This window comes from Eurosta solidaginis, chromosome X (assembly GCF_040869045.1).
Source record: "Eurosta solidaginis isolate ZX-2024a chromosome X, ASM4086904v1, whole genome shotgun sequence".
Taxonomy (NCBI): Eukaryota; Metazoa; Arthropoda; class Insecta; order Diptera; family Tephritidae; genus Eurosta; species Eurosta solidaginis.
In genome coordinates, this window is record NC_090324.1 from 171620629 (window position 1) to 171692717 (window position 72089).

Genomic DNA, 72089 nt, shown 5'->3' on the forward strand with positions numbered 1-72089 from the left:
AGTACTCAAAGCACAGTACCCAAAACTTGGAGGAGGAACGCATACTCCCCAGGGAAACGCGAGTCACTCTAGCTCAACCTCATTCTGGATACTCTAACAGGTTAACCCCGACATACAAAATGTATGCCCCGCTTGCAATATGTCCCCACATGACACCAACCATCCCTTTAACTGTAATGTGGAACCAACGCCTCTAGCACCCCTTTCATTATGGTCCACCCCTGTTGAAACAGCAAGTTTCCTTAGAGGATATTGATGACAATTTGTGATCGGTCGAAGCTGTTAGGTGGGGCGAAGCACTGCTACAACAATAACAACAACAACGTGCCGAAGTCGGTTATCTGTGGTAGTATTTTTGGTACATTGGAATCCGGGAAATGTGCATTCTTTGTTTTAGAATAAATAATTCTTGTTTTGTACGAATATAAACCGTAGCGCTTGTTTTCGTTTTTTTTTTTTTTTTTTGATGAAAATCTACCAACTACTACTATTTTCATTGGTGGTCTACCAACATGCTCTAACAGTCCACGTATTGGTCTAAGTATACCAGCAGCAAAGACAAAAAAAAGAGCGAACATCCATACACACCTGTGTATAAATTCGAATATTACTCAGAATGGAAACAACTAAATCGAATGATTTTTCCAGTTTCTTTTTTTTCTACTACGGCGCGTGGCTTGCGTATTAATATCAATTTCATTGTGAAGACGCTTACAGATTGCGGAGGCCAAGTTTTTGTAAAATACATTAATTTTAAACAAAGTTTGCGTTATTTAACACCTTATTCTGGGATTACACCAGAAATTATGGATACGGTAATGAAAAATATGATAGATGTACAAAATGAAGTACGTGGAGTTCTGCCACCAGATGTCTTTGTTGGCGGGTCAATCTATAAATCTCGACTTGGACGCAATGAATAAAATGCATAATTGGACCAAATGCCGCCCTCAAAGCTCAAGACCCATCCAGTGGTCACGAACACAAATCGGCCACCCTCAAACGGTTAATAAAACCTTACATAAACTTCGAGAATGTACATATATTTTTAGTAAAAGGAGATAACTAAACTATGCTTTGGCGGAGCGAAGGAGCCACTGGCGCGCCTTGTTGGACGGCCATAACCGTTTAGACGGTTAAGCGCCAATTAAGTAAGTAAGTAAGTAAACTATGCTTTTGTTTAGGCCACCAGCCTAATATTTCAGACCACCCTAACGCGCGCATTAGTTATTTTATTATTAATAACGGTAACGGCCAACACCAGTCGAGAGCTAACTTTGAAGGGGAAAAACTCAACGAAAGTTAGCTATCGGCAGGTGCTGCGGACTTTTCGCGGTCTTGACTCCATCTTCTGTTTTAGAGCGTTCGAGCGCCAGCAGCTATCTCACAGGCGAGTAATCTAAGTGAACCATTTTCACTATTTAATAATTTTAATAATTTGCATTTTGAACGGCGGCCACCGTGGTGTGATGGTAGCGTGCTCCGCCTACCACACCGTACGCCCTGGGTTCACACCCCGGGCAAAGCAACATCAAAGTTTTAGAAATAAAGTTTTTCAATTAGAAGAAAATTTTCTAAGCGGGGTCGCCCTCGGCAGTGTTTGGCAAGCGCTCCGGGTGTATTTCTGCCATGAAAAGCTCTCAGTGAAAACTCATCTGCCTTGCAGATGCCGTTCGGAGTCGGCATAAAACGTGTATGTCCCGTCCGGCCAATTTGTAGGGAAAATCAAGAGGAGCACGACGCATACTGGAAGAGAAGCTCGGCCTTAGACAGTCAATGAATTTGTTTTAGTTTTTTTTTCACACACTCATCACTGCACTGTGTTGTACCCCCTCGTCGTCACATACGTTGACAAAAACTTGCTGCAGGAACCATATTTTCACTTGGTTGATAGCCTTAGCTTATCTATCACGGAATTCACTTTATTAATGAGTTTGCGAGCTGAAATAATTCCAAAAGCCAAAAAAGTATCACTACATTGGGTGGCTAGTGGCTTAATCATACAACTAATCTATATCACTTTATATTATATAACTTGTATTTTTCTCACTTTTTTTCTTAATAAATATTTTAAATTGTACGTTTTCCACGTCAAGTTGGATATACAAAATTTATTTCTTTTTGTTGGGAAAGATACTCTGGTTGGCTACTCGAGGATACTCATCAGCGTTCACATCACACTTTTTGTATACACATTAAATCCTCGTCGGAATTCTATCTGTTGTTCAAATTGGTTGGTTACACACATTAAATTCACCTAAGGATTTCGATTTGTATTTCAAATCTCGATGTTGACACACTATATCCACATCGGGATTACTACCTGCGTATTAAAACTTTTTTTTAGACACGCTAAATTTTTGGAAAATATTTCTATCTGTGTCTAACACACATTAGACGCATTAAATATTTGCAAACGATTCTCTTCTCTGCATTGCACATTACTGTAGACACACTAAATCCTCGTCAGGATTTCTATCTGTGTTTTAATATCACCTGATACACATTAAATCCTCTTCAGGATTTCTATCTGTGCTGCATATCACTACATACACAATAAATCCTCCTCAGGATTTCAATCTGTATTTTATATCACTATATACACACTAAATTCTGTTCAGGATTTCTATCTGTGGTTTACATAATTATCGTATTTTTGCTTCTCGCACTAAGTTCACATACGGATTCCTATCTGTGTTAACACATTCAATCAGATCAGAATTTCAGTCCGTGTGTTTTTAAGGATTCTACTTAGACACAATTCAATCTCAGCAGGATTTATATCTGCACCACTCAAAAAAAAACATTTATATATTTGTAAGAGCTTTTTGGTCGTTCCATTTAAAGCAAAAACATTAGTTTTTCTTTTTCTCTCCGACGCGTTTCGAGGCGTTATTGTGTCTTCTTCAGGGAGACTATGTATTTATTTTGACAAGAAAACATAATTAGAAAATATTTTTCTAAATTATAGTACATACATACCATAACATAAATTGTAGACTGCAAATTAACTACACATTTTTACAAAAATATATACATTTAACATAAACAAAATTTTTACATTTAAAAACCATCAACACTCTATCCCAGCTGTTCGTCAATTGTTGATTGTCACACATTTGTATGCACAGCTGATATTATCTACATCCTCTTTGTAGTTCATTGCATTATTTATCTGCTGTTGGATTCGAAGCCCTTCCAACGTTATTCTTTTCTTTATTTTGCTTTCCACATCTATTATTCGTGTATTGTCGAAATCAGCTGAGTGATCGAATTTGTTGATGTGCTGCGCCAAGGCTGTTGTCATCTCTCTATTTTTTGCGTCTGCTTTATGTTCGCCTATTCTCACTCCCAAAGCTCGCTTCGTTGTTCCTATATATATTGTATCGCAGGGTTCGCCTTCTTTGCCATTACATTTAATTTCATAAATAACGTTGTGTTGTTGTTCCTTTTTTGTTCTGTCTTTAGTTTTTGTAAATATTGTATTAAGTTGTTGATGTGGGCAATGAGCAAAAGCTATAGTGTTGTTGGGTATGTATGTGCCTAACGTTTTCATGTCTGTTAGTCCTGGTACATATGCTATGCCGGTAAATATTTTCTTTTGGTTATCTGCTTTTGTGTTCTGATTTGAATGTTTGCTATTGTTCATTTTTGTTGTGATCCATTTTTGTATTAGGATGCTCGGAAATCCGTTTTTGTATAAACAGTTCTTGATTTTAACATTGTTTTCTTTTCTGAACTCCTGGTCGCTGAGACTATAAATTTTTTCAATCAGGTTCAACGCAGTGTTTCTTTTTTGAGTCCAGGGATGATTTGAGTAAAAATTAATCATCCTGGACGAGGCTACATACTTGGCATACCAGTTTGTTTTTATGCCATTGTTGAATCTGTGGATTTGAATATCCAAAAACGCCAACGCCAAGTTTTTAAAGAAGGTTTTAAATGTAGAAATCAAAGAAACAAATATACGGATAAAAATGTTCTTAACTAACATTGGCCACATAAATGAAGACCTACGTAAAAGGCTAGATGAAAAAGATTTCCGATTAGGTACAGGGAACCACAAACAACATTTGAGAGATGTAAAGAAGTACTAACTGCACTACCAGTCTAAAACAAATCTTTTTCACCCATACATATGATTGCCGACATCGAACAAGGAGTCCAAATGATCGAAGATGAAGATCATAAAAATACGGTACGATGCAGGATTGCGAATAGAATAAGCAACTAGAAAAACAAAATGAAATGTGCACCAAAAGAAAAATTTATTTTGAAGGTTTACGATGAAACGGCCAAATTTATAAATAAACACAAGGACTCTATAATAATAACTAGTGCAGATGAAGGTAACAAAACTATGATTATGTACAAGACGGAATATAAAAACAAGATAAAGGACCTTCTAAGTGACAAGCAAACGTATAGAACGATGGGAATTGGCCCGACGCAACAGTTGTTAAGGAAAAACAACGCCCTCAGAAATGAAATATATAAGTAAAAGAACATTGACGCGAAAACTAGACAATTATTGACATGCCATGCAGCTAGTGCACCTAAATTATACGGACTACCAAAAATTCACAAGGAAAACATTCCACTTAGACCCATTTCATCGTCAGTTAACGTCCCATGCTACAAACTCGCTAAATTCATTGGAAAAATATTAAAGAATATTGTCTCGGAAAATAATAATATCAAGAACTCGTTAAAACTGAAAGAAGATTTAAAAGAAACTAGAATCGAAGACGACGAAATACTGGTATCCTTTGACATCGTTTCGCTTTTTACGAACATCCCAATCCACTTAGCAATCCGAACAATTATGCAACAGTGGCCAACTCTAGAGAACCAAACAACTCTTACGAGGAAGCAATTTTTATCGGTCCTAGAATTTTTTTTGAGAGACAACAACTACTTTGTTAGCGACGAAATAATATACCAACAAATATTTGGAATGCCAATGGGGAATCCTCTATCCCCGACTGTAGCGGACATTGTCTTAGACAAAATGCCAGACGATAGTATAGCTGAATTAAGATGTTTAAGCGACTTAAACTATGACTTTTTTTCTTTGTTTTTTTAGCTATTGAGTTTTATTAGCCATTGAGTGTGCTTGTAATTCTCAACTTGTTAGTGAAATATTCTAAAAACATAGTTTAAATTTTTTATCCCAAAGCGGGGTTTTTCAAAGCAAAACAAGGTGGCTCATCCCGCAGCAAATAACTTGTCGCCCCCAATAAATAAATACAAGGTGTAACAGGGGTTTTTCAAAGCAAAACAAGGTGGCTCATCCCGCAGCCAATACCTTGGAGCCCCCAGTGCTCGCCCCCAATAAATAAATACAAGGTGTAACAGGGGTTTTTCAAAGCAAAACAAGGTGGCTCATCCCGCAGCCAATACCTTGGAGCTCCCAGTGCTCGCCCCCAATAAATAAATACAAGGTGTAACAGGGGGTTTTCAAAGCAAAACAAGGTGGCTCATCCCGCAGCCAATACCTTGGAGCCCCCAGTGCCCGCCCCCAATGAATAAATACAAGGTGTAACAGGTACATAGTGACCTCTCTCTAAGTAAAATAACATACAGTCCATTAAAGTAATAATTTATAAAATAAAAAAAAAGATAATAAATTTAAAAAATGCTTGCTTGCAGTGGGCTTAGAACCCGCAACCCCAAACGTGTGAGTCGGGTACGTCATCCACTGTGTCACGACTCATACGCCTAGAAGCGCATCAAATTACTCCCTTATAACTCGTATTAAACTGCTCGCCCTCAACTGCCCCACGCTTAGCTAAAGATCAAAAGGAATCTATATAAAATACATAAAGAAATATGTAGACGACACATTTGCTATAATTAAGAAAACGAACGTAGAAATGATATTGAAAACCCTCAATAACCAACATACAAAAATCAAATTTACTTGTGAAGAAGAAGAAAATAAAAAGTTGGCGTTTTTGGATATTCAACTTATGAGGTGGGTTTTGTCGAAAGCTGAGGACTATGTAACTGTTTATTTCACAAAGCCCTGCTTTCCAATGTATATATGTATGAATATTTTGACAGCTCTTTTCTTGCAGTATAGGAAGTGTCCAGAAAATCCCGAACATTCCCGCCCACCTCGTCGTGTTTAGACGAAGAGTAATATTTGCCAAGACAGACGAAGAGTGCCATATATCCTTTATAGCTCTTGTGTCCCCGCCCTTTAGTTGCTCGTATGTTGAATGGTCCAGCGTAGTCGACCCCAGTATGCATGAACGGGTATGTTATACTACATCGCTCCGCTGGGAGATCGCCCATCAGTTGATTTTCTGGACTGCAATTATATCGAAAATATTTAACACAGTTGCGTATAACTCTTTTTACTTCCGTACGACCATCGATAACTCAAAATTGGCGTCTGACGTAGCCTATTGTCGCTTGCGTTCTGCCGTGTAGGCTCCTCAGATGAGCATGATTGACGATTAGAGACTTTAGAATATTCCGCTTTGGCATGACCATTAGGCATCTTTCATTGAAAGGCATATTTCCTTGTTGCAAACGCCCACGTAGCCTCATAATATTCTCTGAATCCAGCGTTAAATTGAGCTTTCTCAACTTACTTTTTTGAGGAAGTTCTTGGTTCTTTTTTAGAGCTGACATTTCGTGGTTAAATTCTGTTTGCTATGTAATTTTGACGATAATTTTAAGTGCTTGGTATCGTTTTGTCCAGGTGCAATGTCGTGACGGTCGACTTCTTGCGACACTTATTGATAAATCTTAAACACCAACCCAGTACAGCAATGAGTTTGTCAAGGCTCGAATATTTAGTGGTAATCTCGCGCAGCCAGTCCTGATTTTGTGGTTGTACTCTACAAGCAGTGACTAATTCAATTTCAGGGATGTTTTCTGGAAGATGCCAACACTGTTCACTCAAAGAGAGCCACGTAGGCCCATTCCACCATAGTGCGTGGGACAGTAAAGTGTTGACCGAAATTCCTCTGGAGGCACAGCTTGCCTAGTCACGCCAGTCTGCATGAGAAGTGAAGTTCTGTATGTACGTGACCCGATTAGCAACGAATGGTTTCAATTTACCTGGCGACGATCGTATCCAGCAAATCACGGTTACTGAATCCGGCCACAACACACATCTAAAAGATTTAAATGATAATGGTTCCTTCGCCTTTACCAAGAGAGCTGTTTCTAGGCGAGCACACATAATTCAAGTCTTGGGATCGATTGTTGCTTCAAAGGTGCCACCTTTGTTTTCGCAATTAGCAAATTTACTGCGGTGTAACTTTCAGTTATTACCTTGATATAGATTGCAGCAGCATATGCTGCGCTTGATGCATCTGAGAAAGCATGCAGCTCTACAGTGCATGCTGCAACAACTCTTACCCAACGCGGTATATACAAATCTTGAAGTTGTTGTAATTCATTGCTATAAACTGCCGTTGAATATCCTTTGGCAGCTTCTCTTCTCAATCTACTTCCGGTTCCATAATTTCTGTAAGAAGATTTTGCCTCTTATCGTTACAGGAGCCACAAGTCCTAGTGGATCAAATATTCTGGCAACGTCACTTGCCAATTATCGTAATCTAAATTGATGCTTTATGTTGCGCGTATCAGTCCGAGTTCGCCAAAAGATTCCCAAAGCCTTTGTTTGGTCGCACATACCTAATTTTAATAAGTCCGAAGCGTTTCGGTCGCGTGGCTCAATAGACTCTGAAACCTCAGAAGCGTTTGAGTTAAACTTGCGCAGACTAAACCCGCCAGTTTGTAGTAACAATCGTAATTGTGTTATTTCATTTATAGCTTCTTCAAGTGTGTCCCCTACAGATAATGCGTCGTCTACGTTAATCTCTGTTCCGAGACACTTCGCCGCATTAGGGAACTTTTCTCCCTCATCACTGGCCAGATGTCGCAAAACTTTTAGCACCACGTAATCTGCACAATTAGTCCCATAGGTTACGGTAAGTAGTGTATAGCTGGTAGGTTCTTCATCTGCACTACCTTTCCAAAAAATTCGTTGAAGTTCAGTATTCTAGCGGTCCACCATCTTCTCGATGTCACCCGTAAAAGCGTATTTGTATCGACCCCAATTCAACAGGATATTGCCTAAGTCATTTTGCAGCTTGGGCCCAATGTGCAAACAGTCATTGAGTGATACTGCGGTGGATTATTTTCGGGCAGCATTGAACACCACCCAACGTTTTGTGGTGGAACTTGAAGCTCCGTGGTGTGGTAAATAGCACACAGGGCTATAGGCAGGATCACTCGATATCTCCATATGGCCCAGCTCGCTATATTCTTCCATAAATTTACTGTATAATTTCTTCATTTCAGGTTCACGATCAAGTCATCGTTGTGTATGTTTTAACAAGGCTAACGCATCTTGCTTACTTGGTCCAAGCCGGCTAAGATCGATATCTTGTCAAAGAGGTAGCTTTACGATATATCGCCCTTGGCAGTCACGCCTAGTAGTGTTCTCGAAGAGGCTTTCGCAGAAAACTTCGTCCTTCGTCATAGTTTGACGCTCGTTCAGTTCCTCAAGCTCCCAGAAACTGCGTAATGCATGCTCCAAGTCGATTTGTGTGTTATAGCACTGAGCTTTGTGAATATCAAACACCCCACTGTGACAGGACAACCCACCGAAAATAACCCAGCCTAATTGCGTGTGTTGTGCCACTACTCCATTTGTAGTGCTCTGTTTAACACCGTTGCCTAATATTGTGGCGTAGTCGGCAGCACTCAAAACTATGTCAATAGCACCCGGTTGGTACTACTTAGGATCAGCCAATTTCAACATACCGAATTCTTGAAACTGGGAATTTAAAATTGGTGTACTAGGCATAATGTTCCCTAACTTTGGTAGTATTAACGCAACGCACTCCATTTTGAAATCATATGTCAGTGAATGAATAAATATCGTAGTCCAAGCTTTTGCACAAGCCAGATTCGTATCAGTTGCGCCGCTGATCGGTACCTTAACTGTTGTACGTTGTAACTACAACTGTCGTGCAGCGAATTCGCTAATAAACGAAGCTTCGGCCCTGTTATCGATTAACGCTCGAAATATTTGTTTGTGACCATTCGGACCGCGTGTTTCCACATACGCTGTGGCCAGCAAAACTATTGGCAAGGTAGATGACTGACTAAATGTGTTTCCAATAATTGTATTGTTAGCTGTAACAGATGTTGCTATATTTGTAGTGCTCGAGTCAGCAGTCCCTCTTTGGTTCACTTCCCTCTGTGTTACACCGTGTTCGGTTTTATTATACAATTCACCGTGCAATAGTGTGATATGTTTCGCTTTTCAGATATTACAGCGTCCCTCATACGGACACCCTCGTAGCATATACCCCGACCGTAAACATTTGAAACATAATTTATGTCTGATGGCCAAATCTTTCTTTGCACTGGAAGCTCTAAATTGTTTGCAATGTGTGAAAATGTACTTATCTGAACATATTGCACTCTTGCCGTAGACGTGTGGCAGCCTTTAACTGTTGCCTTCAATTTGTTTTGTTTTTGAAGTTCACCGCAAGCCAATTGTGTAACCTCCAGGGACTGAATACGATTTTCGAGAAACGCCCTTAAATTCCATTACGTTGGCACCTCGTCATTTGAGCCAAGAGACAGTTCCCATGCCTTACGTGTAACAACATCCTATTTGTTAACAACTATGAACACGAGCCAATCGTCTCAGCGCGATACAGAGCGTCCAAGATGCTCCAATGCACGCAATGCTGCGGTAACGCCATCACACAGCGTTCTCAATTGGCTTGCCGTTTCTAACTCTACTTTGGGTAAACTCATAATTTTTGTTAAATATGAGTTGATAATTATATGTTTGTCCCATGCAACTTGAAAATTCGCAACTGCTGTTACAATATTATCAAAAACATGTAGTGCCTCACCAGTCATTGCATCCTTAAGGTACTGGAGTCACTGTGTGTTACTCAAACTTGAGTGATTAGTCATAACCGATATGAACAAATCCTTTAATGTGTACCAGTGTAAGAAGTTGCCATCGAACGTTGTAACCTTAATGCGTGGTAGCGAATTCAATTGTTGGATACAACCATTCGATGCATTTGTTGAATTTGGAGTTATTATAGAAGTGTTGTGCCCCGCTCGCAATGAATTGATTTCATCCAACAATACACCCAAACTTTCTTTGAACACCATTTCTACCGAGGAATGAATATCACTGTTCAAATATTCACTTACCGCAGTAACATCAGCACTCTTTCCCTTATCTGCTTCCACCGCAAACAATCGTAATTCTTTATAGCATGCATTGTATTCTGCCCAATACGATTCCAATAATGTTTTCCTTGCTGTAAAATAACCTATCGTTCGTCGCTGTTTTGCAACTTTTAGCGCAAGGTAATTCCTTGTATTTTTGTTAACTGAGGTTGCATTTTAATAAAAAATTATGTAACTCAAACCAAAATGAAAATACGCCTATATAAAAGATATTAATTGTCAAAATCGAGCTTTTTATACCAAATTAAGTGCAGTTCTGTGTATTGCATTCTTTGCATATGAACTCGTCGATTTCAGCTGAGCTATTTATACCAAAGCTGTTTGACAGTTGGCTCAGCTAGTTAATAGTACTCACTATTAGTGATGTATGTACGTACAGGGTGATATCCGTTCTCGTTTAATTGATGATCCAAAGGGAATGAGTGTCGTATGCAAGTGAGCAATCATACGTGACGTCATCTAATAATTCATGTATGTAGTTATGCTACTGCATGCAATTTATATGCGGTTCCTTGACAAAAGCATTTATAATTATTGATTTCGTGCGCCTCACTCCCCGCAAGGGTTGCCAAATGTTTGAGATTAAGTATGTATGTACCTGCTTCGTAAACTATACGACGAATTCAGTATTTATTAAGATATTTAGTTATAATTAAGTAAGACAATGAAAGTTTGATAACAATGGTAATAAGAATTATAAAGAGTGAAAAATGCGTGATGAAACTCGCGGTATCCAACCAAAGACCACTATGTAACTGTTTACTTCACAAAGGCCTGATTTCCAATGTATATATGTATGAATATTTTGACAGCTCTTTTCTTGCAGTATAGGAAGTGTCCGGAAAATCCCGAACATCGGCCAAAGCTTTTTCTTCCACAAGTGTGTTGAAAATAGTTTCTCATGTACCCATTGAGGTAAAGAGAGAAAAAAAATAGGTTTTTATATTTTATCTATGCCGTCGGCACGGCTCTGATACCTCTTTTTCACAGTTTTGTTATGTATTGAATAACATCTCAAAAATAAGTTCACAGCGCCAATAATGGCAATAGCCCGAAAATAAATTTTTATGGTTTCCTAGGCTTCAGTGTGGTTTATTATTTGGACTGTGTTTACGACGTTAGCATTTGGATTAGTGACTTTCGATTCTTGGCCTTGTTGTATTTTTTTTTTTGTTTTTTATTTATATATTACCTGTAGTGTTATACAATATCATCATACGCCTAATTTTCCCCTCTCTAGTTGTAAGATTAATAACATCATTAATAACTGGCTCCCTAGTCATTCCTATAGTTTTCCAGATTTCTCTTAACCATTTTAATTCTTTATTGTAATCTATTACTTCTAATTCGCTTTTAAGGTCTTCAATTGGGCCTTTGGTGGGCATTATTTAACAATACTTTTTAATTACTAGCAATTATATTATGATTTAGTTCTTCTTTTTATTATTATAATTCCTTAACTCCAGCATTTCCTTCTTTAATTTAATTTTTTCCTCCCTATTTGTACTTAAGTTTATTTTTTCGTATAGCTTAGCTATGGATCTCCCAAGGTTTACCTGTTTTCCTCCCCTTTTTCTCTTCAATTTGACTGGCTTTGGGATTTTTGGTTCCTCAATTTTTTGAACCCTATTTTTATACTCAGTTGAGCAGAGCTCACAGAGTATATTAACTTTGATTGCATAACGGTTGGTTGTACAGTTATAAAGGAATCGAGATAGATATAGACTTCCATATATCAAAATCATCAGTATCGAAAAAAAACGATTGAGCCATGTCCATCCGTCTGTCCGTCCGTCCGTCCGTCTGGTACAGACCAATATAGGTAATTGGCAACAATGGGAAACAATATTTTATTTGAACTGAAAATGAGCGAAACAGTAGTTCTCTCACCGTTTGGCGTGTACAAATATATACATATGTAGAGATGAAACATTTTAGCAACGCGAGAATTGAGCATTTGGAGCTATGTACTCAGGGGAGTTTGTGAACATAATGCGTCCTACAGATGGCAATTTCGATAGTTGCACAGATTTTCGAATTTACAAAAAACTTTTTCTATTAATTATAAACAAATAGAGTACTATTTGTTAACAAAAATAGGCCTATGCACTGCGGTTGATCAATACGAATCGATTCATATAACTTTTATATGATTTTACGTATGCTAAGTATGCGAAACAGCCTGTCAATTGATTGTATGGAGATTTTGTTAGCGTACTAATATATAGATTGTGGGTAATATACTGCCTATGCAATACTTCGACCCAAAATAGAAAACGTTTTTCGGTCGTTTTTTTCGTTTAATATACATCGTGAAATTTTCCGATTCAATCAAAATGCATTTAAATAATAATAAACTAATTTGAAATAAAAGATAATATAATAAAATAAAATAATAAATATCTAAAAAAATTAGCATAAAAGACAATATACAAATTTTAATGTAATATCTTTGTAGCAAATTTAATATACAACGTGATAAAAGCTAATATAATAAAATAAAATAACAAATATCAAAATAAATTAGCATAAAAGACAATATAAAACTTTTTATGTAATATCTTTATAGCAAATTTATATATTTTTTGTTCACTATAAGACGTGCTATATCTAAAATGAGCATAAAATCTGGAAATGCAAAAACATTTGGGTCAAATTTACAATTAATTGTTATAAATAAATAAATTTAGTGAGTCTGAACAAAAGTTGACTCATTATTTCTGATTTCAAAGCACCTAAAATGGCAACAAAGAATCAGTTAAATAAAGATCTATGCTTTTACGTGTAAGTAAAATTTGTCCAAAAAAAAATAGGTCGGTTAAGTTATTACTTCTCTTTAAAGTTTTTTTGTGCGCTAGCAATTATTTTAGAAAAATTTTTTAAGGATTTTTGTACATACCAATTTAGGTAATTGGCAGCAATGGGAAACAATATTTTATTTGAACTGAAAATGAGCGAAGCAGTATTTCTCTCACCGTTTGGCGTGTACAAATATATACACATGTAGAGATGAAATATTTGAGCAACGCGACAATTGAGCATTTGGAGCTATGTACTCAGGGGGGTTTGTGAACATAATGCATCCCACAGATGGCAATTTCGATAGTTGCACAGATTTTCGAACTTACAAAAAACTTTTTCTATTAATTATAAACAAATAGAGTAATATTTGTTAACAAAAATAGGCCTATGTACTGCGGCTGATCAATACGAATCGATTAATGTAACTTTTATATGATTTTACGTATGCTAAGTATGCGAAACAGCCTGTCAATGATTGTATGGAAATTTTGTTAGCGTAATAATATATAGATAGTGGGTAATATACTGCCTATGCAATATTTCGACCTAAAATCGAAAAAATTTGGGTCGTTTTTTTCGTTTAATATACATCGTGAAATTTTCCGATTCAATCAAAATGCATTTAAATAATAATAAACAAAGTTGAAATAAAAGATAATATAATAAAATAAAATAAGGAATATCAAAATAATAATAAATTAGCATAAAAGACAATATACAAATTTTAATGTAATATCTCTGTAGCAAATTTAATATACAACGTGATAAAAGATAATATAATAAAATTAAATAAGAAATATCAAAAAAAAAATTAGCATAAAAGACAATATACAAATTTTAATCTAATATCTTTGTAGCAAATTTATTTATTTTTTGTTCACTATAAGACGTGCTATACTAAAATGAGCATAAAATCTGGAAATGCAAAAAACATTTGGGTCAAATTTGCAATTTATTGTTATAAATATGTAAATTTAGTGAGTTTGAACAAAAGTTGACTCATTATTTCTGATTTCATTTTTTTTAAAGCAACTAAAATGGAAAACAAAGAATCTGTGAAATAAAGAGCTATGCTTTTACGCGTAAGTAAAATATGTCCAAAAAAATAGGCCGGTTAAGTTATTACTTCCCTTTAAAGTTTTTTTGTGCGCTAACAATTATTTTAGAACAATTTTTTAAGGATTTTGGTACAGACCAATATAGGTAATTGGCAAAAATGGGAAACAATATTTTTTTTGAACTGAAAATGAGCGAAGCAGTACTTCTCTCACCGTTTGGCGTGCACAAATATATACTTATGTAGAGATGAAACATTTGAGCAACGCGACAATTGAGCATTTGGAGCTATGTACTCAGGGGGGTTTGTGAACATAATGCATCCTACGGATGGCAATTTCGATAGTTGCACAGATTTTCGAATTTAAAAAAAACTTTTTCTATTAATTATAAACAAACTTCAAAGTAGGAGGACCATTCTTTCTCTTACTTTTGTCTATGATATTATTAATGCTGTGATTGATGCACCACGTTTACTCGAGAGTATTTGTCTCCATATACCCCCTAGATCACTTGGAAATTGGGATATGTTTTATATTGATTGCGGACCCTCTATGCCTCTAACGCTCCCATTTTTAGAGCACTGAGGGAGTTCAATACTATCTCAAATTCTTTAGCCGTTGACTTTTCTTTGCCAAAGACCACCTTCAAATCTTTGTTGAGTGTAATAATTTTTTGATTGTATTGCTAATGTCTGTATTTTTAAGTACAAACTCAAGTAGTCTGTAAGAACATTAGACTATTTCTGAAATTAAATTAAATAAATAAATAAATAAATAAAAAAAAATAGGGCTATGCACTGCGGCAATACGAATCGATTCATATAACTTTTATGTAATTTTACGTATGCTAAGTATGCGAAACAGCCTGTCAGTTGATTGTATGGAAATTTTGTTAGGGTATTAATATATAGATAGTGGGTAATATACTGCCTATGCAATATTTCGACCTAAAATCGAAAACGTTTTTGGGTCGTTTTTTTTTTCGTTTAATATACAACGCGAAATTTCCCGATTCAATCAAAATGCATTTAAATAATAATAAACTAAGTTGAAATAAAAGATAATATAATAAAATAAAATAAGAAATATCAAACCAAATTAGCATAAAAGACAATATACAAATTTTAATATAATATCTTTGTAGAAAATTTAATAAACAACGTGATAAAAATAATATAATAAAATAAAATAAGAAATATCAAAATAAATTAGCATAAATGACAATATTCAAATTTTAATGTAATATCTTTGAAGAAAATTTAATATACAACGTGATAAAATCTAATATAATAAAATAAAATAACAAATAACAAAATAAATTAGCATAAAAGACAATATACAAATTTTAATGTAATATCTTTGTAGCAAATTTATTTATTTTTTGTTCACTATAAGACGTGCTATATCTAAAATGAGCATAAAATCTGGAAATGCAAAAAGCATTTGGGTAAAATTTGCATTTAATTGTTATAAATAAATAAATTTAGTGAGTTTGAACAAAAGTTGACTCATTATTTCTGATTTCAAAGCAACTAAAAGGAAAACAAAGAATATGTTAAATAAAGACCTATGCTTTAACGTGTAAGTAAAATTTGTCCAAAAAAATTGGCCTGTTAATTTATTACTTCTCTTTAAAGTTTTTTTGTGCGCTAACAATTATTTTAGAACAATTTTTTAAGGATTTTGGTACAGACCAATATAGGTAATTGGCAACAATGGTAAACAATATTTTATTTGAACAGAAAATGAGCGAAGCAGTAGTTCTCTCTCCGTTTGGCGTGTACAAATATATACATATGTAGAGATGAAACATTTGAGCAACGCGACTATTGAGCATTTGGAGATATGTACTCAGGGGGTTTGTGAACATAATGCGTCCTACAGATGGCAATTTCGATAGTTGCACAGATTTTCGAATTTACAAAAAACTTTTTCTATTAATTATAAACAAATAGAGTATTACTTGTTAAGCAAAATAGGCCTATGCACTGCGGCTGATCAATACGAATCGATTCATATAACTTTTATATGATTTTACGTATGCTAAGTATGCGAAACAGCATGTCAATGATTGTATGGCAATTTTGTTAGCTTATTAATATATAGATAGTGGGTGTTTACAGTCTGCTGTTATGGTCTACGGTTACGGTCCACTTGGGAGCGTGTTCACGCGAACACACCTAGTGACTGGTGATGGGGCGAAAGTTGCGATAAAAAAGTATCGGAAAACAAGAAAAAACCAGACCGGCGATCACTAGCGAAAATTGCCATGAGTTTCCGGCCGCAAGTAAAACGAGGAAGACGTGGAAAAATTTAGAAAAAGAAAAGCAAAAAGATAGCACGTTTTTCCGGCCGGGAAAAAGCAAGAGTTGGCTTTTCTTTTGCGCAGTTAATCGGAAAATTTTATAAACCAAAGAGGCAAAGGCGTCAAGCACAGCTCCTGCTTCATTAACACTATTGCTTACATCAACTGCACATGCCCGACTATATTCAACTCATCGCAAAACACCCTCGCTGTGCTGTGCACATATTCAAGAGAGTATTGTGAAGAACCACAAGACCTCAACGAGGAATTGCAGGTCGATTCCTTCACCCAACTATCAAAAGAACAAACGGGAAAATGCCCAGAAACTAGGAAAGAGTCGATAGCGCAAAGTACCGACCAGTTCATTCCGACAAACCTCGTTTTTACTCGTCTATTTTGGGTGGTAATAAACCTTACAACGGTTGTGTTGTGTTGACACAAGCTCAACGTTAAGAATATCCAGTTGAAGTAGTAGGTCGGCGTTTCACAGTCACACCTAGTGAGGAAAGTTCTAGTGATTACGATTCGGATTTGGACGGCACTAAACAAATTGTTGATGAGAAACCCTTGGTATCCGAAGATAAATTCCTTTCTCTACGTTTACGACGTACACCACCACCTTTGGATAAGCGTCCAACACCACCTCCGCCTCCAGGACCAGCAGTACACTGCAGCGTAATACAGCGAACGCCAAAGTTAGCACCAAGTCATCCAGATCGTAAAGGTCAACACGAAGTTTTATTGCCACCAGGTTCACTTGGTCACCTCGGACCAGAGCGCAACAACCACCAACAGTACCAACACAGCGCGCCCAAGACCGCGCGTCATAACCAACAACAGCGACAACTGCACCAGCAACAACAACATCACCAGTAACCACGCCAGCAGAGGGCCACGGTACGTACTCTGGCGGCCATGTAAGAACGTGGAATGACGAGAGCGTTTTTGCAGGGTAGTTAAAGAAACTTCTAAGCAGTACCTAGAGAGTTTTATACAGCCCGGTTAAACCATTTAACAAGGGTCGATTTTTTTTCGTCAAATTGTATTATTGAATACTCGAAATTGTTAGCTATACAACAAGAAGCATACATTTCCTTTTTTTTCATTTTAATGATATTTTTTCTTGCTTTAAAATGATTGAAGTTAGCTCTATAAATTTTATTCATAATAAGCCGTCTTCATCACGTGAAACGTTTTAGCTATCCATTTTTGGAGCTCAACCATAAATTGTTAGAAAAAAAATTTGCGACCGCAGCCATTGGTCGATTATGCACGAATTGGCTAAAAGATTTAAACTTTTTCTTATATCATACAAATACAATATATATACATATGAATCAATATTGCTAGCAATATCGTTCGAACAACCAGAAGAAAATAATTTACGTGCATATAATACGTAGTACTATCACAATTTGATCTTTATTGCTTTTATAACAAATTTTCTTAGTACATATTACATATTATTATCATTATACTGTGCGCATTATACCGAATTGATATTTTGTTATACTCAAAATTAAGTTCTACTACAACCATATAATAATTTTGTAAGAGAGCCCCAATTATCGAAATTTTTATCCAAACTTTATAGTCTTAAAATATGTTTTGTGAATGGATAAACAAAAATTCAACCAAGTTCTTACCTTGTAGGTAGTATATTTACTATACATAGGTACATTTAATTACATAGTTTTCTCACACATACCGCTTATAACGATTATCGAAAAAAAAGAAACATAAATAATTGTATAATTTGAAATATTACGAGCAAAAGTAAGAGAAAAGAAAAGAACCCCCAACAGAACAAGCTCAGCCAGACTTAAGTATTCATATTAGATTTCGTTTCGATTTCGTCCCAATAAAATGTGAACTGTTGGATCATTTTTAAACGGTTTTATTTAGCTTGAGTTGACAGGCCGGCCGTTGTGAACGAATCTTGTAATTGAAATTTAAGTAACTTCCCGATAAGCTACAAGCTTGAAACTTGGAATATAGTTCAGAACCCGATGACAATGCAATAATAAGACAAAAATCGCCGCTAGGTGGCGCATGGATCGAGATATTCGCAAAATTCGCATTTGTGGTCCGATTTGGCTCATATTTGGAACACATAATACATGCAAGAATAGAAATCGACCTGTGAAAAAAATCGCAGCTAGGTGGCGCATGGATCGAGATATTCACAAAAGTCGTATTTGTGGTCCGATTTGGCTCATATTTGGAACACATAATACATGCAAGAATAGAAATCGACCTGTGAAAAAAACCGCCGCTAGGTGGCGCATAGATCGAGATATTCACAAAAATCGTATTTGTGGTCCGATTTGATTTGGTCCATATTTGGAACACATAATACATACATGAATAGAAAGCGACCTATGATGCCCGATTTGGCTCATATTTGGAACAAATATTGCATACAGTGCAGTAGAAGTGACATCAAAATATTTTGGAGTTGGAGGATGGACAAGCATACGTGGCGCAGTCGAGTAAAGTCTTTGGAAAGATTATGTATTGTGGACTTACGTTGTAACAAAATGTCAGGAAAGAGTCCTTGTAATAATGAGTCACTAAATCAACTAAATAGAATGAGAAATACCAGGCACTTAAATAAAGACTAAAAACTTGAAAATAAAATAATTAAAAAAAATTTTTAAGTTAAACGGTTTTATTGAAAACAATACTTACATGAAATAATAATAATACGAAAAGCTAGAAAATAGTTAGGTAGGTCCTAGGTACTAGTCATTACTCTCCTTATCAATCTAGGCCGTTGATCAGACAATTAAATAAAAGCGTTGGGCGCGTGAAATTTCTAAAAATGTGAGGCGTAGCATAACCTGATTAAGGTGCAGTTGGTTTTACTTATGACTATCAATAGAAATATGACGCGTCCAACGCTTTTATTTAATTGTCTGATCAACGCCCTAGATTGATAAGGAGTGTGATGACTAGTACCTAGGACCTACCTAATTATTTTCTAGCTTTTCGTATTATTATTATTTCATGTAAGTATTGTTTTCAATAAAACCGTTTAACTTAAACATTTTTTTTTAATTATTTTATTTATTCTTTCACTTTATACACTACACACACTTACATACATTTTCATAGTGTAAATAGCTATTCGTAGTTCAAAAATGCTGTAGCCCTGGTTAAGAAACCTGCACTATCTTATTTTTTTTGTTGCATACATACGTTAATATGAATTGTGAATAAATTGTGTAATTTATAATGGGAATGCTGACGTCGCCCTTTATTTAGAAGGCATAGGGTAAAGCAGGTAAGGGGCCACCGGAATTTTAGGTACGACGGTGGCCATGGATTTTGAGGGTGGGATAATGCACCGGGCGTCGCAACACCACCCGCGGCGCCCCCCTATATATATTCGGCCCTTTTCTTTTTTTCATTTTAATTTTCAGCTTTTTTTTTGCAATTTTATTTTTCAGCAGTTTTTTTTTTTAGTTTTGACTTTAGAGTTAGTAACCGGTCATGTCCGGTTCGGTAAATTTTGTTGCGTTCGATTTTTTTTGAATTTTGAATTTAAATTTTTTGAATATGTCAACGGTCTGTCCGTGGAATCCTGTTCGACCGGATGTCGTTTTAATTTGTATTGATAAGCGTTTTGAGTCGGCCTCTGCGCTTCTGTCAGTTTATTTTAAATTTGACAGCTGAGTCTTGAATAGACATGATAGGAACTTTTTTCTGATTATGGCGCAGGAACAGTAAGGTTGGCAAGGACCCGCCCCAGCCGACAATGACTAGCCACTGTGCACCACCACATCATGCCTACCGCCTTCCTTACTGCTTCCACCAAAGATGCGTATCCATAACATGGGTAATATACTGCCTATGCAATATTTCGCCCTAAAATCGAAAACGTTTTTGGGTCGTTTTTTTCATTTAATATGCATCGTGAAATTTTCCGATTCAATCAAAATGCATTTAAATAAAAATAAATAAGTTGAAATAAAAGATAATATATTAAAATATAATAAGAAATATCAAAATAAATTAGCATAAAAGACAATATACAAATTTTAATGTAATATCTTTGTAGAAAATTTAATAGACTACGTGATAAAAGATAATATAATGAAATAAAATAAGAAATATCAAAACAAATTAGCATAAAAGACTATATACAAATTTTAATGTAATATCTTTGTAGCAAATTTAATATACAACGTGAATAAAAGCTAATATAATAAAATAAAATAAGAAATATCAAAATAAATTACCATAAAACACAATATACAAATTTTAATGTAATATCTTTGTAGCAAAATTTAATATACAACGTGAATAAAAGATAATATAATAAAATCAAATAAGAAATATCAAAATAAATTAGCATAAAAGACATTATAAAAATTTTAATGTAATATATTTGTAAAAAAATTTAATATACAACGTGATAAAAGATAATATAATTAAATAAAATAAGAAATATCAAAATAAATTAGCATAAAAGACAATATACAAATTTAAATGTAATATCTTTGTAGCAAATTTAATATACAACGTGATAAAAGCTAATATAATGAAATAAAATAACAAATATCAAAAACAAATTAGCATAAAAGACAATATACAAATTTTAATGTAATATCTTTGTAGCAAATTGATTTATTTTTTGTTCACCATAACACGTGCTATATCTAAAATGAGCATAAAATCTGGAAATGCAAAAGACATTTGTGTCAAATTTGCAATTAATTGTTATAAATAAATAAATTTAGTGAGTTTGAACAAAAGTTGACTCATTATTTCTGAGTTCATTTTTTTCAAAGCAACTAAAATGAAAAACAAAGAATCTGTTAAATAAAGACCTATGCTTTTACGTGTAAGTAAAATTTGTCCAAAAAAATAGGCCGGTTAAATTATTACTTCTCTTTAAGATTTTTTTGTGCTCTAACAATTATTTTAGAACAATTTTTTAAGGATTTTGGTACAGACCAATATAGGTAATTGGCAACAATGGGAAACAATATTTTATTTGAACTGAAAATGAGCGAAGCAGTAGTTCTCTCACCGTTTGGCGTGTACAAATATATACATATGTAGAAATGAAACATTTGAGGAACGCGACATTTGAGCATTTGGAGCTATGTACTCAGGGGGGTTTGTGAACATAATGCGTCTTATAATGCGTAATTATAAACAAATAGAGTAATATTTGTTAACAAAAATAGGCTTATGTACTGCGACTGATCAATACGAATCGATTCATATAACTTTTATATGACTTTACGTATGATAAGTATGCGAAACAGCCTGTCAATTTATTGTATGGAAATTTTGTTAGCGTATTATAATATAGATAGTAGGTAATATACTGCCTGTGCAATATTTCGACCTAAAATCGAAGACGTTTTTGGGTCGTTTTTTTCGTTTAGTATACAACGTGAAATTTTCCGATTCAATCAAAATGCATTTAAATAATAATAAACTAAGTTGAAATAAAAGATAATATAATGAAATAAAATAAGAAATATCAAAATAAATTAGCATAAAAGACAATATACAAATTTTAATGTAATATCTTTGTAGAAAATTTAATATACAACGTGATAAAAGCTAATATAATAAAATAAAATAGCAAATATCAAAATAAATTAGCTTAAAACACAATATAAAAATTTTAATGTAATATCTTTGTAGCAAATTGATTTATTTTTTGTTCACTATAAGACGTGCTATATCTAAAATGAGCATAAAATCTGGAAATGCAAAAACATTTGGGACAAATTTGCAATTAATTGTTATAAATAAATAAATTTAGTGAGTTTGAACAAAAGTTGGCTCATTATTTCTGATTTCATTTTTTTCAAAGCAACTAAAATGAAAAACAAAGAATCTGTTAAATAAAGACCTATGCTTTTACGTGTAAGTAAAATTTGTCCAAAAAATAGGCCGGTTAAGTTATTACTTCTCTTTAAAGTTTTTTTGTACGCTAACAATTATTTTAGAACAATTTTTTAAGGATTTTGGTACAGACCAATATAGGTAATTGGCAACAATGGGAAACAATATTTTATTTGAACAGAAAATGAGCGAAGCAGTAGTTCTCTCACCGTTTGGCGTGTACAAATATATACATACATATGTAGAGATGAAACATTTGAGCAACGCGACAATTGAGCATTTGGAGCTATGTACTCAGGGGGGTTTGTGAAAATAATGCGTCATACAGATGGCAATTTCGATAGTTGCACATATTTTCGAATTTACCAAAAATTTTTCTATTAATTATAAACAAATAGAGTAATATTTGTTAACAAAAATAGGCCTATGCTCTGCGGCTGATCAATACGAATCGATTCATATAACTTTTATATGATTTTGCGTATGCTGAGAATTCGAAACAGCCTGTCAATGATTGTATGGAAATTTTGTTAGCGTATTAATATATAGATAGTTGGTAATATACTGCATATGCAATATTTCGACCTAAAATCGAAAAAAGTTTTTGTGTCGTTTTTTTCGTTTAATATACAACTGGAAATTTTCTGATTCAATCAAAATGCATTTAAATTATAATAAACTACGTTGAAATAAAAGATAATATAATAAAATAAAATAAGAAATATCAAAATAAATTAGCATAAAAACAATATACAAATTTTAATGTTATATCTTTGTAGCAAATTTATTTATTTTTTGTTCACTATAAGACGTGCTATATCTAAAATGAGCATAAAATCTGGAAATGCAAAAACATTTGGGTCAAATTTGCAATTAATTGTTATAAATAAATAAATTTAGTGAGTTTGAACAAAAGTTGACTCATTATTTCTGATTTCATTTTTTTAAAGCAACTAAAATAAAAAACAAAGAATCTGTGGAATAAAGACCTATGCTTTTACGTGTAAGTAAAATTTGTCCAAAAAAATAGGCCGGTTAAGTTATTACTTCTCTAAAGTTTTTTTGTGCGCTAACAATTATTTTAGAACAATTTTTTAAGGATTTTGGTACAGATCAATATATGTAATTAGCAACAATGGGAAACAATATTTTATTTGAACTGAAATTGAGCGAAGCAGTAGTTTTCTCACCGTTGGGCGTGTACAAATACAAAAACAGGCCTATGCACTGCGGCTGATCAATTCGAATCAATTCAAATAACTTTTATATGATTTTACGTATGCTAAGTATGCGAAACAGCCTGTCAATTAATTGCATGGAAATTTTGTTAGCGTATTAATATATAGATAGTGGGTATTATACTGCCTATGGAATATTTCGACCTAAAATCGAAAACGTTTTTGGGTCGTTTTTTTTCGTTTAATATACAACGTGAAAATTTCCGATTCAATCAAGTTGCATTTAAATAAGAATAAACTAAGTTGAAATAAAAGATAATATAATAAAATAAAATTAGAAATATCAAAATAAATTACCATAAAAGACAATATACAAATATACATGTTCGGCCTGAGTGCGTCTGGAACCGGCAGTGGGTAGGCGCACACGGGTCGATCTCGCTCAATGGATGATTCACTCAATAGAAAAGAAAGAAGAACACGGGAGGATTTTCCTCGTTATAATGGGTGAACTTTATTATGTGAATATATATATAACCTGGTTACAATATTACCTGAATATATTCTGGAAAACAGTGGAGACCGTTGGCGGCAGATGCGTGCTGGTTGGCTGTTGAAATCAAAGAGGCCGGTTGTATAGCAATCTACAACCGTTGACCCGCAAAATCCTCCGTTTTGGAGGGGAAGGCACCCACACATCAACCCCGACATGCATATGCATGAGTGCTGACAAAAAACACACATACACGTACATGTACATGCATGCACATGCATGTGGCGGTGAGGGTGTGGGTGGTTACAAATTAATTCGAGTATCGAGTATCGATTCGCAGGGTTGCATTGGGGGGATCGCAGACAGATGCGGAAAAAGTTAGGCATCCTTCCTAAACATACCGGCCCCCTTGCGATACGCAACATCGTTTTTACCCCCACCGATCTCCGACCGCTGAAAAGCAACGAGAAAAAAAACGTGTGCATTAAAACTAAACTTAACCTAAAATCGCGTATTTCGCCAGCGTCGCGGGTGGCCGGGAGTCCTGCCCGACTTGCGCAGCATGCCACCTAAGCTAGGATAAAAATAAACATTAGAAGTGGAGGAAAGTGAATATTTCTTGCCTTTGGTCATACATAATTCTTAGATATAGATAGGATCCATAAGTGATATGACGTAGAAGGTCAATAGTGCTGGACGAAGAGGCCGAGGTCTCCGTTCCAGACTGGCAGAAAAAAAATTTTTTTTTTTTTGTTGGACGGAGAGGCCGAGGTCTCCGTTCCAGATCCGCATTGTTTTTGTTTGGTTGGACGAAGAGGCCGAAGTCTCCGTTCCAGACTCGCATTATTTTGGTTTAGGTTTTTCTGGACTGGACGAAGAGGCCGAGGTCTCCGTTCCAGCGTCTAAAGTATCGTGTCGCTCTCAGGGCGACTGTGGCATTTTATGGATGTGCCAGGGCGAGTGGCCGTGAGGTTGGTTGGGTGATGCGCTTTTTCACTGCAGCGCATGTATTTCGTCAGTTGTGTATTATATTATTACCCTACAAAACACCTGGTCACACCTACCCACGCCCATGCAAATGTGACTACGAATATAACCTGTCACCGTAAAATGACTAGTCAAATAACGTGGAGTGACGAGAGCGTTTTTGCAAAGTAGTTAGTGCTGTGATTTCGAGCAGCTTATATATTTCAACATAACCAGCAAGATTGCGGTGTGTGGGAGATTGGAGCGGACGTGATTCCAAGCCACCCGCGCAAAATTACCTGTTTTCGTGATACGCGTGTTATTTTATTAACAAACGTACGTTAAAATAGGGGAATAAACCGAGTTTAAATCGAAGCGGAGAGGCTCACGAAGGTATGGATTTAATTTTGTGCGACAGCACATGATGAATAGCGAAAATCGTAATTAAACTTGAAAGTGTACCAACTGCCGGTGCTTGCATCCGGATTGGCGATGCGTTCTTCACGACGCGTTCTATCTGCACGTACCATTATGCTAAATGTACCATGCAACTCTGTCGTGTATTTCTTGGTTAGCTGACAGCTGGTATGGTGAATTTGTGGTGTGCGAGTATATATATATACATATATGTATTTGCTTGCCCTTGAAAAAAAAACTAGGTCACTGGGGCAGTAGCACACTAGGCCGGTAGAAACAGTAAACTTTTCCCATTTCGGGATTTTGTCGTGTCGGGATTGTTTTATTTCGGGACTCGGATTGTTTTGTACCGAGCCCTTATAATGACTGTTTGTGATGTTTGTTGCTGAAAAACAACAAGTCCTGCCCCCCGCCAAAAGGCAGGCAGTGCCGACGGCAAAAAAAATCAAAAAATCAAAGAGAAAAAAAAATTTTTTTTTTTTTTTTGGTTTTTTTTTTTTTGTTGTTTGTAAATGAGAGCAATTAATTTTTTAAGGAGGTGTTTGCCTGTATTTTTTGTGCGTAAGCATGTTTTGGGACTGCCCAGGTCAAAAAAAGCCGATCCCGATTTTGTTTCTTTTGCGGGTTTTCGGTACCAGTGTGCGTCACTTAATGCAGCACTAATATGATATGCCGAGCCAAGGAGGAATACATACATACATATGTACATACGTTGGTTGAACATTCCAGTATAGAGAATGAAGCAAAAACAAAAATGAATCGAAAGATTTATTTTACCGTTTTTGCTTCAATTCATGTGGAATTTTACGCATTGCTGGACAAGAAGGTAAGTGGTAAAATATTTTGCAATAATTTTATTTCAATAACTATATTTTATGTTATTTCAGATTTTTAATACATTTTCTTTTCTTTTTCAGGTGACTGGTGGTGGAGGTCCAGAACAGTGGATGGGTAAGTATGCCGGTATCGTTCCGTTTTTTAGTGTTTTGTACATTTTCTAACTTCTTTACTTTTGTCTTTTCTCGTTTCAGGTATTGGTGATGAAAGGTTCTTGTGCACAATTTTTGCGTAAAGAAATTTAAGAATCCAGCAAAACACAATTTATTTGCATTAAATTTACGTTGATTATAAGAAAATTTATTCAACGGTTACTGTTTCTTCAACAATGTGGCCATAGCAGCACAATACGCTTTAGACATTTTGAAGTTAAGCAAAATGAGAATTGTCGATTGGGATATACATCATGGACAGGGTACGCAACGTTTCTTCTACAACGATCAAAGGGTTCTTATTTTTCTATACATCGTTTTAAGCATGGCACCTTTTTGGCCAATCTAAAGGAATCCGATTTTGATGCTATTGGTTATGGCAATGGCTTGGGTTATAATTTTAATGTGCCCTTAAATAAAACAAAAATGGGCAATGGTGATTACATGGCAATCTTTCAACAGTTACTTATACCGGTTGCTGTGGAATATCAACCTGAATTGGTTATTATATCGGCCGGTTATGATGCAGCTTTAGGCTGTCCGGAAGGCGAAATGGAAGTCACACCAGCATTTTATCCGCAAATGTTAAGTACATTAATGAAATTGTCGCAATCGCATGTAGCTGTGGTTTTTGAAGGTGGTTACTGTTTGGACTCGCTAGCAGAAGGTGCAGCACTCACCCTACGCACCCTTTTGGGGCGGGACATGCCCAAGGCTAGTAGAAAAACTTGATCCACCCCGTGAAGTTGTACAAGATGCAATACTCAATTGCATTTATGCACATCGTTCTTATTGGCGCTCTTTGCAAATTCAGCCCATATATACCATGGAAGAACTGAATAATGTTAATCCGCAGCCAAAGTTGCATAAAATTAGTCGCCTATTCATTGGCGGTAAGTCACTGCCTGCACGTTTTCCTACAAGAAACACTGCCCTGGTTATAGCACCAGAAATTGTTGCACAGAATGAGAAGCGCTTGAAGTATTTACAAAGTGAAACCAAATTGCTTTCTCCACAAATACGCGTTTGTTATGTATATGATGATTTAATGCTTCAGCATAGTAACTCCTTCGAAGAGGATCATCCCGAACAGCCCGAGCGCATTAAACGTATTCATGAAATGCCTCAAGACTATCAACTCACGGAACGCATGAAACATCTGCCACCACGTACAGCAACTACAGATGAAATTTGTTTAGCGCATACGCGTGCGCATCTAAATTTTATTCGACGCATAAGCCATAAGGATGAATTGCAAGGTATGGGTGAAAAATATAATTCAGTTTATTTTCATCCAAAAATTTTTGAAGGTGCTACAATGGCGGCAGGTTCGGTATTGCAAGTGGTTGATAAAGTTTTGAAGGGTGAGACCCGAAGCGGTATTTGCATTGTACGCCCGCCTGGTCACGCCGAGCCGGATGTACCCCATGGTTTGTGTATATTCAATAATGTTGCTATAGCTGCGCAATATGCCATAAGAGATCACGGTCTAAATAGAGTTTTAATCATTGATTGGGATGTCCATCATGGAAATCTCTGATGAAGCGCAAGGAATAAACTAAAAATTGTCAAAACACCGGCCTCAAAAGCCGTAAGAAGCAAAAACCAAGAAATTAACTATCGTTGTGAGAGTTGTCCGTCGCGGTTTTTTTTTTTTTTTTTTTTTTTTTTTTGCAAAGCCGTTTAACTCCAGAAATCGGAAAAAGACTAACATTTCTGGCATCATCAGTCAAACTTGGTAATCGAAAGCGCTATCAGGACTGGTTTCAGGACGAATATTTCGCAACACCAGAAGCACATAGTTTGCGTTCGGATTTAATACGCTTTATACTAAATGTAATACATCCTGCAAACGGTATGTTTTGTTCGAATATTATCCCACGGGGGGCCCTAATCGGTTGGCTTATATCATCTTGTACAAATCCGATTGCATTGGCGAATGCTAAGCTATCATTATTTTACGACTGGCTCCTTTTTTTTTTGATCCAATCAAGGATAATATTATGAACATGGAACTGGGCATTTTAGTAATGTATCATTCAATACGTAAACATCCCTTTGTTAGCAGCACATTATTGGATTTTCTTTGCCGTATTATGAAAAATTTTGATGTAAGGCATGAGGATACAATACGTACAGGCGTGTATAATTCATTGAATAAGATACTCGAGAAGCAGGTCATTCCAAATTTACAGCCACTATTCGAATTACCAAAAATTAGATCGTGAGCTGCGTAATTTAATTCGGGAAAATTTTCGAGAGTTTGTCTCACAGTGCAGTGACAGGCAATCCTTTAATAGCGACACTCCGGTCATGGAATTCATAGGAAATGATTTTTGTGCCGTTAGCGGTGCGGATGATCGTATAAGCATACTAGAGGTAAAGCGCGCAGTTGAAGATCTTTTGAAGCAGAAACCGCAAAGTGACATTTTCCACAAATTTGATGGCAGCGGAGATGCAGCCCCATGCACTGGTACTTCAACGTAGGAAAAGGAGATAGCTACCGTTCGCGAAGATGGACGTTTGAATATCGTCAATGCCAATGGTGTGCACACTGTATATCGCACTATCGGTGCGGACAGTGTATCGCTTATGGCTGTAAAATATATTAACCCGCATGAGATGCTTACAGCAAATCGCATGGATGGCATACGCATGTTTGTTGTACGTAGCTGCAGTGGGTGAGGTAGCTGTGACTGCTTTTATGACGTCTTGCGAAGAAGAGAAACGTTCGAATTATGGGTCTGCTCTTTTTCACCTCCCCCACAAGATGGGTTACGGGACTCTGAGCACATTACTACTTGAAGCATAATTAATATCTGATCGTTATCGGAAAAAACTCGTTGACCAGGTAATTATAAACCCAGTAGCGCTGAATTTGATGACGAATTAGTTTCTCAGTCTTGTTTTGAAATTTGCAGGTGTGTCCAGGACATACATGCGAGGCAACTACACAAACAATTGCAGATCAAGAATCACGTTCCTCAAACGATGCATTAGCGATTGGACCGACATTGCGACCAAGAACGTAAGTCGAATTTAATTTGGTGGAAACGACCACGTTAGTTTATAGTAAGTTCTTTTATACTGGTTTTGAAACGGTTTGACAAGCCAACCTAATGTAAACGCACGCAAGTCATTTTCAGTCAAAAATGGCTCATGCACATACAACTTGAATGAGAGCAGGCCAAATTGAATTTGCTGCGTGAAATCCTAACTCGATTTCCAATTTTTTGTTCTGCGTGACATTTAGATTTGACGTTTGCACCCATGCTTATTTGGGTTGGGGCAAAACGCCGATTGTTTGCGTGCGCAAAGAAACGCAGTGCGGTTTTATTAGGTTGGCTTGTGACCTATAAGGCGGATTTACATTACAATTATATGCCCTTCAAATTAAACTCTTCAGTACCAATAAAAAAATGAACTGTGCAAATAAATATTGATTTGAAAAATGTAGAAATTGCGCACAACTTAAAATGTCAAACTAAATCAGATATCAGATCAAGTAAACTTGAAAAATGCATTTAAAACTTTTGATAGTAAACGTTATAGAGCTCAGGTCGGTTACTTTAGTCTGTTTAGATGTGATCTCTGTATCGTGTGACGTCATAGTCAAAAGCTGTATAAAACGGCGCATCTGTTAACATCGTCATTGACGGATGGAATGATTGAGCGTCAGATGCTGAAATATCTAAACCAGTCGGAAAGTTCGACAAAATGCGTATGAAAATCCTTTTAAATGTAAAAATTATAGCGCTAAGATCAGTAAAATTACTAAGCAGAGATGAGATATTAGATCCCATAGTATCGTGTTAAACCAAACCCAAAGCTTTTTACAGTATATAACGTGAGAAATCATAGCAAATCGTATTAAATGAAGTCACGTCGTATCATGTGTGTCCAAATCAGTTGATGCCAGATCATATGATTCAATTTGAAACACCGTTCGCCCATATGGCGATGTAAAACGTTTATGAACGTTGGGTCATAGGTACACCCCGCACACGTGCAGTAGTATGTGCGTCAAAATCTGAGAGGATGTTCATTGATTTTTAGTTGATGAACCTCAACGACGTATGCTCTTATCGACAAATAGCTGGCATTTCCACTATTTGCAAATGTCAATACTTCCAATGATGTAACATTGGTTTCAAGTAATTATCCTTTTCAGAAGCTGGCGTCCGTGGCAGACCGTGAGTCTGCGTCAGGGTTCTCGTGTCCTCGCTCTGGGTGAGCGAGTGAATTTTGGATGGGTTTTTAAAAATTATTAAATATAATGGGCCGAATGCCTTTAGGTTCTGTAGCGGGTTGCGTAACTGCGTTAGGATTGTTGGTTGGCCTCGTTTTGGGTGAACGAGAGCTGGGATATCGGTGTGTTGGCCTCGTTCGGGGTGAACGAGAGCTGGGTTATTTTCTGGCGCCTCGCTCTGGGTGAGCGAGTGAATTGTGGGGTTTTCTGCTCAGGGGGCCCCCGGTTAGTCTTGTTGAAAAAAAAAAAACTCAGAAAAAAAATGTTTTTTGTTTGCGAGCTCTTGGTAAGCTCTCCCGCGTCTTCGTGCATCTCGCTCCCTTTCCCCATTGCCCAACAGTAGTCAGGTGTAGGATTCCCTCCGGCAGACTCGACACGACGAGACCGGGGGTAGAAAAAAAGAGAAAAATAAGATGTAGGATCGCCCTCCGGTAGACTCGCACCATCACGAGACCGGGGTGGTTGATTATAATTAGGGCCTCGGGAGCGACGCAAGCTTAGGGATAGCGGGGCATCACGGCACGTGGTTGAACGCGTCTTTATGTCCCGAGCTCCCTTTCCCCATTGCCATCGCGTAGTCCACCTTAGGTTTCCCCTCCGGTAGACTCGCACCCTCACGAGACCGGCGGGTTGATGATAATATATGGCTCGGGAGAAACACAAGCTTAGGGATAGAGAGACACGAAGACGTGGGTTCCTTAAGATGGTTTCGATGCTATCACTAACCGTGGGCCTCTAATTGTAGGTAGTCGGGGGAAATAGTGTTGTGGTTTTCTGGGGTTTTGTGAGGCGGAATTTTGCCCCTTACATGTCCTCCTCCTGGTCGTGGGGCGGAAGGAGTACCAATTTCGAAATTGGTCTAGTTATTTGTCCCTTGGTTGTCTGGACGTCAACAACACGCACACGGTTGTCAGAGCCTGGGTGTATGTTGACGATCCTCCCCATTCTCCACTCGTTAGGTTGGAGGTTATCCTCCTTGATAACGACCAGGTCTCCGGATTTTAAATTGGATTGTGGATGTTTCCACTTATATCGTTTCTGGATCTCGGTGAGATATTCCGATTTCCATCTTTGGCAGAAAGTATGATGCAAGGCCTTCATTTTTTGCCATCTGTTGACTATTGAGGCAGGATTCTCGTCACAGTCGAGTTCGGGTGGAGCTAACAGATGCCCACCCACAAGAAAATGGCCTGGAGTAAGCGGCTCCAGGTCGGAAGGTTCATTTGATGAGGGACTCAGTGGTCTAGAGTTAAGACATGCCTCTATTCGGCATAACAGGGTCGTAAACTCCTCGAAGGTATATTTATGGTCGGACGCGATTTTTTTATAATGAGTTTTAAAACTCTTTACCCCTGCCTCCCACAAGCCTCCCATGTGAGGAGCACCTGGGGGTATGAAATGCCATGCGAGAGTTTGGTGGCTATATTTATTCATGGTATCGTCCCTCGCTTCCCGAAGAAATGCCTTGAACTCCGATCGTAAGGATCGTGAAGCTCCGACAAAGTTTGTACCGTTGTCGGAGTAGACGTTTTTTGGGCATCCTCGTCTGGATACAAATCTGGAAAAGGCAGCCAAGAAGGACCCGGTACTAAGGTCGTTTGTCGCTTCAAGATGAATAGCTTTCGTTGAAAAGCAGACGAACAAACATACATATCCCTTTGAGGTCCGACACCCTCTCCCTCGGTAGGACTTTATGTCAAAAGGTCCGGCGAAATCTACCCCTGTATTTGTGAAGGCCCTGGCAAAAGTGGTGCGCTCCTTGGGAAGGATGCCCATGAGTTGAGTTTGTGCCCGCTTCTTGTAAATAGTACACACTTTACATTTGTGGATGACAGACTTAATCATGGTTTTAACACGCGGTATCCAGTACTGAGTGCGAATAAAGCGCTGCATCAGCTGGTTTTCTCCATGGAGGGAGATCTTATGTATAAACTCAACTAGGAGTCTGGATAGCCGACAAGTGTACGGCAGGATAATTGGGTGTCGTTCGTTGTAGGGCATATCTTTGGATGCGTTAATCCTACCACCAGTTCTGATTATACCATCAGAATCGATAAATGGGTTTAAGGGTAAAATTTCACTCTTCCCATGAATTGGTTTCCCTGACTTCAAGTTGGCATACTCTGCTTGATAATATTTCCTTTGGCATATAGCTATCAATCGTTGTGACGTAGTTTCGATTTCATCAGGTGCCATTGTATGAGACTGCCTATTTAAGGAAACTCTAGTTTTGGGATGTGTTCTGCGGGCAAATCGAAAAATGTAAGATATAACCCGCAGCGCCCTTGAAAGGTCGGAGAACCTATCAAGGATGTTAGGGTTGTTGTTCACTGACGCTGCATGAACCTTTATCCGCTTTTCCTCAATTGACGTGTTGTATTCGGTGTCTTGTGCTGGCCAGTGGGAGTTGTCTTCTTGCAGCCAAGAAGGTCCCTGCCACCACAACGAATTGTCGACCAAGTCAGAGGCAGGTAGTCCTCTGCTGCCTAAGTCGGCTGGGTTTGACTCCGAGTTCACGTGAAGCCAGTCCTTGCTACCGACCATGTCGATGATCTTGGTGATCCGATGTGCGACGAAAGTGGACCAGGAACAGGGCGGTTTCCTTATCCATGCGAGGACGATAGTTGAATCCGTCCAAAGGTGGACTTTCACTGGTCCCAATTTGAGGTTCCTGAAAAGTGATTCGGTGATTTCCGCTAACAGCACAGCTCCGCAAAGTTCCAGACGTGGGAGAGAGAGAGTTTTCACTGGGGCTACTCGCGTTTTAGATAGAAGCAGGTTTGTGCAGACATCAACATCCGTTTTGACACGCATGTAAACGGCTGCTGCATAAGCCTTTTCGGATGCGTCACAAAATCCATGAATCTCGATGTCGGTTCCTGGAGAGAAGTTGACCCATCTAGGAATCCTGATTCTATCAATCTCATGGTATTGGTCGGTGAAAGTTCTCCATTGTTCCAACGTACTGGTCGATACTGGTTCGTCCCAAGCGGTGCCTTCTAGCCAAATACTCTGCATGAGTATTTTTGCCACAATAACCATTGGCGCAAGCCAGCCTAAAGGATCGAAAAGTTTGGCTATAGCGGACGTAATGTTTTCCGGGTTGTCCAGCGTCCCTGCTTTAAAATAAAATAAATCGGAGTGGGCATTCCATCGAATACCTAATGCTTTCACTGAACTGGTATCCTCGAACGCCAGGAAGTTTTCATTGAGCAGGTCTGCTTTGGGGATGTCCCTTAGAATGTCCTCTGAGTTGGAGGTCCATTTGCGAAGTGGAAAGCCCGCTGATTGTAGGACTTGACGAATTTCATCTCTGGCTTTAATAGTCGATGTGATCGTATGTCCACCCGCTAACACATCATCTACATACATGTATTCTCGCAGTATGCTAGCCGCTGTAGGGTGCGAGTTTGAGACGTCGTCTGCTAGTTGTAGGAGCGTTCTTATCGCGAGATATGGAGCGCAATTCACTCCGAAGGTAACCGTCTTTAATTCGTAAAGACTAATAGGGTCATTCGGGGAAGTGCGATGCACAATACGTTGAAATTTGGTGTGATTTTCGTTCACCCAAATTTGTCGATACATCTTTTCGATGTCGCTATTGAATACGAAGCGGTATAGTCTCCATCGTAAGATAAGTATGGGTAGATCGGCTTGTAGATCTGGGCCTGGGAGGAGAATATCGTTTAAGCTATTGCCGTTGGCCGTAGGGCTCGAGGCGTTAAATACTACGCGTACCTTGGTGGTTGTACTTTCTGCTTTTACAACGGCGTGGTGGGGCAGGAAGTAATGATCCGAATCGTCGGATGGGATGTTCTTTTTTAATTTTCTCATATGTCCGAGCGTATCATATTCTGACAACACTCGAACATATTCTTTCCCTAAATCTGGATTTTTTATTAGTCGCCCCTCATTCCGGAAGAATTGAGAGCATGCGCGTTTCAGGGACGGTCCCAAATTAATGTTATTAGGGTAATCCTGCCTGAATGGTAGTGATACGGTGTACCTTCCATCTTCATCACGTTTCGTTGTTTCTTTAAATAATTTTTCGCAATACCTTTCATCTTCAGTTAATATTTTGTTTTTTGATACATTTTCAACCTCCCAGAACGCTTTGAGTTGGTTGTCTAAAGCAACCTCGTTGTAAAAAGACATAATGCTCTTCGTTGGATTCGGTGCTTCGATACGACCGGTGATTATCCAACCGAACACTGTCTCTTGGGCTAAGAGTGTGTTTAGCACATTCTTCTTTATACCGCTCATTATAATTTGGGGATATATGTCTCCGCCAAGTATGAGGTCTACGTCTTCGTTGACGTAGAATCTCTTGTCTGCCAAAACTAAGTCTGGGAATGCCTGCATAGTCATTGCGTTGATATGGCAGGATGGAAGATTCCCCGTGAGTTTCGCTAGAACTAGTACGGGTGTAGTCAGGCTGAAGCAGGGATCCACTGGTGAACGTAATTCGATGTTGGATGCTTCTTTCACCTGAGCTGACACCGCATTTGTGATGCCCGAAACATGGGCATGCATTTTCCTCGCTGGCAAATTGATCCTGCGTTTCAGTCTTTCAGTTATAAAGGAGCATTCAGACCCTGAATCAATTAATGCCCGCGCTGAGAAGTCGGTACCATTATGGTGAATGTGTACGCGAGCAGTTCCTAATAGCACGCCTGTGCTGGAATTAGCATGACAGGAATTTACATTCTGGTTCGCAGAAGAATTTGGTTGCCCCGATTCCTGTCTTCGTTGTGCTTGTGCCGAAGTTGTTGGGATATTATCCGCATCTTTGAAAGGATTGCGCCTCGTAGTTTGCTGAACTGTATCCGCATGCAGGAGTGTGTGGTGACGAGAGTGGCATTTGGCACAGTTGTACGAACTGGTGCACCTCGTCACTGTGTGTCCTGGGGATAAGCAGTTCAGGCATCCCCCCGTGGATTTGATGAAGTTGATTCTCTCCACTGGGGTCAGATCACAGAATCGGGGACAATTCCGTAACCTGTGTTCAGCTTTGCACATTTTACAAAAAACTCTTGATGTCGATTTGGAGGTCGGTTTTGATACCTTCGTTTGGAAGGCACCAAGTCGTTTTATGGGGGTTTCGGTTGTATGCCGAGTATTGGCTGGCTTTTGTCCCTTTTGGGCGTTAGTGCCGGTGAAGCTAGACACTGTTTCCAGTGTCTGAAACTTATTTGATAGAAATTTGTCCATATCTTCCCATTTAGATATGTCCATTTTATGGTCTATGCTTTGTTCCCATAGAGCCAAGTTACTTTCCGGTAGTTTTGTCGAACACAAATATGTTAGTATTGCATCCCAATTGGATGTGTCGATTTTGTGACACTTGAGGGACGATAGACAATTGTTTATATCGCTATGTAATTTCTTTAGCGCACTACCACACTCACTCTCTACCTTCTTTAAATTAAACAGAATTTGTAATTGCGTGTTGACTAGTATACGCTTGTTTTCATACCTTTCGCACAGGTTTTTCCAGGCCATATCGAACCCATCATTTGTTAGAGGGCATTTTTTTACAATATCTTTGGCCTCGCCCTGTGTCTTATTGTTCAGATGGAATAGTTTTTCCACCCCCTGTAGGTCGGAATTATTTATGTATATAGCAGTGAACAGGTCGCGAAAGGTTGGCCATGACAAACAGTCACTTTGAAAATCTCCGTGTCGCAAGGAGGGAGGCGGATCTTATGCCCGCGAGGTGCGGCTGGGGGTGCTTGCTCAGAGATAGCAATATTTTCTACCTTTTTAAATTTCTCTGCCTCAGCAGATACTGCGGATAAGCATCGCATATATATTGAGTAGGTAGTCATATGCTTTTTCCGGATGGCCAACACATCATTTGCGTCGACATCTTCTGATCCCATCAGTGAGTCAAACACAGACTTAACCTTCTTCCATAAGGAGCGCAACTCTTCTTGCTGTATCGCAAGAGTGTGCTTGTTATGACTTTCCTCTGGAATAAGGCTGTACTGCTGTTCAAACTCTGAGATTAACTCAGCTGATCGGACATAATTTTCCATTTTCTCAACAAATTATTCCTACCCAACTAAAACCAAATTAATTCTTTGAACAAAAAAGGAAACAATGCTTTGAAAAGTCGCTTTTATTTATTTATTTTAGATTTGGCCGACTTGTCTGATATTTTCTCAAAAGTGAAGATAGGTAATGGTGTAACCTATTGCCACCCGCACGTATATATAAGTATGTATGTATCGGTGTGTGTAAATAAAATTGCAGATTATTTGTGCTGTCAGACAGAGAGCAGGGGGAGTAACACCAATGTGTGCTGTGTGAGGCAAAGGGGGCCACTCGCCAATTCAATCTTTAATTTTATTAAGTGCGCGCGTTGATATAAAACTCGACGAAAAGTGTGAAATCGTGAAATAGATCTTATGCAACAAAGAACAAAAAACTGTGTAACAAGATTGATTAAGGAAATTAGTGACGCAAAAGAAATTAAATTTTGCCGCAGTCAACTGGCGTGAAATTTTTGTGTGCAGTGAGGTTATGTGCACCTCTTCCCTGTGCTGTGTCTGGAGAGCCTTACCGCTGGTGGGGGGACAGACCAGATAGTCACAAGGAATCTTAACCGACGTTAATGCAACGCGTTTGCACTTATTTTCTTTTTTGGCACTACACAGTTTTTTCACACTTTTCGCGGTTAACTGCAATCACGTATGGCACTTTAAATGATTTTTCGCACTTTTTATTTATTGTTTTTAACCAACCAAAAAAATGTGGCAAGAAATATTGCACTTACTCTGGCTTTTTATGGCGATTTGTATAGTGGTGCTTATGTGGTAAGATGGCTTGATGTCTTGCAGTGGCTTCCGCTCGCTGTCGATTGCTCAGTGATTGACGCTGATGTGAAAATAATACTTTTTTCCCGGATAAATTTTTTATGAGGAATTTTTAAGTGTGTGCGATCAGCTATGATTTTAATGTCACCAAAAGAATTTTACCACCAAAGTGTACCACCAAACGTGTATTTCAGCTTCTTAAAAGAATTTTACCATCAAAGTGTATATAGAAGATTTTGTGTGGATGTGGACTGTATATAGGCGCTCTGTTCTAATTCCTGGTGAGAAGGACCAAATGTTCGGCCTGAGTGCGTCTGGAACCGGCAGTGGGTAGGCGCACACGGGTCGATCTCGCTCAATGGATGATTCACTCAATAGAAAAGAAAGAAGAACACGGGAGGATTTTCCTCGTTATAATGGGTGAACTTTATTATGTGAATATATATATAACCTGGTTACAATATTACCTGAATATATTCTGGAAAACAGTGGAGACCGTTGGCGGCAGATGCGTGCTGGTTGGCTGTTGAAATCAAAGAGGCCGGTTGTATAGCAATCTACAACCGTTGACCCGCAAAATCCTCCGTTTTGGAGGGGAAGGCACCCACACATCAACCCCGACATGCATATGCATGAGTGCTGACAAAAAACACACATACACGTACATGTACATGCATGCACATGCATGTGGCGGTGAGGGTGTGGGTGGTTACAAATTAATTCGAGTATCGAGTATCGATTCGCAGGGTTGCATTGGGGGGATCGCAGACAGATGCGGAAAAAGTTAGGCATCCTGCCTAAACAATACATTTAATGTAATATCTTTGTAGCAAATTTAATATACAACGTGAATAAAAGCTATTTTTCTATTAATTATAAACAAATAGAGTAATATTTGTAAACAAAAATAGGCCTATGCACTGCGGCTGATCAATGCGAATCGATTCAAGTAACTTTTATATGATTTTACGTATGCTAAGTATGCGAAACAGTCTGTCAATTGATTGTATGGAAATTTTGCTAGCGTATTAACATATAGATAGTGGGTAATATACTGCCTATGCAATATTTCAACCTAAAATCGAAAACGCTTTTGGGTCGTTTTTTTTTGTTTAATATACAACGTGAAATTTTCCGATTCAATCAAAATGCATTTAAATAATAATAAACTAAGTTGAAATAAAAGAGGATATAATAAAATAAAATAGGAAATATCAAAATAAATTATCATAAAAGACAATATACAAATTTTAATGTAATATCTTTATAGCAAATTTATTTATTTTTTGTTCACTATAAGACGTGCTATATCAAAAATGAGCATAAAATCTGGAAATGCAAAAAACATTTGGGTTAAATTTGCAATTAATTGTTATAAGTAAATAAATTTAGTGAGTTTCATCAAAAGTTGACTCAATATTTCTGATTTCATTTTTTTTTTATTTAAAATGAAAAACAAAGAATCTGTGAAATAAAGACCTATGCTTTTACGTGTAAGTAAAATTTGTCCAAAAAAATAGGCCGGTTAAATTATTGCTTCTCTTTAAAGTTTTTTTTTGCGCTAACAATTATTTTAGAACAATTTTTTAAAGATTTTGGTACAGACCAATATAGGTAATTGGCAACAATGGGAAACAATATTTTATTTGAACTGAAAATGAGGAAAGCAGTAGTTCCCTCACCGTTTGGCGGGTACAAGTATATACATATGTAGAGATGAAATATTTGAGCAACGCGACAATTGAGCATTTGGAGCTATGTACTCAGGGGGGTTTGTGAACATAATGCGTCTTACAGATGGCAATTTCAACAGTTGCACAGATTTTCGAATTTACAAAAAAATTTTTCTATTAATTATAAACAAATAGAGTAATATTTGTTAACAAAAATTGGCCTATGCACTGCGGCTGATCAATACGAATCGATTCATATAACTTTTATATGATTTTACGTATGCTAAGTATGCGAAACCGCCTGTCAGTTGATTGTATGGAAATTTTGTTAGCGTATTAATATATAGGTAGTATAGTAATATACGGCCTATGCAATATTTCGACTTAAAATCGAAAACATTTTTGGGTCATTTTTTTTCGTTTAATATACAACGAGAAATTTTCCGATTCAATCAAAATGCATTTAAATAATAATAAACTAAGTTGAAATAAAAGATCATTCGGGGAAGTACGATACACAATGCGTTGAAATTTGGTGTGATTTTATTCACCCAAATTTGACGATAAATCGATGTCGCTATTGAAGACGAAACGGTATAGTCTCCATCGTAAGATTAATATGGGTAAATCGGCTTGTAGAACTGGGCCTGGGAAGAGAATATCGTTTAAGCTAGTGCCATTCGCCGTAGGGCTCAAGGCATTAAATACTACGCGTACTTTTGTGGTTGTACTTTCTGCTTTTACAACTTCGTGGTGGGGCAGGAAATAATTGTCCGAATCGTCGGATAGTATGTTGTTTTTTATTTTTCTCATATGTCCGAGCGTTTCATATTCTGACAACACTTGTACATACTCTTTGCCTAAATCTGGGTTCTTTATTAGCCGCCCCTCATTCCGGAAGAATTGAGAGCATGCACGCTTCAGGGACGGTCCTAAGTTAATATTATTAGGGTAATCCTGCCTGAATGGTAGTGACACGGTGTACCTTCCACTCTCATTTCGTTTCGTTGTTTCTTTAAATAGCTGTTCGCACTACTTTTCCTCTTCAGTTAATTTTTTATTTTTGGGCACATTTTCTACCTCCCAGAAAGCTTTCAGTTGAATGTCCAACGCAACCTCGTTGTAGATTCGTTGTATTCGGTGCTTCGATACGTTCCTTTAGTATCCAACCGAACACTCTCTCTTGAGCCAGAAGTGTGTTAAGTCCGTTTTTCTTAAGGCCACTTAATATAATTTGGGGATATATGTCTCCGCCAAGTATGAGGTCTACGTCTTCGTTGACGTAGAACCTCTTGTCTGTCAAAACCAAGTCTGGGAATGCCTGCATAGTCATTGCGTTGATATGGCAGGATGGAAGATTCCCAGTGAGTTTAGCTAGAACGAGAACGGGTGTAGTCAGGCTGAAGCAGGGATCCACTAGTGAACCTAATTCGATGTTGGATGCTTCTTTCACCTAAGCTGACACCGCATTTGTGATCCCTGAAACTTTGGCATGTATTTTCTTCGCTGGCAAATTGATTCTACGTTTCAGTCTTTCAGTTGAGAAGGGACATTCAGACCCAGAATCAATTAATGCCCGCGCTGAGAAGTCGGTACCATTATGGCGAATGTGTACGCGAGCAGTTCCTAATAGCACACCTGTACTGGAATTGGCATAGCAGGATTTGACATTCTGATTCGCAGAGGAAGGTGGCTGTCCTGATTCCTGTCTTTTCCGCGCCTGTGCCGAAGTTGACGGTGTAATATCCGCATCTTTGAAAGGATTGCGCACCGCCGTTTGCTGAAGTGTGTCCGCATGCAGAAGCGTGTGGTGACGAGAGTGGCATTTGGAACAGCTGTACGAACTGGTGCACCTCGTCACTGTGTGTCCTGGGGATAAACGGTTCAGGCAGCCATTTGTGGATTTAATGAATTTAATCTTTTCTACCGGGGTTAAATCGCAAAAGCGTGAACAGTTGCGTAATCTGTGTGGCGTAGAATTACACATTTTACACATTGGCTTTGTCGTTTTCTTCGCTACTTTTGTTTGAAAAGCACCAAGTCTTTTCGTAGGGGTTTCTGTTGATTGTCGCGACGCGCTTGCTTTTTGCACGTTAGAAGTGGTATTCTCTGTGAAACCAGACACAGCTTCAAGTGTCTGAAATCGATTAGATAGAAATTTGTCCATATCCTCCCACTTGGATATGTCCGTGTTGTGATCAATTCTCTGCTCCTATAGACCCAACGTACTCTCAGGCAATTTTGTGGATAAAATTGCATACCAGTTTGAAACATCTATTTGATGGCTTTTTACGAATGACAAACAATTGTTTATGTCGCGCTGTAACATTTTAATGGAGCTGCGGCACTCGCTATCTACCTTTTTTAAATTATACAAAATTTGAAGCTGTGAATTTATGAGAATCCGTTTATTCTCGTACCTCTCGTACAAGTTTTCCAGGCTGTCTCGCAGCCTTCATTAGTCAAGGCACTTTGGGTTTTTTGGTTAAGGTGGAACAAATTTTCTACCGGGCTTAATCGACAGTTGTTTCTGTAGATGGCCGTGAACAGGTCCCGAAATGTTGGCCATGATAGGTAGTCGCCCTTGAATACCTCAGTATCGCTAGCAGGCAGGCGGATACTATGTTCGCGCCCGCTTTCTCATTCAGGACGAGCCTCCCTATCTTTTTCCTGCTTTAATTTAGCTTGGAGTTCAGCCATGTTAGACATGCATCGCAGGAATACGGCATATGCCGCTTTATGCTTGATCTTGACCGCTGAAATCTTTTTTGCTTCAAGCGTGTCAGAGTCAAGTAATTCATCGAGGGCGGTCTCTGCTTTTGTCCACTTAGCTTGCAACTCTTTTTGTTGTATTGCCAGAGTGTGTATTGTGTGCAGAGCCGCACTTATATCATTAAAGTCGGCCTCGAACTCGGTTATCCGATCGGCCAACCTGACATAAGGTTCCATATTTCTGGATAAAAAGTTGTGAATTAAAAAGTGGATATACAACTGAAAAAACCTGAGCGAATCACCCAACCAACCACTATTAAATTACGCAAAACTTTACATATTGCTTTGAATTTGTTAAATTTTCTAACTTTGCAGATTATTTTATTACTATATGGTTACTCTTAGTCAAGTGTTGCGCGCGAGCTGTGGTCATTTTCTTGTTTTTTGTACCTGCTCTGTAATCGTTTAGACGGATACCCAGTTGTCGCTTTGTTGTGCCCACATAGTACTGATCGCATTTTTCCTCATCTTTGCCGTTGCACTTTATTTGGTATAATACGTTATTTTGTTGCTCTTTTTCCACTTTGTCCTTTGTTTTGGTAAAAAATATGTCGTATAGTGTTCTTAGGTTCGTGGGCGTAATTTATGTTTTGAGATTTTATGGTTTTTTGGAGTATTTTGCTATCCGTTAGGCACGGTATAAATGTTACTCCGATAAATTTTTGGTTTTTTTCCCTTTCACAATTAGATGTTTCCTTTTTCTCTTTGCGTATTTTTTCCTTTTTATTTTCTAGAAGCCTGTCAATGAGCTTCTGGGGATAGCTGTTTTTAAATAAAATACTTTTTATAATGTTTTGGGTTTCTGCCATGAACTCGATGTCGGTAAGCGTTATGGCTTTTCTAATAAGGCTTGTCGCTGTATTTAGTTTTTGATTGTACGGATGGTTTGAATGGTAGTTAATTATTCTTCCTGATGCAATGGTTTTTGCGTACTAATTCGTTAATAGTTTTTTATTATTTTTAATTATTTGTAAGTCTAGGAAGGTTATTTTACTTTCTTGTTCTTTTTCTACTGTGAATTTTAAACTATTATGCTGTGCGTTCAATACTCTTAAAATTTCTTCCACGTCCTTTCTCTTTATGATACCGAATATATCATCTACATACTTATTTATGTATTTGATATATATGTCATTTGCGTTAAGTTCAACTAAGCTGCCGTCAAGTATTTTGTCCAGTACTATGTCGGCTATGGTGGGAGATAGTGGATTACACATGGGCATGCAGTATATTTGTTGAGTTGTACATGACGTAATTGTTTTCTCAGTAAGTAATAATTTCATATTTGTTGTTAAAAATTGTTAAACTATTAAAATATTTCAATAAATAGCTTCTAGAGGATGACGCATGAAGCGTTGAAACGCGTTGAAGCAAATTAAACAAAAACAAATTTTGCTTATTTAGACGACCAATAAGCTCAACCCAGCAAACCCAAAAAATTTATTTAAAAAACTTCAATTAAAAAATATTTTAGCTATTACTTAAAAACGGTTTGACCGTTTTCAAGAATTTTTTCTTTCCTTTATTTCGATCGGACTGACTGTTCATTTACAGCAAGAAAAAATCTTCAATTTATCAATATTTTAGCTAACAGTACGAGCTTGGTTGTTATTATTCATGCGACTTTGGTTGTTTTACACCCCTTTATTATTTGCAACATTTTTCTAAGAAGGGATATAAATTTAAATTTTTCTAATGCAACCAGTACTGCCGCTAACATATTTTTCTTCGTACCAAAAAATTTGTTTGGTAGTACCAAAAAAAATGTTTCACAGTAATGTAAGACAAATCGTTATTTACCGTTTTTTATTTTTCAAGATCAAGAAAATACATCAAATTTTCATTAACATCTCCTTACGTACATATATCATTCATATTCATGTAGGATCCAAAAACAAAAATAACGTACCAACGTATCAAATCATTTTTGAAGTACCACTTCCAGTACGAAAGTGCCAGGAACGGCAGCTATGGCACACAATTTGTAAAGGTACACACATTTGATACAGGTGTGCGTCTTAGCTGTTTACATTTTACACCTCCTATTTGCAACATTTTTCTAAGTAGCGATATAAATTGAAAGAAAAGTGATGCAAGGTGTCGCTGTGATATTTTCACCATACAACTTTTGCCAAAGAATATTAGCCGTGTTTTTTTTCACGTGTATACGTTTACGTCGCTAAATAAAATAAAATAAATAAATAATGCTTAGGCGACCCATCTAGCGGCAAATAGCTACTTAGAAGACCCATCTAGCGGCAACTAGCTACAAAATATGTTGTGCCGAAAAGCGGAGACAAAAACCTTTGTTATATGGCTGTGTATAACATATAGCTGAATTGGTTGCGATAAATAGTAGTAGTAGTAGTAGTTTATTATTCATTTTGCTTATATCTACATAAATTTTAAATATAATTACAATAAGGCAAAGTATTAATATAAATTCAAGATATAAGAAAAGTTAGGGCATTTTATATGTTATGCAAAACATAGCGTCAAATGCCAATCCTATTTTTGTTAATAATACAGTGGGGTGGACTGTTAAATTAATGGTAAATTTTTACATGAGATTATAAAGATAACAAAATAACAAAACTTGTAAATTAATAACAAAATTGTGTACATAAGGTGGGTTGAGTAAAAGTGAATAGTATTCAAAAATAAACAGAAGAAATTAATTAAATTACAACTCTTAAGAAACCACATTTTTTTAATTATCTGTCCGAAGCAAAACTTCGATTTCGAGATACGACCTGCTTAGAAGGAAGGATTTCACATATTTTAAAAACGGGCGAATATTCCTTAAGGCCCGAACTTCTGCTGGTAGTGCATTGAATAGTTTACGAGACACTATTGTATAAAATTTGTTAGAGTGTGTGGTTCTCCAAGAAGGCACAGCGACGGTGTTGTTTGTGTTTTTCCTCAGATTATATACTTCAGATGCCATGCTTTCCAGATAACCACATCTAAGGAAAAAAACTTTTAAAACTTTAAAAAAATATAGGTCTCTCACTGGAAGAATGAGTAACCTTCTAAAAAGCTCCCTTGAGGAGTGCATTCGGTTTACCTTGCATATTTTCCGTATTACACACTTTTGCAATGTTATAAGTGGTTGAATTTTGTTCAAGCTGGCGCCTCCCCAACAGGTGATTCCATGTAGAAATTTTGAGTGAAATAATGCGTAGTAAACTGTTTTCATAGTTTTACTAGAGCAGTAATTCCTGAGTTGATAGAAGCAGCGTAGTGAATATTGCAAATATTTTTTCAAACGGGAAATGTGCCTAGACCAATTCATATTACAGTCAACGATTATACCTAGGTATTGAAATTCCTTCACTATGCCAATTACAAAGCAATTGGCGCTACAGGATGTAAGAGAATTGAAAGTACAAGACTTTAGCTCAGGACATAAATGCTGATGAAGGGTGAAGCGTTCGCAATCTGAAGACTGAAAAGTTATGTTGACATCTGGAGGTTGCCTTGAATTCAAGCTATAAAACATTAACTTAGTTTTACTGCTGATGACGAGTTTATGTTTTGCAAACCAAGATCTTAATAGAGAGACATCATAATTTATATTAGCAATTAGGTCAAAAAAACTACCTGAGCCATATGCTAATGCAAGATCGTCAGCAAATGCAGTAACATTTCCTTTAAAGGGTAAGTCAAAAATGGAATTTATATAAACTAGGAAAAGAATAGGGCCCAGCACGGAACCTTGTGGAACCCCAACTATTATTGATTTAGGATCACTGAGAGAGTTTTGAATTCTTACCCTTTGCACCCTACCTGTTAGATAACATCTGAACCAGTCGTGTATAAACCCACGAAAGCCGGCATAGTATAATTTATCCAGTAAATATTTATGGTCAACTGTATCAAAAGCCTTCGTAATGTCAACGAAGAGACCCCCGCAGCTTTTTTTGCTATCCAACCCTTTGCAAATGAATGAACAAAATTCTAGGAGCGCATCTTCAGTAGAACGGCCCGACCTGAACCCGAACTGCCTCGAGCTAAAGAAATTTTTGCTTTCAAGAAATAGTAATATACGGTTTTTTAGTGCTGTCTCGAAAACTTTATAGATGGATGGCAACAGAGAAATCGGTCTATAATTATTTTTATCCTTCTTGTCACCCCTTTTAAATAGGGGTAAAACTATCGCACATTTCAGCTGGTCAGGGAAGACACCGGTGTAAACACTGGTATTAAAAAGATATTTCAAACTGTCTATTAAATTAAGGGCTGTGTTCTTAAGTAGTTTATTTGATATGCCATCAAAACCACACGAACTGGAGTTGTTTAGATTTTTGGTAATTTTTAGAATCTCTAACCCTGTGATGGGTTCAAACAAAAAACTATTTCTGGAACCGGATACGTCATTACTCGACAAAATACACTTGCATGGGGTAGGATGCGACTGCCCTACTGCTACAAAGAACTCATTAAGTACCGCGGAAACGCCGGACGGATCTGAAATAGTTTTGCCCAGCTCGTTTAAACAAATTACTTGCTCATCACTTGCGCAGTTCCTATTGATAACGCTATTAATAAGTTTCCATTCTTTTTGCGAGTTCCCTTGGCAATCTACAAATCTATTCCGGAAATAGTTATCACGCTGTACAGCGATATCTTTCCTTAAATCTTTGCATAATTTGCTAAAACGAGAGTGGAGTTCCCGATTGAATGGATGTTTACGACATTTACTGCCTAACTTATTTTTAAGTTTAATTTTTTTAACTGAATTCAGGGTAATCCAGGGTTTTAGTTTGGTTTTGTGTCTTCGCGGGGTACAAGTGTAGCTTGCACATCTTATATGAAATTGCAATATACCTATAAACAGCGAGTACGCTTTTGAGATATCATGTTCCGCATACACCCTAACCCAATCTTCGTGACGAAGCCTGTCATTCCGCAACGCATATTTCATTTTATGTATAGTACCTAGTTTTTTTGATTGTTAATTTCTCTGGTATAAGTTTTCTATTTTAATCCCGGTCATGGTATGATCAGTGATTTGAAGGTCCAAGTTTAGACCCCTGGAAGTACACATGCTAGTAAATATACAAAAGACATGATCCAAACAGGTTCCCGAAGAAATTCAGGTTGGTTCGTTGAGATAAGAAATAAAACCATGACTAGCCATAAGGGTTAGATAGTTTTCGGCTGTTGTATTTGACTGGAGTATATCCAGATTTAGGTCACCTAATAAGACTGTATTGCTTGATCTGTCATCATCTAAAAAGTTGGAAAATTCTTCCAGAAAACTCTGACTAGATTCAGCGTGTCGTCTGTAAACGCATATTATGGTCACATTCTTATTATTATTTTTTAGAAGAACTTTTACAACATCTACACTTCGCAGATTAAACCTCATTACTACTTGCATAAAAATTAAAATTGGGTATATGGAACAATTCACTCTCATGGGAATAAATCCATATTTCCGATACAAAAATTAGATCAGGAAAAGTTGGAAATGCTTCTAAATTACATATAGTGGGCACACAACATTTTTTGAGGTGATACATAGAATTAGTGTAGAGGAACATAGACACATATTTCAGTTAAATCTGAGTATAATGCGTACTGAAATTTAGTAGTACTAATTTTATGCGCAGCAATTCCACAGGTGTATTTAGAGTTTCACCCTTAGCAGTCCTTATATATGTAAAAAAACACAGCCATTGTAATCTTTTTTATAACAAGTAAGGAAGGTGAAGTTCGGGTGTAACCGAACATTACATACTCAGTTGAGAGCTATGGTGACAACATAAGGGAAAATAACCATGTAGGAAAATGAACCGAGGGTAACCCTGGAATGTGTTTGTATGACATGTGTATCAAATGAGAGGTATTAAAGAGTATTTTATGAGGGAGTGGGCCATAGTTCTATAGGTGGACGCCATTTAGGGATATCGCCATAATGGTGGACCAGGGCTGACTCTAGAATTTGTTTGTACGATATGGGTATCAAATGAAAGATGTTAATGAGAATTTTAAAAGGCGTGGGCTTATTTCTATAGGTGGAGCCTTTTCGAGATATCGCCATAAAGGTGGACCAGGGGTGACTCTAGAATGTGTTTGTACGATATAGGTATCAAATAAAAGGTAATAATAAGGGTTTTAAAAGAGAGTGGTGGTAGATGTATAGGTGGTCGCCTTTTCGATATATCGCCATAAAGGTGGACCAGAGGTGGCTCTAGACTTTGTTTGTACGATATGGGTATCAAATTAAAGGTATTAATGAGGGTTTTAAAAGGGAGTGGTGGTAACTGTATATGTGAAGGCGTTTTCCAGATATCGACCAAAATGTAGACCAGGGTGACCCAGAACATCATCTGTTGGATACCGCTAATTTATTTATATATGTAATACCACGAACAGTATTCCTGCCAAGATTTCAATGGTTTTTTATTTCGCCCTGCAGAACTTTTTAATTTTCTTCTACTTAATATGGTAGGTGTCACACCTATTTTACAAAGTTTTTTCTAAAGTTATATTTTGCGTCAATAAACCAATCCAATTACCATGTTTCATCCCTTTTTTCGTATTTGGTATAGAATTATGGCATTTTTTTTATTTTTCGTAATTTTCGATATCGAAAAAATGGGCGTGATCATAGTCGGATTTCGGCAATTTTTTTTATCAATACAAAGTGAGTTCAGATTAGTACGTGAACTGAGTTTAGTAAAGATATATCGATTTTTGCACAAGTTATCGTGTTAACGGCCGAGTGGAAGGACACACGGTCGACTGTGTATAAAAACTGGGCGTGGCTTCAACCGATTTCGCCCTTTTTCACAGAAATAAGTTATCGGCCTAGAATCTAAGCCCACACCAAGTTTCACAAGGATTGGTAAATTTTTGTTCGACTTATGGCATTAAAAGTATCCTAGACAAATTAAATGAAAAAGGGCGGAGCCACGCCCATTTTGAAATTTTATTTTATTTTTGTATTTTGTTGCACCATATCATTACTGGAGTTGAATGTTGACCTAATTTACTAATATACTGTACAGATATTAAATTTTTTGTTAAAATTTTACTTTAAAAATTTTTTTTTTAAAATTGGGCGTGGTAGTTCTCCAATTTTGAAATTTTATTAAGCATACATATAGTAATAGGAGGAACGTTTTTGTCAAATTTCATCATGATATCTTCAACGAATGCCAAATTACAGCTTGCAAAATTTTAAATTACCTTCTTCTAAAAGTGGGCGGTGCCACACATTGTCCAAAATTTTACTAATTTTCTATTCTGCGTCATAAGATCAACTCACCTACCAAGTTTCATCGCTTTATCCGTCTTTAGTAATGAATTATCCCACTTTTTCGGTTTTTCGAAATTTTCGATATCGAAAAAGTGGGCGTGGTTATGGTCCAATATCGTTCATTTTAAATAGCGATCTGAGATGAATGCTCAGGAACCTACATACCATACATAAAGATACCTCAAAATTTAATCAAGTTATCGGACGGACATGGCTCAATCCAATTTTTTTTCGATCCTGATGATTTTGATATATGGAAGTCTATATCTATCTCGATTCCTTTATACCTGTACAACCAAACGTTATCCAATCAAAGTTAATATACTCTGTGAGCTCTGCTCAACTGAGTATAAAAAGAAAGGCTAAAATGTGTGTTAGTTGGTAGCCTGTGTTTGAAGAGATGCGCCGGTCCATTTTGTTCAAGCTTTCACATAAGTTGCGTATACCTCACGCGGTTGTTTGCCCATAGGTTTGGTTGCGATCTACGCACAGAATCTCGAGATATAGGCCAAAACGTGGACCCGGGTACCCCTAGAATGTGTTTATAGAATATGGATAACAAATGAAAGCTGTTATGGAGTGCTTTAGTAGAGGGTAATTTTCATACCCCTGGTGACTAGGGTCTCGAGATATAGGCCAAAACGTGGGTCCGTGGACCCGGATACCACTAGAATGTGCGTGTAATATGGATATCAAATGAAAGCTGTTGCTGAGAGCTTTAAAGTAATTTTCATTGTTATATTCGATTTAGGCGCATATTATTTCTCTCACTATACCCACCCGTATTAATGACAGATGGCATTATCTATCATTTATCTTATGATGATCATATGATCACTGGATATGTGTGTTCCCCCTAACTGTGTTAAATGAGCACAATGCTTCACAGGGATACGCAAACAACTTAACTTGAAAAAAAATATTCTAAAAAAAAATGTGTAAAGAGACTGGGCAGTGTTAGCAAACTTAATGTAATTTCTGGCGTACCGAACACGCTAAAACCGTGTTCTTGCAGAAAGTTGCTGATGTCCGTCGCATTAAAGTTCCTTAAAGCTTTGAGTAAGGGAAATTTCGTAAAATTATCTAAAACTATAACAATTCCGGCATTGCCTTGTCGAGATCTAGGATACGGACGTAATAGGTCGATATAAAGCTTCTGAAATGGTCGCTGGACAGTGTATTGTGCTGACATAGACGGACGAAATGTTACGTTTGGCGCTTTATTACTTCGGCAGGTATCACAAAGGCCGATATATTCCTTAACATCGGCTGTCATTTTAGGCCAGTAAAAGTTCGTTCTTAATCGTTGTAATGTTTTCGCGATTCCGCCATTACATTTTGTTGGCGGACAGTGAGCATTTTCGATAACTTTTTTGACCAAATGTTTAGGGATCTACAGCTTCCAATTATACACCTCCCGCTCTGCGCTACCGTCAGAATGCTCTGTTTTTTTGTACACTCGATCATCCACTATTTGTAAGTCAGGTAGGCGAGCTTGGTTGTGTCGGACATGGTGTATTAGCTTTTTATACTCGGCGGACTGAAATTCGACCGAGCCCAAATCTACAAGCGGACACGCTTCCATCTCACTGATCTCTTCAAAACTTTTACATTTTGAGACCCTTTTCGGTGTTCTATATTAAACCGACCTGGTGGGCAAGTCCGTCTGACGCATAAGCCATTGAAGAGTGGCATGGTCGGTGACAATATTAAAGTCTTGTCTTTCAACATAGGCCCGACATTTTTTTAGACTGAGAATGGCCGCAAGGCATTCCAGCTCTGTAACGCTGTAGTTACTTAAGGCCTTGTTAAGTTTTTGCGAGCAGTATTCGATTGGGACCACGACGCCATCATCGTTTTTCTGTGCCAATACAGCACCTACACCGAGCTTAGGAGCGTCGCATTGCAGTATGAAGGGTTTCTCGTAATTTGGACTAGCTAATATGGGAGCTGAACAAAGCATTTCTTTCAAAGTTTCAAACGCTTTCTGCGCATCGTCATTCCAAGCAAACCCTATTCCTTTCTTTAACAAGTTTTTTAGGGGAGTTGTAATGGAGGCAAAATTGGTCACGAACCGGCGATACCAGCTGACCATTCCGAGGAAGCGCCGAAGTTGTTTTACACTGGATGGGACTGGATAGTTACTTACAGCCGGAATCTTATCCGGATCAGTGCTTAAAGTTCCATTCCCCACAATATATCTAAGGTATTTTATTTCCTTGATGCAAAATTTGCTCTTTCCTTCGTTAATCGTCAAAACAGCTTTTCTGAGGCGAAGTGCGAATTCGAAAAGGACGGAGACGTGATTGTTAAAATCATCAGAGAGTATAAGAAGGTCGTCTAAATAGACGAACACTTGATTCTTCAAGTGGGAAGGAATTGCGCGATCCATAAGACGGCAAAGCGCTTGAGGGGCGTTGCATAAGCCAAAGGGCATTACGCAATAACGGTACAAGGGACGATTGGGGTCTATGAAACAAGTGTAATCTCTAGAGCTTTCGGACAGAGGAATTTGCCAAAAGGCTCGACGCAGATCTATTGAACTTATGTACTTAGCCTTTGGTATTATACTTAATATACCATCAATGTGGGCAGGGGATAAGTGTCCGTAACGGTAATGCTGTTTATTTTTCTTGAGTCTAAACACAGATTGACTTTATTTGGCTTATTCACTAGTACGCTCGGACTGGGCCATGGACTGCTAAGAGACTCCTCGATTACACCTAAATTCAATATTTCGTCAATTTCTGCATGAAATAGTTTTTCTATAGCATTGGAAAGGGGAAAGTACCGTTGTTTTATTTGATGGACAGTAGGCTGGAGCTCTATAACGTACTCCAAAAGAGAAGTTTTCCCTAAGCCTTTTTTTCACAAATCGGAAACATGTGTTTGACTTTTGCCAGCTAATGCTGTTGTTCGCTTCTTAGAGGCAGGGCATTTTCGTCAAGCTTTTCTTCCTCGTCGTCAAGGGTCACCGCTTATATAACGTGAAGAGCAATCCGGAATTTGCTCCAAAAGTCGACCCATAGTATAATCAATTGGGACATTCTCGGTATTATCAAAAAAGTTATCACTTCGGTTTTGCCCTCAAACTTGAGACTTAGGTCAAGGACTCCAAAAACAACTTGGTGTTTCCCGTCTGCAGTACAGACAGCTGCTTTATGTTCGCGTAGAGGTCTTTTTTTGGGAACATCTTCTGCTAGAGTGGCTCCTATACATGAAACCTGTGCTCCACTATATACCATGCCAAGGTACTCCTCTCCAAGGACTTCGATCTTTGTTTAAGGCCGCAGATCATAGCATTTTCTTTCTATCGATAATATGAGATTTCTCACGGACTTGCGTCTTAGTTTGGTGTTTCTTCAAAATGCTTTCATTCGGGGGCTTAACGACTAGGAGGTGTGGAACCACCTGTGCCAAAAATTCTGTTTTTCACTTCGTTGTAATTTTTCAGACGAACGTCATAAGGCACAACTTTGCGAACATACGGAAGATTTTTGAGCGCTTTTTCAGGGCGAATATGTGACATTACACAATTGCTTGTGTTATAATTGACGAGTCCTAAGAGTACTTTCGATTTTTCTACAATTTTAGGCCCTGGCGAGGATTCCGCTGAGAAGCCTCGCTCGGTTTGGAGTTTCCCGAACACGACTCACACTTTGGGCGGTACACATTGGCGTGCCACATCTATAGCAGAATACGGTTTGGTCCTTCAAACAATCTACGTATCTATGTCCTTCACTTCTGCAGTTCCAGCACAAAAGTTTTCGGTTAGCAGATCTCTCAGTGATTTGATCCTTCAACCTCTGACTCATGTGACGTATCATCATTAAGTTGCAGCTCATTGGCATAACGTCGCGAGTATTCACGCGAGTTTACTGTTGGAAGTGCATTGCTAGCCTTACCAAATTCGTTGACAAGGCTTTCACCCTTCAAGCAGAGTCTACTGTCTTATGCTGTAGTAACTCTACTAATTCAGGTTCAGTCATAGGGGTTTGCAAAGGTTCAGCGAGCTTAAGTACAGCATTACGAAACTCGTCAAAGGTCTCGCTTGTTCCCTGTTTCCTGCTTCGAATTTACTCTTTAAGTTCAAAATATCTTTTATGCAGCTGGAAGTTTGTTCTTAAAGATTCACAAAAGGACGTCCATGTAACTCGCTCTACCGAGCAGCGATATCTCCAATACCAATCTTTGGCGTCTTTCGTAATTAGGCTCTGTACATGCTCACAGTGAAGGTTGAAATTTCCCCAAAGAGTATCTATGATTTGGCACTCAATCCCTTGAATGAAACTATCTACTAACGTACGGGTGGACCCATTAAAGGTAACACCCCAGCTTGAAATAAGCTGTGCTACTCTACCAGAGATTGGAACGCTTGACGTATCGCTAAATCGCATCTGGTCCACAGTACGGTAAAAGTTTTGATTATAATGGTTTGGGAAGTATGGAATGTTCCTAGGCCAGTATGGAGTCGAGTTGTAGGGTGGACGATTTCTAAGGGGTATATTTTCAACTGAACTCACATTACCGACGGGAGGGGCTGGCAGCATATTAGTCGCGTTAAGATTTAACCTTCCCAATACGTTGGCGAGAGTGGTCTCGAGTCTTTGCTCAATAATTTGTGCAACGTGGTTCTCGAGGTCTTCAAGAATCGGGGTTTGCCGGTTGTTGAAACAGCGGAAACTATATTTCTTATGCGAGTTTCCTCATTTTTATTGCTAATTTCCGGTGGATTTACTGCAGGTAAGGCTCCGGAGCTGCAACAGCAGCTCCCCCTGCCTAACACGGGGCAAATTTAGATTCGCGTTTTCGTCTGAGCTGTAGCACGCGCTCGACGACGTAGCAGGTAGCAGGCGCGACTACTGTACTTTGCGCGACACTGCGGGCAAGTTGCTTCAGTTTTGAGCCATGTTAAAAGACAAGCTCGGCGGAATTGATGAGAGCATGCAGTTGTCAAAACATCGTCACGTTCCGTACCTGACGGATGTCCGTATTCGTTGTTATTGCGCATCGCCGTTATTACAAAACTCAGTTAATTAAGTGAACAAGAATTGAAAAAGTGAAAAAAAAATTTGTAATTGTATGCGTATAATGTATGTCCTCTTTCTCAGACAAAACTAACAATTTTGAGCTAGTTAGACACGGATGGTGGGGATGGTATAAAGAACGCTTCCCAAGGCAGTCGGTTCTATGTACCGGAGCGACTCGGGATTTTCCCGACCAAGGACTGTCATTTCAGTGTGACCCCATTTAATTTGTTTCGTCCCTCCCACAAATTGTCATCCTCCCAGCAGCTCCTTGCAGCAGGACTGCTACATATTCTCTTACTCCGGGAAGGTATCGAACCCAATCCGGGTCCGTCTCCTGACCCCGGTCCTGAGAAATGGTTTTGCTGCATTTGCCAGAAAAGAATCTTTTTAGGACGGTCATACTCTGTTCAGTGTGTCTCGTGCAAGGGATGGTTGCATCGGACAGGTTGTTCTGGGCTTGATCCCAAAACCCGACGTCCACGTAACTTTTATAAATCTTTTGTGGCTCCTTGCTGCTCACGCCCAAGGGCGTCCCGTAGTCTACGCCTAAGCGCCCCTCCACTACCTTCCAGCAGCCTCGCTGCTCAGCAAGCCACAACAAGTACCCGCTGCTGCTCGCGCCCCACGGCGGCAACAACTCAAACAGCTGATACCACTCATAACTACTACCTTCGTAGTAGAGCTGGTAGCAATGCTGAGCATCAGCCCCTGCCCCCGTCTTCTTCTCCCCCCCTCTTTTCTGGCAGCAATCGTGCAGGTCAGGGAAACAGACTCTTAGTCCCTACCTCCGTTTGCACCGTCTGCCAGCACAGAATATATAGGTTTGCGACATCCGCTCAATGCAGCTCCTGCCTTGGGTGGTGCCACTTTCCTAGATGTTCTGGTCTCCGCGAAGGCAACCCCTCGACGGGTTTCATCGCGCCATGTTGCCAGGTCGCAAACCCAAATCATCCGGGTACCCCAATGCTTGTCCAAGGGCGCCCAGTCCCAAGGCCACAACAGCAATTGCGTCCTGGCCTTCCACAACCTAGGCGTAGTCACCCGTCACTTACCCCTAGAGTGGCGGCATCACCCCTCATGCACTTCAGAATTCTGAAGTTAAACTGTAATGGACTAACTGGGAAGATTACGGAGATAGTCGATTACATGAAGCGGCACAACATCCGCATTGCTGCGATTAAAGAGACTAAACTCACAGCAAGATCTGCATTGCAGACCTGCTCTGGGTATAATGTCCACAGGAAGGACCGCGAGAGCGGAAATGGAGGCGGCCTCGCGTTTATTATACACCACTCTGTGCAATATCATATATTTGATCCTGGCATCGACCGCAGGGACAATGTCTTAGAACGTCAAGGCCTATCTGTCCGGTCAGGCGATGCAAATCTAGAAATCATCAACATCTACATCCCTCTTGTCACCTGTTGCCCCAGTGTATACCGCCCTAAAATCGAGGCCTTACTCACTGGCAACAATCGCATTATCTTAGGCGATTTCAATGCCCATCACGACCTATGGCATTCAAACTTGCGGGCGGACAGTAGGGGTGAGATGTTGGCGGATCAAATAGAAGAAACGACGTTCTGCACAATAAACGGAGACGCCCCCACACGTATGTTAGGAAGCTGTTATAGCTCGCCAGATATCTCAATCGTGAGCGCAGAACTCGTAAACTGCGTCAACTGGCAGCCGATGGTAACATTGGCATCCGACCACCTGCCCATACTTATTTCGTTCGAGCGTACCGCCGACTTCATCGTCACCGAAAAACGCACTTTCATAAACTTCAAAAAAGGAAAGTGGGAAGAATATAAATCTGCAACAGACAGCAGCTTTGCTGCCCTCCCTATCCCGACTGATGCCCGCCAAGGGGAGCGTGCCTTCCGTAAGGTCATTGAATCCGCCTCGGCACATTTCATTCCCGCCGGGAGAATTCCCGAAATCCGGCCCCACTTCCCGGCGGAGGCCGCGAGCTTAGCGAGGGAACGCGACCTTATAAAACAGCTTGATCCAGGTGACCCCCAAATAAGGGATATAAACCAACGCATCAGATTTCTTGTGGACGAACACAAGCGGGCGAAATGGGAAGAGCACCTAAGAGGTTGTAACCTCTCTACCCGTGTAGGTAAACTTTGGTCCACCGTAAAGTCCCTATCGAATCCGACTAAGCACAAAGACAAAGTTTCCATCGCCTTTGGCGATAAGGTGCTGTCGGATGCGGAAAAATGCGCGAGCGCTTTCTGCCGACAATATATAATGCATCCTACGGTCGACAAAGATAGACGGAGAGCCAATAGACACGCACATAAACACAAATTCAGCGCTTCACCAATCACCATCACCGCTAGAGAGGTTGAGGACGCCATTGGTCGCGCTAAACCATCCAAAGCAGTGGGCCCAGACGGCATAGCCATGCCGATGCTTAAAAACCTAGGGAAAGAGGGTTTGAAATATTTAGCGCATGTCTTCAATCTGTCTCTCTCCACCTTTTCCATACCCGAGAAATGGAAAATGGCCAAGGTGGTCCCGCTACTAAAGCCTGGGAAACCAGCTAACGTAGGTGAGTCATATCGTCCGATATCTCTCCTATCGCCAGTGGCAAAGACGCTTGAAGCCATTTTGCTCCCTTATTTCCAAGCACATTTGCAGCTATCCCCTCATCAGCATGGCTTCAGAAAACTCTATAGCACTACCTCCGCGCTAAATGTCATTAGCACCCAGATAAATTGCGGTTTGAATCATTACCCCCACCATAGAACAGTACTCGTAGCGCTAGACCTATCAAAAGCCTTTGATACGGTCAACCATGGCTCATTACTGCAAGACCTGGAAGGGTCTACCCTTCCCCCATGTCTTAAAAGGTGGACCGAAAATTATCTGGGTGGTCGGCAGGCATCGGTGCAATTCAGAAACGAAACATCAAAACCAAGGAGAATTAAACAAGGGGTGCCACAGGGTGGTGTCCTATCCCCACTTTTGTTTAATTTCTACATGTCTAAGCTACCTTCACCACCGGAAGGAGTCACAACCGTTTCCTACGCCGATGACTGCACAATAATGGCCACAGGCCCAGGCCCAGAGATCGATGAGCTGTGCAATAAAATAAACGGCTATCTCCCTGATCTCTCCAGTTTTTTCGCCTCGCGAAACCTGGCATTGTCACCGGCTAAATCATCCGCGACCTTATTTACAACATGGACGCCCCAAATGTCGACCATATTGAACATCCACGTCGATGGCACTACGCTACCGACTGTCCTACACCCCAAAATCTTGGGTGTGACGTTTGATCAGGATCTACATTTTGGTGCGCACGCAACCGCAATTGTTCCGAGAATTCAGAGCCGTAATAAAATCCTCAAATCCCTTGCTGGCAGTACCTGGGGAAAAGATAAAGAAACGCTCATGACCACATACAAAGCAATTAGCGAGCCGATTATGTGCTACACGTCACCCATATGGTCGCCAAGCCTAAAAACTATCCACTGGAAGAAACTACAGGCCTGCCAAAATACTGCTCTCAGAATCGCCACGGGCTGTCTTCTTATGTCCCCAGAACACCATCTGCATAATGAGGCGAGAATACTCCCCATCAGGGAGAGAAATGAGATGCTGACCAAACAGTTTCTGTTGAATACCCAGAAACCTGGGCATCCCAACAGACATCTGATTGACGAACCAGCACCGCCTAGGGGCCTAAGGAGTCATCTCCTTAAGCATTTTGAGGAAATACGGCACCTGAGAACCCAGCCGTATGAAGCGAAAAAACACAAGCAGGTCCTTGGTGAACTCCATAGACAGGCGTCGGACCTTTATGTCGGGAATTGCCCGGTGAATCCAGTACTTGAAGAAAAATATCCAGAACTCGCGGAAGAGGAACGCATACTCCCCAGGGAAACGCGTGTCACTCTTGCTCAACTTCGTTCTGGATACTGTAACAGGTTAAACTCTTACCTATCCAGAATCAACCCCGACATACAAAATGTATGCCCCGCTTGCAATGTGTCCCCACATGACACCAACCAACTCTTTAATTGTAATGTGGAACCAACGCCTCTAACACCCCTTTCCTTATGGTCCACCCCTGTTGAAACGGCAAGTTTCCTTGGACTCCCGTTAGAGGATATTGATGACAATTTGTGATCGGTCGCGGCTATTAGGTGGGGCGAGCATTGCTACAACAACAACAACAACATGGTATAAAGAAATTTTACAAAAATTAGCGCCGTTATACCATGTCTCCCTTTAGGGTTTTAACGGGCATTTAAGACTCTGAAATGATTTAACGTTAAATTTTGAAAGAGTTATCTTAAAATTATATCTCAAAAGACAAAGGATTTAAGTTAAATTTTTATTAAAATCTTAATAGTATTGCGGAATGAACACAATATTTTACTGTTACAAACAAATGTAAGTGAAGCAAAAAAAAAAGCAAAATGAAATATTAAGATTCGTTTTTTTTTTCTTTTTGAGTTGAACAAAATGCTAAGATTATATGTACGTTTTGAATTTTTGAAATTGTTTTCATAACTAAACCAGTGGTTAGACTTTCTATATATTACACCCTTTCCAAATGTGAGAATACCATATGTCGAATAAACCTGAAGTGGAAACGGTATGATTTTAATAAGTTTCAATGGTAAGTCGTATCAATTCGGGAAAACTATTCAGGACTAAAAAAATTATTCTTGAAATAGGGCTATATACGTGCATATATGTATATATGTGCCTTGGTATGTATGTCAAAAAAAAAATGCTGTTGTTTTATGTATAGTAAAAATAAAATAATTAAACAAAATTGTAAGTTAAACGGTTTTATTGAAAACAATAATTGCATGAAGTAATAATAATACTAAAAGCTAGAAAATAATTAGCTAGTTCCTAGGTACTAGTCATGACACTCCCCATCAATCTAGGGCGTTGATCAGACAATTAAATAAAAGCGTTGGGCGCGTGAAATGTCTAAAAATGTGAGGCGTAGCATAACCTTATTAAGGTTCAGTTAGTCTTATATATGACTATCAATAGAAATTTTACGCGTCCAACGCTTTTATTGAAATGTTAGATTGATGAGGAGTGTGATTCCTAGTACCTAGGACCTACCTAATTATTTTCTATATTTTAGTATTAGATTATGATATTTCGAGTTGCCAGGAGAGCGAATTCGCCGTGGATTAAAATCAATGAGCATTGAACTATACAAAATAGAGCTGCTTTTCATTAATAATAACTTCTCGTAGTAAAATTATGTACAAGCGTACACATGCACATATATGTATTAGAGAAGTTATTACTGTTATTATTATTATTTATTTATCTCAAAGTACATTAAGACTTGGAGTCTTTTCATTGCACATATTCATGAGGTTAATTAAAATTTTTCTTTTTAAATTTAAGCTTAAGCTAACATTAGTTTTAGATAATACGACACAGGCGTGGTAGGTAGGTAGGTTGAAGAGGAGGAGAGGGTTATTGTTTGAAGATATCTGTTACTGCCGTTTTGAAGCATCCATATGACTTAATACATTTTATTGGAATATGTAGAGAAATCCACAATTTCACAGCACTAACAAAGAATAATCTAGAAGCCGCTACTGTGTTATGCTTGGGGGCTACGATGTTGTGAATTCCCGAAGATTGTACAAATTTTAGTTTCTCATAAAGATATCTATGTAGGTTATTGAAATTTAATTATTTTACATAAACACAAAACATTTAGGGCATTTAGGTAGACTTCTATGCTAAATCCAAGTATATTTTTTGAGTATGGTGAAATGTGGTCAAACTGTCTTTTACAATAGATCAATCTTGCCACGTTGTTAATAGTCAAACTTAGTTTATTTTTAGATTCGCAGTCTAAATCTCCATACACATTTAGCTTATTTAAGGCACAATCAGAGCCTTAACTAATTTAAATTTTATGTTATGAGGTAGACAAAAACAAATATGCCACAGGTTTCTTAAAGTATTGTATATTTTTGATATAATATAGGAAATGTTATGTGTACATGTTAAGCGGGTGTTGACTTTAAAGCCGAGACTAGTAACGACGGATTGATACTGTAATATATTTCCATCGAGGACTATGGGTGATAGCGCAGTTAGATCAACCGAATAGTGCGATATTGGCAGGACCTGTGTTTTTTTCCGCATTCAGGCAAAGGCCATTTGTTTCTGCCCAAACTGATATTTTATCAAGATCTTCGTTTAGCCTAAAGACAACATCTTCCCTAAGTCCTATTGGGCGTGAAAATAAATCTGAGTATTGCAGCATATAAATGTATTGACGAATTTTGACAGCAATGAACGATGTCGTTGATAAAATTTGTAAATAGTATAGGACCCAAGATTGATCCTTGAGGTACCCCTGCTTTCAAACACTTTCGATAAAGCTGGTAAAATACTTATAGGCCTATAATTTTGAGGGCAGTCATAGTTGTTGCTCTTGGCTATAGGGACAATGTTTGCTACATTCCACTGGTTTGGAAATGTAGATGAGGTTATGGCAAAGTTTATGAGATGTGTAAGAGAGGGGAGTGCAGAGGGCAGAAATAATTATAAAAAGCGTAGAAGTCCATCCACACCCACAGCATTCGACTTGATGTTGTATACACACTTGGCGATCTCATCTTCAGTGCCTGAAACAAATGTAAATTTATTAGAGTGGTTGTATTCTAAGTTCTGATTCACAACAAATTTTTAAACATGGTCATGCCGTATATTTATTCTTATGAAATACGAGTTCATTTAATTTGCATCAAAAATGCAAGCTTTATCAGCCTTCGGACGAGCTCCTAACGAATTTAAATTTTTCCACAGAATTTTTGAAGGAACGTTATCATTGAATTTAGGTTTGAGATAATTTATTTTGGCTTGACGCAAATCAGTTGTTAATTTGTTGCTTAATTTTTTGTATTCTCTCCACCGCTCAGTAGTAGGGTTACGCTTCCAATATTTATAAGCATTATTACGGTTTTTGATAAGCTTTAAGATTCCAATATTGAACCAAGGGTTTTTATTGTCAATTGCATTGGTAGTGGAAATAGGAACATATTTTTCATATAAATAATTTACCAGCATTACGAAATAAGATAGCTTACCTTTTTACTTGCTGGCTCGAGGTCATATAAATAAAAACACGGTGTTTATATTTTGTGCCAATATATTTCGATTACACATCGGTAATCGTCTTCAAGGGCGAACTAACAACAAACATAAAAACATTTAATGTAACAAACAATATTTTTATATTTTAATCAAAACACTTGATACCTACATTATTTCACATTCGTACTGTATAACGAGGAGTATTAAACTGTTTCTTTTTTGTTAACAAGTGTCTGTATGCTTGCGCTGTGTTATCATGTGTTATGTTTTGTAGTTCATACGTATGTCCATCGGTGTATTCACTATATGTAACATTTCCAATGTATATCTCTTTTTCCATTGTTTCTCTTTTTGGATAACTGCAGCGTCGTCGAAGTTCGGAGTATGCGCCTCCCTTGCACAGTGCGCCATGATTGCTGTTTTGTGGTTATTTGTATGATTACAACTTTTAAAATCAGTTTTGTGTTGTGCGAGACGTGTTTTTAATTTTGATTTCGTAGTACCCACATATATCTTGTTACATAATTCTTTATCATTACTTCTGCAAGGTATTTTGTATATAACGTCACTTTTTTCTGTTTCTGGTTTTAGCGACTTCGTACAATTGAAAATGCATTTTAATGGGTTGTTTGGCTTGTGGGCTATTTTTATTTCCTCACTATTATAGCAATCAGATTTTGCAAGGCGCTCTGATAGTTTAGGAACATAAACTACAGATTTAAATATTTTCGCTTTCTCTGATCTAGTTTTCACATTTTTTAAAGAGCTCTTCTTATTAAAGTTTTAATAATATTATCCGGAAAATCATTATCTTTTAATAATACTGTTATTTCTTTCTTAACCTCATTGTGGTAAGTGTCGTCCGGTATATTCAACATTCGTTTTATACAGCCCATTGCTGTATTAATTATCATTGCCTTGGGATGTTTCGAATGAAAATTAATGATGCGTCCTGATAATGTTGATTTCTTATACCACACTAACTTGATTTGATTGCCTTGTCTTATTATAATTGAGTCGGGATAGGGTAACTTTCCGTCGTCTTCGAGTTCCGTAGTGAATTTAATATGTCTATCAAAGGAATTTAATACGTCCAGTGTGTTTTGTACCTCATTTTCATTGACTATTGCGAATATGTCGTCAACGTATTTTGTGAATAGCCTCGGTTCAATTGTTAATTTTTCCACGCTGTTATCCAGCAACTTTTCCATTAAAATGTCTGCAATAACTGGTGACGTTGGTGATTCCATTGGTAATCCTCTCAGTTGTGTATAAATAATGTCGTTGAATTTGAAATATCTGTTCTCTTCAATGCAGAACTTTGAAATTTCCATGAAGATTTTCTTAGGTATTTTAGTGAATTTTTCTATTATGGTCCATTTTTCTCGTATAATGTCAAGTGCAAGTTGTGTTGGAACACTAGGAAACAGTGATACAACATCGAAAGAAATCATTCTTTCATCGTCATAAATATACGTATTATTAATTTTATCTTTGAAGTCAAGCGTATTTTTAATGTTATAATTCGAATTCGTTGTCAAGTTTTTCAAAATGTTTGCAATGTATTTACAAAGGCCGTAGGATGGGGATGAGGAAACAGAGCATATGGGTCTGAGTGGAGTACCTTCCTTGTGAACTTTTGGAAGCCCGTAGATCCTGGGAGATAGTGCCGTTGTAGTGATCATATTATTTCTTTCCGACTTGGAAATAATACCCATTTTAAAAATTTTATCTACTAGACCGTTGTTTTTAGTTTGTAATCTGGATGTGGGATCTTGCCTTTGTACTCTATACATGGTCAAATCATTTAGAATTTCATTCATTTTCTTATTGTAGTCATCTATTTCCATTGCTACAGAAGTACGGAACAAACGAAACAACATATTCGGCGATAACAACAAAGAACAAGATTGGTTCATAAATAATACCATACATTAAAAACAGTTTAATACTCCTCGTTATACAGTACGAATGTGAAATAATGTAGGTATCAAGTGTAAAAGTAAGTGTAAGTGTAAAAAAAAGTTAAAATATAAAATTATTGTTTGTTACATTAAATGTTTTTATGTTTGTTGTTAGTTCGCCCTTGAAGACGATTACCGATGTGTAATCGAAATATATTGGCACAAAATATAAACACCGTGTTTTTATTTATATGACCTCGAGCCAGCAAGTAAAAAGGTAAAATTTAATAGGTCGCTAAACAATCATAATAAGATAGCTTATCTTCAATATGCGGAAGAAGATAGCAGTAATTCCAGTCCATTGAGAAACTTTCATACTAGAGAGCATTCATATTAATATTTTTTTTTTAAATCCCTGTACATAGGTTTCAGAGCATTTTGAGTTTTGCTGAACTCAACATCGTAAGATAACAAAATTAACTCGTGGTCAGAAATTCCAACTAAAGGAAATTGGTCAATATGCATTATATTTCAACGGTCACTTGCACCAAAGAGATCCAGCATACTTGGTCTTCATTGAGGCGCGAAACGCGTAGCGTATTTGCTAACAATGGTAATGCCAACAGAGTTATTCGAATAATAAACTCTTTTTTTCGCCAGGTATTCGTAATCCGAATAATACTTATTCGAATTTTTTATTCGTTTATTCGCTTTCATTTATTCGAATTCCTTTCCTTATTATTCGGATAGTACTATCCTGATAGTGCGCACTATCCGGATACTTCGAATAGTAAAATAAAAGACATTGCTTATATTTAAGAATTCATGAGCTTAACACCGACTTATAATAATTGAATTTCAATTATTATGTTTTCTAAGAGAAACTGAAAAGAAAGAAACATTTACTGGAATATTGCGATGGACCCATTTCGAAACCAGCCAACGTAATAATCATCAGGCAATTTTGTAATGTTATCAAAGGTTTCGCCGGGATTCGAACCGTGAATCACATGGTGAAACTGCAGTAGCCTTTAACCACTAGGCCATCCTGCTGGTATTTATTTTCATGCTTAATTCAGTTTTTCTCATTTCTACACTAACAACACAATTGAGACATTTTGTCTCTATATTAATTTGTGTGCCATGTAGATTTGTTTTGTAAAGTTCTTCTTCGTTGCGAATGAGAAGCTTTGCCAACTCGGGCTCAGTTGTACATATTTATGTATGTTTGTTTAATGGTGTGTTCAGTTTATACTTATATTTAAGAATTCATGAGCTTAACACCGACTTGTAATAACTAAATTTCAATTATTATGTTTTTTAAGAGAAACTGAAAAGAAATAAACATTTACTGGCATATTGCGATGGACCCATTTCGAGAACCGCCAACGTAATTATCATCAGGCAATTTTGTAATGTTATTAAAGGTTTCACCGGGATTCGAACCGTGAATCACATGGTGAAACTGCAGTAGCCTTTAACAACTAGGCCATCCTGCTGGTATTTGTTTTCATGCTTAATTCAGTTTTTCTCATTTCTACACTAACAACACAATTGAGACATTTTGTCTCTATATTAATTTGTGTGCCATGTAGATTTGTTTTTGTTGCGAATGAGAATCTTTGTCAACTTGGGCTCAGTTGTACATATTTATGTATGTTTGTTTAATGGTGTGTTCAGTTTATACTTATATTTAAGAGTTCATGAACTTAACACCGACTTATAATAATTGAATGGCGGCCACCGTGGTGTGATGGTAGCGTGCTCCGCCTATCACACCGTATGGCCTGGGTTCAACTCCCGGGCAAAGCAACATCAAAATTTTAGAAATAAGATTTTTCAATTAGAAGAAAATTTTTCTAAGCGGGGTCGCCCCTCGGCAGTGTCTGGCAAGCGCTCCGATTGTATTTCTGCCATGAAAAGCTCTCAGTGAAAACTCATCTGCCTTGCAGATGCCGTTCGGAGTCGGCATAAAATATGTAGGTCCCGTCCGGCCAATTTGTAGGGAAAAATCAAGAGGAGCACGACGCAAATTGGAAGAGAAGCTCGGCCTTAGATCTCTTCGGAGGTTATCGCGCCTTACATTTATTTTTTTTTTTTTTTATTCAATTATTATGTTTTCTAAGAGAAACTGAAAAGAAAGAAACATTTACTGGCATATTGCGATGGACCCATTTCGAAAACCGTCAACGTAATCATCAATTCAATTATTATAAGTCGGTGTTAAGCTCATGAATTCTTAAATATAAGTATAAACTGAACACACCATTAAACAAACATACATAAATATGTACAACTGAGCCCGAGTTGACAAAGCTTCTCATTCGCAACGAAGAAGAACTTTACAAAAACAAATCTACATGGCACACAAATTAATATAGAGGCAAAATGTCTCAATTGTGTTGTTAGTGTAGAAATGAGAAAAACTGAATTAAGCATGAAAACAAATACCAGCAGGATGGCCAAGTGGCTAAAAGCTACTGCAGTTTCACCATGTGATTCACGGTTCGAATCCCGGTGAAACCTTTGATAATATTACAAAATTGCCTGATGATGATTACGTTGGCGGTTTTCGAAATGGGTCCATCGCAATATGCCAGTAAATGTTTCTTTCTTTTCAGTTTCTCTTAGAAAACATAATAATTGAAATTCAATTATTATAAGTCGGCTCATGAATTCTTAAATATAAGTATAAACTGAACACACCATTAAACAAACATACATAAATATGTACAACTGAGCCCTAGTTGACAAAGCTTCTCATTCGCAACGAAGAAGAACTTTAGAAAAACAAATCTACATGGCACACAAATTAATATAGAGACAAAATGTCTCAATTGCGTTGTTAGAGTAGAAATGAGAAAAACTGAATTAAGCATGAAAACAAATACCAGCAGGATGACCTAGTGGCTAAAAGCTACTGCAGTTTCACCATGTGATTCACGGTTCGAATCCCGGTGAAACCTTTGATAATATTACTAAATTGCCTGATGATGATTACGTTGGCGGTTTTCGAAATGGGTCCATCGCAATATGCCAGTAAATGTTTCTTTCTTTTCAGTTTCTCTTAGAAAACATAATAATTGAAATTCAATTATTATAAGTCGGCGTTAAGCTCATGAATTCTTAAATATAAGTATAAACTGAACACATCATTAAACAAACATACATAAAAGACATTGCGTTTATGTTACGCTCATCGCTTGTGCAGATGAGCATGCACATATATGTATACCTACATATATTTATGTGTGTTTAGATGAATATGTGCATATATTTTTGTTTATTTGGGGTTGCTTTGTTAATATTCATTTATGTATTTAGTTACATATATTTACGTAACCAAAGTTGTGCTTGAGTCTTAAGCTAGAAATAATTATCGGGGTCGTTTACCACTGTACTGATAACATATATATAATACTTCTATATCAATACCTTCCCATCTTCCTAATGTGCAAACTTTCTGTCAATCATTATTTGCTGAAACTGTGCAAATGTATGTTCTGGCCATGCGCGGGCTTTGTTAGTGTTAGTGAATTGTAGTAGCGTGTGTAAAAAAAGTATTAAAGGGGTACCAATGGGTCACTATCTCCTTTACCCAACTTTTGCATACTAATTGTTATAAAATCTCAGTTTAGTCGATTAAATAATGAAAACGCCAACAAATACAATACAAGGCTTGATGTCTTTATTATTTAAGCATGGGCTGTAGCCATACAAAGTACATTATTTACATAAATAGTATAAAAAAAAAAAAAAAAACAAGGCGAAGAATTCATATTTTTGAAATGAAAAAAATTTAAATATACATGTATGAAAATATACATATGGGGTATTCCATCCCATTTCGACCAATTTTGACCCCGACCCCTTTAGAATTGGCTGAAAGTTTTTCTCCTTTTTCTAGCTTACGAAAGACGTTTTTCGGAAGCTTTTCAAATTTTTTCATCCAACTCAAAAAAAGTTATGAATTTTTAAAAAACACCGTTTTGTTTTCAAAATGCTATAACTTTTTCAAAAATTTACCGTTTGGGATCTTTTTTTTCAAAAATTTGTTTTTAAATGTACTTTTCGGAAGAAATCCAAAAAAATTTTTAAAGTTTTTTTTTTGTAATTTTTCAGTTTTTCGAGATTTCAAATTTTTTGAAAATATTTAAAACTTATTTTGAGTTGGAAACCGGCGTTTTTTTCAAAATGCTATAACTTTTTCAAAAATTGACCGTTTGGGATCATTTTTTAAATATGTTTTTAAATGTACTTTTCGGAAAAAATACAAAAAAAATTTTAAAGTTTTTTTTCAATTAAATAAACAAAAAAAAAAAAAATAAAAACATTCTCGGCCCACTCCGGGATTAGTGGGCTGATTGCAGAATTGATTGAAGTTTTTTATGAGAAAAAAAGGGCGAAATTCGAAAAATCTTGAAAAACTGAAAAATTAAAAAAAACTTTAAAATTTTTTTTTGTGATTTTTCCGAAAAGTACATTTAAAAACAAATTAAAAAAAAAAGATCCCAAACGGTCAATTTTTGAAAAATTTATAGCTTTTTGTAAACAAAAACGGTGTTTTTTAAAAATTCATAACTTTTTTTGAGTTGGATTAAAAAATTCTGAAAAACGTCTTTCGTAAGCTAGAAAAAGAAGAAAAACTTTCAGCCAATTCTAAAGGGGTCGGGTTCAAAATTGGTCGAAATGGGATGGAATACCCCATATACATATGTACATCCCAACAAGCATTTCTTTAAACGTTTTAAAAAATAATTTAAAATGAATTTGCTTGAACAAACGATATATAAACGTTTTAAAAACTTTACTTATTTTGAGTTTTTTCATGAAATACATAAATTTTTGATGAAGTAAACTGTTACGGCGGCAAGACCACCGATAGGGCGCGTTCGTAATAATGGTGGGGAGAAAAGAAAGGAAAAAACCACAAACGAATTCGTAATAAAAAGGTACACAATAATGTTTATTGAAGTGAAAGTAAATGCAAATTCAGAGTTAATCCAATTAGTAACAATTCAAGATTTCAAATTGCGGAAGTGTATAAAATGAATTTTATAATTTTGATTAAAAAAGACTTACCTTCGGTGGCTTGGCTGCTGGCGGTTTCTTACACGTTCGCAAAACAAGTGAAAGAGGTAAAAAGACTTTAATTCGCGGCCACCGCCGACTGCTGGGCTCAACTATTATCCGGCGGGGTAAACGGTTATCGGTATAAACCGATATGAATATAGAAATTCGTAGCTGTCCGTTGGCATTATTTGCTTTTTTTTGTCGCTTTTTGGTCACTAAGGGCTCATTTACGTACGTATATCTGTGCACTCAGCACAAATCGGCAATGCTCGGAGTTCTTAAAAGAATCAAAAATTGTATAATACTAATGGAAAACAAAAGCTTACTTTTTCATTTGGAGAACGAATTATCCTAATGTACAATATTTATAGAAGCAAGACGGCTTGTTGAAATATACATATATTTAAGCCCCTTTTTTTTTTTTAATTTAACGACAGCCTTGAGAGTTTGTCTCCTTCTCTCATTGTATATCTGTACTGTAATGTTTGACAGGCTGCACAGTTCAGTAGTAGTGATAGAGAAGTATTACATATATGACTGATAATAGAATTTTTTTTATTAGTAAACAGGTGTGGAAATGTTAAACATAATGGTACATGTAAAATATGTACCTAATTTTAGTAAGATTAATATGGTAGGGATGTTTGTTTGCCATATACATACATACATATGTATGTATGTAAGTTGTATGGAAAATTTTTGTTTTGATATCTTTTGGTTTATATAAACATCTAATTGGTTACCATTAAAAAAATATTTTTACATTATACGAGCGAGTTTTCTCAATTGCTGGTAAATTGTTAAGCCTTCAAGAAGTAAACTTAACCCGTATCTTGTATCAGCTTTAATTTTTTACACCAAAATAAATAAATTTAATATTTACACAGATTTTAGAACTAAGTCATCATATACATATATATAAATAAGAAAATCAGCTTTATATGACACTGAAATGAGTAATTAAGCTAAGATTTTTGTTTTATTGTATGTATGAATATAAAAGAAATAATTAAAAGAAATTTTATCATGAAATAAAAAAAAATTGTTCACTTTGAAGGGCAAAGGTTAAGGTTTTTTGCTTTTTGAATGTCTTATAACTCGAAATAAACCTCAAAATACTACTGATCATTTGTGATAAGTGGTTTGTCTTCTGTTCAATACGGAGTATAGGTACCCACACCATCAACAAAAAGAACTTGGTACCCTCATTTTATACTTTCCATTGTGTCGTTTTTTAATTATGAATAAGTTACGTGATGCAGGATATAAAAGGACAATGCTGGTTAATATTTATTGTTAACGAAATTTCCAAGCGCGGCATTTAAAGAAAGACAAAGAACATATACATAATCGATTAAAAACCCACAACTAAAAACCGAAGGAAAGGTTTGCCTGAATATTTCCATGTATGTATATGCAAATTTACGTTTTAGACATACCTGCGCGTTTGTATTTATGGTTGTAGGACTGTGATCAGTCAGTAGCAGTAGTTAGGTCAGTCAGTAGCAGGTAGAATACACGAGTATGCACACATAAAATTATTGCAAAAACCAAAAGATTTAAAAGAAAAGAATTTAATCCGCAAGCAGGAATACTCAGCTAGTCCAAGCATCAACAAAATGAAATACAAAAAATAAAAGTCTAGTTGAGGGGTCGACTGCTAATACGCTACCAAAAATATCGAGAGAGGTGTCAAAAGACGCGTATTAATCTCGAGAACAATAATCCGATGGCGGAAAAAAAATTTTATCTCTTTCCGGAGATATTTTCAGTTGAAGTTGGCGATTTTCATGTGGTTGTTGTTGTGTTTGTACCCACAAAAAAAATTGTGCATCACCGTGGCAGCACTGTTATACCACACACCCGGACTTGGAATGGCGTAGCCCAGCGTTATTATTTATAAGCGCGGCCGAAGGCCGCCAACTCAGAAAGGTGTTCTGCGCAAAAATACTATGGATCCCACCCCCGCTTTCGGAGGTACCCGCGGGTCTTTTTCCGGTTTTTCGTTAATATCTTTTGAACGAATTAATATTTTTATTTTCCGGATTATTAATAGTAATGTCAAGACGCGTCGTTTGACGCCTCTCTCGATATTTTTGGTAGCGTATTAGCAGTCGACCCCTCAACTAGACTGTTACCAAAAAAAAAATAAACGATACCCACGCTAGCCGTAAAAGTAGGTGGGATTCTTATTTCATATCACCCTTTGCGCATTTTCTTGAATACATATACATACACATAGAGATACCCACATGCACTTGTATATGAATCTAATTTCAAAGGAATCTGCAAGAATACAACATGTACATATATTAGAATATGCTTATATTCACATTTGGGTATTTATATTACAGCTTTTAATGCGTTCAAGGACAATCAAAATTTTAAGGAGCGACAAAAACAGACAGACAGCCGTTTTTGAAACTAGTCACTAATTCCACTAGAATTTTGTTACGTTTAAAATGGATTGCTTCAAACTTTATTTTAGGAAATTTTTTTCCAAAGTTTTCATTAAGTTAACATTGACTTTAAATAGCTTTTGATTCATCAGACTTCGCAAAAAATGTTGAAAATGACATGTAAAAATATTTTTTTTAATGGTGACCAATTAGATATTTATACAAACCAAAAGATATGAAAACAAAAAATGTCCATACAACTTACATACATACATATGTATGTAGGTATGTATATGGGAAACAAAAATCCCTACCATATTAATCTTATTAAAATTAGGTACATATTTTACATGTACCATTATGTATGAACATTTCCACACCTTTTTACTAATAAACAAAGTTCTATGATCAGTACAGTGGTAAAAGACCCCGGTAACTATTTCTAGCTTAAGCCTCAAGCACAACTTTGGTTACGTAAATATATGTAGCTAAATAAATGAATATTAACAAAGCAACCCCAAACAAACAAAAATATATGCACATATGCATGTATACACACATAAATATATGTACGTATACATATATGTGCATGCTCATTTGCACAAGCGATGAGCGTAATATAAACGCAATGTCTTTTATTGTACCATTCGAAGTATTCGGATAGTACTATCCGAATAATAAGGAAAGGAATTCGAATAAATGAAAGCGAATAAACGAATAAAAAATTCGAATAAATATTATTCGGATTATTTGAAACGAATAAATTTATTCGTTTATTCGAATAACGTTTATTCGAATATAATTCGAAAATAATCCCACCACTAGTCTAGACCCCTGCATGAATGCACAAAAATATGCCAAAAAATACATTCACACAAATTTTGTACAAGCCCTCATTCAATTCACTGGCATGAGAACTGATGTGTATGCGTACAAAAGGCTGTGAGTAGCAAAATATACAAGCACTTGCACGGTCTAGTCTCATGCAGCACAACTACAACCAATGGCGTCAACGCATGTGTGTAGTTCAACTTTTATATTCAGTATATTCTAGTATGACTATTCAGTAGTACTACTTGTATCGCAGGTATACTTGTGTATACAACTACAGTTTGGTGAATTTTAAGGAATGTCATCAATGACTCTAATTTATTAACCTCTGAAGATAATATATGTACTGTTGTTCACCAAAATGTAAGAAGTCTAAGACGGAATTTTGACTCCTTGGTTTGCAACCTTGAATCCCTTGGTAAACTTCCCGATATAATATTTGTTTCAGAAATTTGGATTTTTTCCTACGAAATTAACGATTATAATATACCTGGTTATAATTTTTCTGCTAATGCCAATGACTCGTATTCTGCCAGAGGTGTTGGTGTTTTTGTGTGAGATATCTATAAGTATGAAGTGACATGCGTTAGCTTATCGAGCGCTGATGTCATAAAAATTTCAATGCTAATATCC

The 72089-nt window shown here is 37.4% G+C and overlaps 1 pseudogene; it reads left to right on the forward strand.

Annotated features, from left to right (window-relative positions):
- The first annotated feature begins 26095 nt into the window (after positions 1–26095).
- Positions 26096–27870, forward strand: LOC137235250 (histone deacetylase 6-like; annotated as a pseudogene).
- The last annotated feature ends 44219 nt before the right edge of the window (positions 27871–72089 follow it).